Raw genomic sequence first — 67,278 nt, 5'->3', positions numbered from 1 at the left:
AGAGAAGAGAAAAAAAAAATTAATTGGTTTTAGTTTTACCTCACAGCACAGTGGTGCAGTGACGTGAAGTGTTGTTTTATAAAAGGCAGTAATGCAGAGGCAGACGTCCCTACACTCTACTGTGTCCCTCTCTGTGAAATGCAATCTGTTTACTGACCCCTTGTAACTTTTTCATTTCTTTGTTTTTTTTTCCTTCTCCGCATTAAATGACCTTTCCTTACATGCAGGAAAAGCAGAACAGAAAACAAGTTATACAGTAACAATGATTGGCATTCAAGCAACAGAGCAATCAGAGCCTGAAATTGCATTGAAATTACAGAAGCTGTGAAAGTTGATGACAAAATAGATAAGCTGGGACGAGATGAATCTAAAAATATAATGTCATTATTTTAGCACTTTCACGCAAATCACCCTTTTAAACAGTCAAACACAAATCTCCAAAAACGAGGAGACACGCAGGGCTCCCGGAGTAAATAATCTACAATCTATCTGAACATTTACATTTCCTCTGAGGAGAAAATTATCCTCCTTACAACACAAAATAGAATATGCAGCTGTCATTTAGTAGATTTTCCTCATACTTACAATAGTTTGCAATACGGTGGTTAAGCAAGTCAATATGAGGTAATATTCAAACATAATCAGTTAATTGGGAACAAACACTGTTAGATAAGATTAAATTAAAAATGGTAAAAAAAAATTGCAGTGGAAACAGACAAATATAAGGAAAGGAAACAACAGCAGATATCAGATATCTTACTATAACTTTTAAGTCTCAGATAACAACCACTCAAATCTTATCTGACTCTCTCATACAAAGTAGCAGAACACTGAGAAATACAGCTAAAGCCCTGCGGGACAAATGAATGAAACATTGTCTGTTGTCTTGAGTTGGGTGATGCTGCCGGTCAAAGAGGCTCCTCTCTGTCTACATCAAGCTCCCGTTTGACCAGACATCAACCACAAAGGAAATGTCTTTTTAAAAATGTCTTCAATCAGAATCACAGGGCAGGAAAAGTCACACAGTGTACAGTGTATTGTTGCTCAGTGTGAGATCGTGTGCACAAAATCTGAAAGGCAATCAAAGAGACACTTCTCACATCACCTTGAGACTGTAAATACTATTCAAAAGACAAACTCTTAAAAAATATATCCAAATTTAGAGATGAAACCAGGTTTTTAAAAAGGTTTGGATTCCCTCTTGAATTTTCTGTAGCAGCTGCAGCAGCACAGATGAGTCTCTACCCTCTCGTTTCTTATAGGCCAGCCTGACATTTTAAGTTTGTCTTTATGAGGGAAGTCTGATTAAACAATGTGAAACTTGAAGGTGTGCATTTGTGTTGATGTGTCTTTGTAAGTGTCACCTGGTGAGGAGTTAGGCCATTCATTATCTTGTGCTAACTAGCTGTTAGCTTGGAGAAAAGAATGGCCTCTGTGTGAGTGTGTCCCTGCACGTTCGCTTGCAGACCAAGAGCTCAACTGAACTGAGGGATGAGCAGATAGTTTCAGTTCAGCTTGTTCATCAAAAAAAAAAAAAAAAAAAAAAATCCCTTTTGAACGAACGAGACAACATTGGGGTGAAGTGGTCATAACTATGAGTGAGGAGATGGGTGGCGGGGTTTTGGACATGCTGGAGGATGACCTGATGTGAGGAAAACATGGATGAGTGTTTCTGAGGCAGAAGATGACAAAGATTATTTGATGAAAGAAATCTGTTTTGACTGGCGTTCGAATGACAGTGTGGGGTTAAAGATGACTCTGAGAACAGCGGTATTGCTAGGGGAAAGTTCCTGGTGGATTTTGTGAGGGATTTTGAGTCAATGATTATTATTTCTGATTTAGAGCTGTTCGGTTTAAAGACACTGGCTGCATCCATGCTTTTACTTCTTTCAGGCGGTTTGTGGGTAGAGTGAGTTGTGGATGCGATAGAATTACTGGCTCTGTAAATTTGTAATGACAAAGTTTAATTGGTTTTATTAACTGATAAGTGGTTAAAGTACAATATGAAAACTATTTTTACTGATTGAATGTTAAAAGAAAAGTATGAAGATTTAGTTTTCTTTTAACCCTACCTGTATGATTCATTTACAGTATATTCAGGTTTTGACATTTGTTGCTCTATAGCTGCGCACAACCTGGAAATTTAGAAATTTTCTCTTTCTTTTTCAGTGGCATGTTTCAAATTTCATCCCCATTAATTTGGCATTCTGTGCAAATATGCCACAAAGTATTCAGTAATCATTTCTTAAATCAGCAGTGTACATTTTATTTACTGAATGTATTAAATAAGGAATGCTGTTGAAGATCCTTGAAAAAAAAAATCATGCTGCCTTTTTAGAACTTAACTGGCGCTCAGAGCATAATACAAACATTTGAAATAGCATTTCTTAAAAGCCAGAGGGGAAGAATGTAATCTAATCTAAATCTAATCTAAGTACAAACACGACAGCCTTCAACACGAGCAAAATCCTTCATAGTTTTGCTTTTATCTGAACCCACAAATTCCATCAACCTGCTCAATGGAGTCTCCGCAGCTCGTCTGTTAATGATAAATATGCTGCTAATTTGTGTGCGATGTTCTGACATTGCCTTAGATTGTCAGTTACAGGTTTTAAATCATTTTTGTAAGGATAGCTTTTGTGCACAGGTATTTCACAGTGTTAAATTCTTATGATTTCCTCTTTTTATGTTTCATTTACAATATGTTGCAATTACATTCATGAATTAAACTCTCCTCTTTTGCACTGGGGTGAAATCTTACATATGATGACAGGATGACCTATTTTAAATCGTGGGGGAGTAATAGCCAAAACTATATAGTCAGATACTGTGTGGGCGTGTATATATATATATATATGATTTGGGTGAACTGACCTTTTAAACGGATCAGAAAACATACCATTGACAATTCTTATTGGTTCAATTGAGAACGGTCCAGATAATTTCATTCAGATATCTCAGCGTGATGGTGAGTTTGGCCAGACTTCTGTCAAATATCATGGAGAGAAAGTGAATGTGGGTCTGGCAGTGTTATATCAGTGAAAATATCTGGGAGTCAAACTAACCAGGGAGTGAAAATGAAGAAGCATGTCTGAAAATGGCAACTGAATTAAACCTTGTAAAGTACTACATGATGCAGACCGATGAATATGCTGTGTTCTACATGTGGCATTTGCCTTTTTCCAGAAATGTAAAAGTCATCAGTCTGAAGCATTTCTTCCTGGAAGCAGCTGCGTGCAGAGCAGCTGTACATGACACAACCACATGTAAAAGCTCTCACAAAATGGGTAGAGCCTAAATCACTGTTCTGCTAAATTAACTGGAAATAGAGAAACAGAAATCAATTTAATTAAAAATGTCACAGATCATTACTTTAATAGCGTTCCACATACAGGCAACTTAGGGGCTAAAGCTAAAAGGCAATATAGTCTTTCTTTTTCCACATAAAACTATTGGTTGCTTGAATTGAATTTAAAAACCATCATTCTGGTGATGCCTTCAGTAGCATCAACTAATTGCGACTATAGATGTTCTCTTATGCTTTTTGATGTATGTTTTTTCAGTTTGGCGGGGGGGGACCTTTCATTATCACTAGACACCATTTTTAACTTATTGCTGTGCTTTTGTACCGAAGTAACAGTTTCATAAGAGCACGCTACTCTCTACAAAATTTGTGAATATCACCTATTTAAAGATCGTTTCCCAAGGATAGATTCACCAATCAGAAAAATGAGGGAGAGCATTCGAGAACATTAGAGCGTTATTTCATGTGGGGGAGATCGTGCATTAAGAGAACAGGTAAAAATTTTCAGTGGCAAATTTCTATCCTTAATCAGATTATTAGTATGTTTATATGAGAAAAGATTATTCTGATTGAGTTCATATTCAGAGTTTTAGTTGAATGAAGAGTTTCATGTAAACACAGTTAATGATAATACTTCTGGGTATGAAACTACAGGGATTACAGTGCCTGTACATGCTGGGGAGCTGAGAATCAGGTGATGGCTCAGGGCAACCTCTTTTTTTGCGAGCAGCCAAGTGGAAAAAAATATTCACATCGGCCTTCAGACTTCTAATTCTGAGTCAGAGATGTCATGAATTTCTGACACTGACGATATCTCCCACTTGGTGAAAAAGTACATGACAACAAACTGTTGGCAGAAAGGCTCCAAGTGAGCTACTGCTGGCAGTTAAAATAAAATGAAATCCAGTTTGAGCACAAATACAATCTGCTCACCTTATTTCATAGAAGCAGGAATGCCCACAACAAAGATAGATTATTTAGCCTGTTTATGCAACAGGTTAGCACTAGGGATAAATAGTTTCAATGGTTTATTTAAGGCAGTTTCTAACTGATTCTCTTTGTTTGGCAGGTTCCCTCATCGTCAGATGACCTCCTTTGCTCTCTGCTGACCTTCACCTGTTAAAAGTTCAGTTTGCTTCAGGTGAACGGCTCTTCTGACCAAACAGAAAGGTAAAAGTGTTTGTTACAAACTGGGTGAGATGAAAAGTCAGCAGACACAGCCTCCTCCTGCTGCTGCTTAACACCACCTCCCAGCTTTCTCTGAGAAATATCTTTCCTTTGAGTGTCTTAATAGTCTCAAAGCAATGACCTGTACAAATGGGGATAATGGCGCACACTTTCAGGACATCTCTCTTCGAAGGGAATCGTGGTTTTGCACCGAGAGAGCAACGCTACGCAGGTGTCTGAGTGTTGTATTGAGGAGTACTCCAACAATTTAGCGCTGCGCTTCTACAACATTGTCAGACTCGTGATGGACAGTTTGAAAAAGGATCAAAATCAAAGCAGCAGAAGCAGAGATGTTGTCTGTTTTATTCCATTCATTTTTGTTCCTTGCCCTTCTCCCTTCTTTCTTGGCGCCTATATTACCCATGAAGCAACTTGACCACCAACAGCTTGGTTGGAGATTTAAGCGTTTCATATTAGTAGCTGCTAATGTATCCACGTCATTTTCAAACTCATGGTCTTCGGGTACAACTGATGCTCACTCAAGTGACAAACCTTAAAGCAGTTTGAATTCTCACACGGCCTCGGAAGCCACAAAAGGATTTATGCCGACCTTTTTTCATGTAAACAGTAATACTGCCCAGAACAGTAATGGTAATGAACCTGTCTCTTAAAGTTCAATCCCCCAGCTCCTGTTTGAACGATAATGTAAAGCCTGCAAATCATCTTCCTCGTACTGCCTTTGTCTGCATTTGTAGCAGTTTCCATTTTATTTTTGTGCGACTTTGAAACCCCATAACTATGTCAAACAGATGGTTAACTGCGATAGACTGACCCATGAGCAACACTCTGCAGGGTATTACACTTAAATTGACTGCTGAAGTTGAAGGAGTTTGGATTATGGGACTCTGAAAATCTGCAAACCAAAATCCTTTTCATCAGAGTGTTTATACACCGATCAGTACTGCAGCTGTCATGCTGTAACCCTTGTTGCACTCTTGTGTGTGTGTGTGCATAACAAGTAGATGGTCCTGTGTGATACTTGAGTATTTCCATTTCATGCCACTTTTCTACTTCTACTGCACCACAGTTCAGAGGGACATATTGTACTGCATTTTACAACTGTACTTGTTACTTGGATTACAAAGATCTTACATTCAAACAATATATCAGCAGGTTTATATCATGTAACCAACCAACAGTATATACATTACCTAAAATCAGCCCAACATTTATCTAGAAGTAAAATGCTAATACACATTTATGCATCAGTAATGATAATCTAATGATGTATATCAGTAGAACATTCACAGCGTATAGTACATTTTACTGCACTGAGTACTTCTACTTTTGATCATTTAAAAACATTTGCTACTAATACTTGCATACTTTTAAGTAAGTAACATTTTAATTGTGGCTCCTTTTGTCATGACTAGCCCCTAAGGGGGCTGTTTTTGGAACTCTTTGGTTTTGTTTTGAACCTTTTGTGGACTTTTGGACATTTTCAGTTTAGTTTTATTTTGGAAAGTATATGGTCTTGTGGGTTCCTGTTTTATTTTGTATTCACTGTCCTTGTGTATCTGGTCTTGTTTTACTTCCTGTCTTTGTCTTGTTTCCCGCTTTTGTAATTGTCTGCCCCGCCCTAATTGGTTTCACCTGTTTCCCCTTACCTGTTGTGTATATATAGTCCACGTTTCCCCTTGTCCAGTGTCAGTTCGTTTTTTTTGTCTCATGTCTTGTCCCATGCCTTGTCCCATGCCTTTGCCTCATGTTTCGGTCTCTAGCCCTTGGCTCATGTTTTTTCGCCTTGTCTTGATTTCGTCTTGCCTTTCGTCTTTGCATCCCAGGTCAGGTTTTGTATTAATTTGTCACTTTGTTTCCTGTTAGGTTTTGTTCCTTGTTTAGTCGTTTTCCTCGTCAGAGTGATTTTGTGTTCACGTTTTGTAACTTTTGTTTTAGTGCCTTTTTCCCCTTAATGGGTGATCTTTTGTTTGTTACTTTGTCCAGTTAGTCTTCCTCCTTCTCCGTAAGTGATTTTCTGTTTGTTACTTTGTTTGAACCATTGTTAGAATAAAAAAAACGTTATTAGTTTGAACTACATCTGAGGGGTTCTTGCATTTGGGTCCTAGTCCTTGCCTCCTCCAAAGTCGTGACACCTTTAACTGTTTTAATGTGGTACCACTGCTTTTATTGAAGTAAAGGATCTGAAAACTTCTTCCACCACCAAGTACTGAATACAGTATTCTACTTACAGGATGTACTGTACGATTCACTTTTACTATGGTAGTATATTTCTGCTTTTTTTGTGTAACACTCCCTTTAGTCTTTCCAGGCACCTTTTTATCTGTGACAACTCTACTTTAAAATCTCATTCTCTAGTGATAAGAATAAAATCAGTCTCTTTGAATGTGAATCTCACGTTTGTAGTTAGTTACACTACTTATATGTGTGTTTTATTTTTGAGTTGATGGCGAAACATTACTCAAGGGTTGTTCCAGTTCATAGCATCATATCAGCTGCTCTTAGTTTTGGTTGAGGATGCTACTATAAATTGAGCCCTGGATTTCTTTCCAGCCTTATCCTCTGACATTTAAGCTGGGATAGTGACAATGCATTTCAATAGCCCATTGTTCTGAACCACTATCATCAGTAAAACCCAGGACCTGGGAGCTGTGCTTTTTCACCAAAAAGCAGAAAATGATCACCTATAATCAGACATCATACACCAAGATGTCTTGAACAGGAGCATTTCCAGCCATTAGGTGTAATTACACTCCTGTATCTGCCTTTATATACCACTGTATTCATATCAAATAAGCCTCTCTGCGCATGCTAACGCCATAGTCCTGTCTGTCCTTTATATAGGACAACGGTAGTTCTGGCAGCAGTTAAGAAAAACACCCAACAAAAACACAAAAAGGTGAGCTTGGCAAGACTGGGGATGAGTAGTTTATGTCTAATAGAGGTTCAGGAACTTGTATATGTTTGTTATTGATTTGCGCCAAGGACTCAGCACAGGTGTCTGGTATTATCACTGCTCTTTCTGCATTTGAACATGCACACTTGTGGTTAGTAATGTTCTGCAGTTTTTTTAAATACAGCCATTTCATGGCTGAGATTATGTGCCAGAAATTATATATTGCAATCTTGTAAAGCCATATGCCTTTATTGTAAATAAATGGATAGGTGGTTGCTAAAACCAATGGTCTCTGCAGGAACAATTCCTTCTGAATTTTTTGTCTCATACTGTAGGTCCAACTATTTTTTTTTCGCCAGATGGCAGAAATTCAATGGTGCACTGATTCTTTTTGATGGCAGGACATAAAGCTCTGCTCTAAAAACATGCATCTGTGTGATATCACAAAATCCTCTGCCTCAGATACAATCTGGTTGCACATCTGGTCATAATCACATTTTAAACATTGGTTATGCAATAATCTGTCTTTAATGTCTGTGTCCTACTGGCAGTACCTTCTACTGAACAGTAAAGCGAGCTGCCACAGAGATAAAGAGATTTGCAGACAACTAGCAGGTATGTAAACGGTTTTAATAGTGTAAAAAAAAAAAAAAACCTAAAATGACTACAGCAGCATATTGAGACATTTGAAACTGCATTTGTGGGGATTCTGTTAGAACTCAGTTTTATCAGGTGACACATTTCTCTCATTTTGTCCTTTATTATCTCCACATACAGTAAACATAATGTCAGCCGTCTCAACATTAAAAATGCTGGTATGGTAGAATCTAAATTTCTATATATATATATTCACACAAAAAAACCCTAGATCAGAAGAAAATAAAATATATTTTTAGTCTTCAGCTGTGTGTGGAGAAAGGAATGGATTACTAATATCTTCCTCTGCTGTGAAGAATGCCACTGGAATATGACATTTCTTTATTGTGTAAAAATACACACAAAAGTCACCTCATATTCCACAAGTCTGCAGTGATGAAGTATTGAACGTGACAGGCTACACTGACCAGTCACTCGCACATTTCTGCACAATGCACCATGCAACAGCAATTTTCATCCATTAGGACTATTGATGGTCAACTACAGACCTACCTGCTATTTAATGGAGTCCTGCTTAATGGCCAGAGTGGTTGGCAACTGGTTGTGCTACAGAGATTCATCATATCTTCTTATCATAAAATAAATTACCATGGGCAGAAAAGAAGATGACAGTCTGAAAGCATGGCATCCTGCCAACAAGCTTTGTGTATATTAATTCTGTTTTGGTTCACTACAATCCCGCTCATTACTCTTCACTTTGACTTGAAGGTAGTTACTTAATATGGTTTTGGAGGAGACCTGATGATCCAGTCCTTGTAATCTGATCAAAGTACAGCAAAGATTCCCATCGTGTCCAAAGTGAGGCAGCATCATGAGACCAGGAAAAGTTAGTGTATTGCAAAAAGTTCAACTAGCAAGACAGTATTTTGACTTTAAGAGGTGGTCTCACTTTGACCAGCATAGATGACCATGGTAATCTACACAGGGTAGCTAACCTGCTCTGAAGCAGATTATGTTTAGAAAATCAGATTAAAATGTGTTTAACAGCCTGCCTTTAAACCACTCAGCTCTCTGCAAAAATGGTTAGAATTTCAACTGCATCTACAGCAGGACTACAGCAGGACTGTGAAGAAAGTGAAACAGAAAAGTTTGGAAGTTGCCACAAGGGGGCCTTTCCTTTGAAAATTTTCATGAGTTCATTGGTGAACCCAGAAAGCAATCTTTACATGTGTCTATGTGTGCAGAACATGCAGAAAATTCAGACTATTGTAGTTTAATTAATGTGTGGTTTTTAACTTCCTTCATATCTACTCATTGTGAAAATTCAAATGAAAATTCCTCAAGCTGTTTTGAATCATGTGGTAACAAACTCCAAATGTGGGTTTGTTCAGGTACATTGGCTCATACTTACAACAATATATATAAACAAAAACATACACATGCATTTAAAACACAAACACAGTGTCTGAAATGATCAGAAGATATGTTGATTGGGATATGGGCTCCACCACTGCTATTCATTTAATCAGTAAGTGGCCCTCACTGGCCCTTCTCTTATTGCTGAACATAGTGATTTAGTGTGGCCAGCTGAGCAGTCAAAGCAGAGAGCCAAGGAAGCACCTGGCCTTACACAGCTATCTGATTAGAGGATGTTGCAGGCCATGCTGAACCAGACCAGGCCAGGTAGTGGCAGCAGCAGGGCAGATCTGGAGTACAATGAACTAAACCAGGTTAATTCTATTGCACTGTGGCCTCCCTTAGAGGCTTAGAGCAGCAGGTTCAAATCAAAGCAATGCCATAGCACAGAGCAACCTTATCAAGCCAGGAGTCAGGAATGAGGACTGCAGTGAAGAAACTGTAGCTTCACTGGTTCAGAACAGCTGATTGGTGTTCTCTGAAGCATGCATTTAATGATTAAGCTGTTATTATCTACGGTGTCCCCAAGCTCCCAAATTGGCTTACGAAAAAGAGTCCTCTGACATATTTTATCTCAGCTGACAATAGCATGAATGTTGAAAGCGACACAGTAGAGTGAAGGTATTAGTGAGAGTGCTTTGCACACAAAAAAATAAAGATTATAAAAAAGGGTTTTGGAATTTGTTCTGCTTTTATCTGTTGTCATTTTTTAGGAAAAGATGGTTTGCAGAAGGCAAGATCTGAACAGGATGGACCAGTGGGGTCCAGAAGTCTGAGACCACAATGAAAATCTGTAATATTTTCTCATAAACCCGGAGAAAGTCAATATTTAAAAAAGCAAATTTATGGTTTTGACCAACTTAACTCTTTTTTTTACAAGATGTCAGATTTCCTTGAGTTGTATCCCTTCCTTTGAAGCACGTGTTCAGATGACACTCAGGTGGATTTGATTTACTCATCAGAGGCTCATTCAAGTAACTCAGCTTGCAGCCACTGTTCACCTGTTATAAATAAAGCTGTGCCTCTAGTTTCAAGCAGATCATTGCTCACTAAGTAGTGTTGTGATAGTGGGAAAATCGGCATCATAACTATGTGAAAGTGTAAGAAGTCAGATTGTTATTCTAAGCAAAGAAGGGATTTCTTAGATCAAATCATGGCTAGACTAAAGCTTTTTGAGGGGGCAGTGCATAGAACTCCAAAATGCTCTAAAGAACCTGGACATCTTTCTCAGTGCACAGGTAATATTTGCTGAGGTTGATATAATTGATATATATATGAGTTCTTTACTCATTATGGAATGTAACCCAATGAACCAGTTTGACCCTGAATGGAAGAAATACGAGCAGACGCATACTGTATGCTGTCACAGAAAGCACCATCCTAATGCATGAGCTGGTGCTGATTCATTAGCTGCTTATAGTAAAGGATCCTATGGGGTACAGAAAGACCTGAAAACAGCCGTCTGTTCAGCAGATAGAAATGTTTAGTTTTTACAGTGTCCTTCCTGAGTGACTGTGAGGCTGTTTCATGACAGGGTCAGTCCCATTAGCCTGTTTTTGTTCAGTTTTGGGGAAAAAAATTGACCATTTGTGGGCACACAGTGCAGCATGAGTGCTATATAGGAGAGTGTAGGTCAGAGTAAGGCCTCAATTATACTCCCTTGCGGATGTGCTGTGGACACGACAGATGTGTAGTTGTTCTCATTATACTACTTTCTTTCTAGTTCGCATGGAGTCCCCCTTGTAGCGTAGAGGCCACATGAACACAAGAAATTGCTGAACATGAAAACATCAGCACAGAGCCTCGCCCACACCTCTGATGATGAAATTTACGTCGCTTGGACCCTAGCAGACCCTCACATGGCCACATCCTGTTAACACAACAGTTAAGTGGCAGTTAGGTTTAGGTTGTCTGAACGAGCAGCTTATTACGACCCACAGTTCAGATTCACTGGTAAATGATTTAACCACTAGGCAAGTAATTTTTGTGCCTAAACTTAACCAAAATGTGACCAATCCACAACCTTAACTGCGTGTTTATTAACCATGGCAACTGCCTTTGGTACGCTTCTATGGGTTGTATCCAAGGTTAGGGCAGAAATGACCAATGTGGTTGTGTAGGTCAGTGGATTTGATTAATAATGTTGTTGTGGGGTTGGCTTGGTGGGTTAACTATGTGTTGTGGCAAAAACAGTTTGGTGACTTTTCTCCTTCACCACATACACAAATAATGAAATACAATAGCTGGACAGTGCGCACAGGAATCATAGATCTACATCAAGGATTCATATATCTATAATTTAGCAGTAATCATTTGGTTCAGTAACCTACAAAATGCAGTCTCCGCTGAGACCGACACTGAAGACATCTCATATCAGAGCATGTTCTTTCACTTCTGACACGTGTGACGAGAGTTCGAAGTACACATAAAGATTATGTATAACATGTAGCTATTAAACGCTGTAAGATGATAAATTAACACTGTTACATCTGAGCCCCTGGAATTACATGCTACGGCATTTGGAAAAAAAGCAGACACGTCACTCTAAAGACGTCCTAGTTATACCATGAACAGATCATGGAAGAAAAACACAGAGAGTAAAAAATGTTCTGAATGATGATCCTGTGTGAAGCACATTTAAATCACATGCCTCACTGCGTTTCTCTCTCAGCTAAACGTGCACAGACAGGTGTTTAAAGGTGTTGATGGATGACCTCAGAGGGGCAGTCGTTCATCTTCATAGATCCCTTTCTTTTGAAGGATTGGTGTCAAAACATTGGCTTCTAATGGATGACTTGTTCAGACAGGACCACAGTTGTGTCTTTGGGTTTTCGGTCTATAACTGTTTGAACTCGTATTTGCAAATCTGGCCAAATCTATGGACTGTGGAAGAATTAGATTCGAAACTGGTGCAACCTACAGCATGCAGCTGTTACAGAGACATCAAATTCATGCAAACCACACATGGCTTACATGTTCAGATGGGGCAGTGCGTGGTTTTAATGCTCAATGCACAGGCAATCTTTGCTGAGGTTGATATATTTGGATGCAGGCCTTGGAAGCAGCAGCGGAACAGACATCAATTCTTTGCTCATTATGGAATGTAACCCAGTGAAGCAGATTGACCATGAATGGAAGAAATATCAGGAGACACATACTGTACATTGTCACAGGAAGCACCATCCTAACGCATGACCTGGTGCTGGGCCCTTCATACTCATTAATTACTTTTAGTAAATGATACTTTTAGGCAATAAAGTTGGTACAGAAAGACCTGAAAACTGTAGCCTGTTGTGCAGATAGAATTTTTTTGTCATTAGAGGGTCATCCCTGAGTGACTGTGGGACATGGCAGGGTCAGTCCCATTAGCCAGTTTTTGTTCAGTTTTGGGGAAAAAAAATCGACCATTTGTGGGCACACAGTGCAGCATGAGTGCTATACAGGAGAGTGTAGGTCAGAGTAATGCAAGAATAGTCTGAACACATGGCCTAGGTTTTACTTGGTTGAGGGACCATGACACCACCATAAACAAAGCCTGGAGCATCAGACAGTGATCGGACGACTGATTTCAGACTTTTGGACCCCACTGTATATACACAGTATTTGTTTGTGTGTAAAAATATCACAGTGTTGTCATGATAGACTTTTAAAGGGAGAAATTAAAAATATGAATTTCAGAGAATTTAAAATCTGTTTTATGTGTTTGTTTACAGTGATACCTTGCTGGAGGCCACAGTTTGTGCTGGTGATTTTAACTTCACAAGTTTCTCCACACCCAATGATGGGCAGCTTTCAACACTCCCCTCCTCTCTCCTGTTTGAATTTGGCCAGTCCTGTGAAGTCAGCTGCTGCCTTTAAGTCCTGTAGGAAACAATGCAACACTGAATTAAGAAACTGAATATGTGATTAAGAAGAGAATCTAGTATCTTGAGAGAAAATAACAGATGACATAGAAACCATGACAGCAAATCAGAGTGTTTGGTAAATTGTTTAGATTTAATCTGGTATTTTCTCATTTTAGCAACCTTGTGCAGCACATTCTAGCTCTAGGCTACTTAGTGTTGCCATTTTTTAATCAAATACTGTTCTTTTCAACATTGGGGTGAAAATTATATATATATGTGTGTGTGAGTTGCTCTACAGTAACCCTTTCATCTGTAATAGTGCAGTATGGTGTCTTGATATTTTGTAAACATTTATAATCACTACCCCTATCTTGTGTGATGCAAATGTGTCCATAGTATGTGATTATTTAAAGCAAAAGCCACCATATGAATATGTTTATGAATTAATATTGATTCATTTACCATTTTCCTTCAAGTTATGTATTTCTGTTATTGAACAAAAGCTTGCTCTGGGTGAAAATGCTGATTGTCCGCCCACACTGGTGCACTGTGGGTGGCTAGCCAAACTGAATGGTTATGTTTTCACATGTGAGAAAGTTTTTTTTTTGTTGTCTTTTTTTTCAGGGTAGTTTTCAGGAGATTGCAAAATCTGATAGATTTTAATGAGGAAATGAGTTTTGGTGTAATGTTTGGTTAAAGACACACATATGGATCCAGCTGTAATACACGGAGCTTCAAAGAGTTCATTATTAAATACAGAAATAAATGAGTATAAATTAAATTATAGGAATACATTGTGGAAAATATACAAATAAAACAAACTTACGAAAAGGTGCATTTTCATATAAAATGCCTATCATGAAATTAAAGTGCTATTAATTAAAACTCAGTTATTATTAAACTCGATGAAATGAATGAGTAGTGAGCTGAGCTTTAATGATTTCCTCATTTACTTCACAAATTGCTTGTTCATCAGAATCAGAATCAGCTTTATTCGCCAAGTATGTATACCCATACAAGGAATTTTTTGCTGGCAGTTGTTGTCTCTCTAGTGACAAGGTAGCAAAGGAAAATACAATGTAACAAATCTATATACAATATGTACAAATATACAATATAGAATATATACAATAAAGTGCAGAATGAAACGTGAAACATGAAATGGTACCGTTCACATGATCATTTATTTCACATTGTCTTTTTATTTATTTCATATTCACAGTAAAAAGCCCTCACCTCTCATCTAAAGGACTGAAACTACAGTTGCGTCTTTAGTGGTACTTTTGTGTCTCTTTCTGGTAGTTTTGGGTCTCTTTGTTGACATTTAGTGTATCTTATTTGTTGTAGTTTTGTGTTTCTTTTGGCTATTTAGCGTCTCTTTATGGTAGTTTTGCATCTCTTTTCACTAACTTTACATCTCTTTGTTGTCGTTTTATGTCTCTGTGGTTGTTTTGTGTCTTGTGGTTGTTTTGTGAGCTCTGTGACTTTCAAAAAAGAAAGAAAGAAAGAAGGAAAGAAAGAAAGAAAGAAAAAGAAAGAAAAAGAAAGAAATATCAACAATTTCACCATACAGACACTCTGGCCCTGTGACTTCCTGGACCATCCATGCTTGAGGTGATCTGAGGGGGACTTTGCTCTGCATTGATATCTGTTGCTAGGTCGACACTACAACAGGAGTGCTTCACCCGCTGTGGAGCTGTAAATTCTGAGTGTCGTCGTGCCCCTGAAGGCGTCAGTTCCCGGGATGTTTAGCACCCTCCCAGTCCCCGCTGCTGCCTGCTGCCCAGGCTGGCTGCTGGGCTCGGGATGACGCCACCTCTCGCTCCGCCCCGGCGCAAACTCGCTCTTTGCGTTCATTTCATTCCTGTTCTCATTCCGAGCATTCTTCGCATCTCTGTCAGTGCGCGAAGCGATTCACCTACACCTTCCCGGCTGGCTCAGAAACACCAGAATAACTTGACATAGTATTAAAAATACCCAGTAACATCACATTACCAAAAGAAAGGGACATTTTTATATGAGATCAATAACGAGGTAAGTTTCATTGGTAGTTGCAGGTATTCAAACTGGCTGTAGACTTCTGTTTGTGGGGTTTAGTTTACGGGTTTTGGAAATAATGTACAATTGATTAAAAACGCTGGCTTAATTTAGGTGTTTACTATTTATCCCATGGCGTGAAGTAACGTTGGGTCGTGTGTTTCCATCGCTGAGATAGATGGCCGATTCTGGTCGCTGTTGCAACAGGATGCTCACTTTGAACACTCACTGTTGTAGCCTATGGCTTTGACATAGCAGCGAAAAATCTTTGACATTTTTCACATTTTTTGAAAAGAAGCCTGATCATACGCCCCCACAAAAGCCTCAGATGCCGTTTGCCCAGTGTCAGAGCCTCAGAAACTCCCGATGGGATTCGGGATGAACTAAAAATATACTGCACGAATAACAATTTTTGGACAAGATGACGGTTGAAAACGTTGCTGTTTTCCTCTCCGTAGTTGGCTCAGCCGGGAGTTGTTGGAGATTTCACCGGCGCATTTTCGGACCACCTCGAAGAAAACACTGGAGAGACTTGTTGCTTCAACACGTTTGACGCTGTTTTTTTTTATTCACCATCGAAGTTTTGTGTAAGTACATTTTTTTTACTGTGTGTTTGTTACTTCTCTCACCAGTCTTGTGTGCCGCTCTCCATGTTGTTACTGTAACTCCGACTGAACCGGAGGGAAAGGTTAGCCTAAACTCCTTTATTGTTTCATGTTGCGGGGTGGATTAAAGCTCCTCTCTGTCCCTCTCTGAGTAACTTAGGTGCAAAAACTACCAGTTTGACAAAAACAGTGTGGTAAACTGCATATATGAGTAGGTTCTGGCGTTACTTCGGGGGGTTTTAAACAGTATTAAAAGGGCCTAATGTGATTCTTTGGTTATCCTTGAGGAGGAAAACTAGCTTAAATTTATGTTTGCGATTTTCTCGTTTTTAAAATTGAATATCCTACGATAAATGGAAATGTACCCGGTAATCTAAAGTACATTATGCTTACATAAATTTAGAGCTGCTTTGTGGAGTTTATAGAGCTTTTATTTGGGGTTTCCTTCATTGTTTTCCTTTTCCTCCCTCTACTTTGGGAAATGCCTGCTCAGCTAAAACTGATGTCCCCAACACTAGGCCAGCAGCAAAGTTTTACTCCTTACAATGATTTCATCCACGTACCTTTTTGTGGACTTTAAATTACAAAGGCTACTATGAAGAGGGAGGGATGAGAAGAGGCCAAAGGCTTTCTTTAGCTACAGTAAAGTTAGCTCAAAAAGTGGGTGTAAACCCTGTTGCACCAAACACTGAAAGATTTCCCCTTTGTGCCAGACTTTGTTTACTCTCCACTTTTTGTCCTCTCACTGACACTGAACCGAATATTTACTGCATGAAATTGTGAGATTTGGTTTGCTGTCACCAAACAGTCCGGTCAGGTCATCAGGTCGCAGTTTACACAGCTCAGATATGCCGCTGTGATTCAATCAAAAGTGTCTATATACTTCATTAATTAAACCAAGGATTATAAAATTCATGTTCTCATCGCCTAACTTATAATGTTTTGGCTTTCCAGACCTGCTTTTCAGTATCTCAGTCAGCTTTCTATCCACTCTGATCTGTTATCACCAGCTTGAGGAAAATAACTAATTGCCTTTCTAGAATGTGAATTTTGTGAAAGTTTCTGGTTTGTAATATAAGGAGCTTAGCAGAAGTGACACAGCTGAGCAATGGGGGGAAAAAAGACCTGTACAGGCTTCAAAATGAGGTTAGTGAACAAAATCCACTTTCCGTCCCTTCTGCTACTAGAAGTTTTTGGCTGCAGCACCTACACCCTCCCACCTCTTTATGTTTTTAATGTGCAAGCAGCTGGTTATGTTGAGTGCACAAGTTCTCTGCAGTTCTCTGCTTTCACAGTGTAAAATGTGTTTTTTCTTGCAGTTAACTACTGTTAAACATTTTATGTAACTTTGTACAAAAAAGACAAAAAAACATGAACAATGCACAAACTTTTTATTTAATTAACGTGAAGGGGCTTTTATAATTTACAGGAAACAGTTTGAATGCAGTCAGGCGTAACCTCAGATATGTCACAGTGTAAATCTGCTTGCTTGGAAGAAAAAAAAAGTAGGGGTAGAAATAGATGCTTTGTTTTCAGCTTATGCAACCAGTGGACCTGTTGGACGGAAGCCTGCATAACATTTGTGAAAGAATAGGATGTTGTCTTTGTTTGACCGAATGAGACTTTACTTCAGAAACAAGGAGTTTCCAAACTCCCTCTGCTTTTTAATGGAGCATAATGCAGCACATCAAGCATTACCTGTACTTTATTTGGATGCACTTTGTTAAAGAGATTGCTACATAGACATGTTCACAGCTATGAGAACACAAAGCCTGTCTTTCAGTATATTATAATTAGTCTATGCTTTTAAATAATATGTAGTTAGAAACCAGGAAAACAATAGCTTGACTTTTAGCATGATTTTTTTATTATGTCATCATATTATTATCTACACAAGGGAGATTTAAGCAGATGCCAATAAATATCTGAATGAGAGCGTGTTGTGCTGTTGTGGATACAGTGCTTCAGATTCTACACAGGCGATGTGTAACTTTAATGCATTGTTTGTTCGGGTTTTGTTCCTTTATGTTCCCTTGTCGAGGTCTGAGGGCAGGACTACACAGAGTGTAGTCTATCTGTTGTGAAGTGTGGACAGAATAATGTGCTTTTTGTGAAGCACACAGTGGACTGTGTTACTTCTTGCAGTAAAGTGAGACTGTTCTTTTCTTTGGCTGTCCATACGGAATATTGTTTAAGGGTTGCTGACTTTCCGAACACCGTATTTTGGCCATACATCCGTCAAATGTAATTGCTCATATTGTGCTTTATGAGGAAACATGGCAAATATCAGTTCTTGCTTTTGATTTACTTTCTCCTGTCAGGTATGTGGTCTTATGAACCTTGTGAGTGTCCTGACCATAATAATGTTCATGTATTTAAAATTCTTTAAAGCTCTTGCTGTGTTCATCCAACAACACAGAACTGTCTTTGCATGCTATAATGACAGAATATGATCATGGCAAATGGGAATATACTTTTCAGAAGTATCATTTAGTATAGTACAGGGATGAACACTGAAGCCAATATCTGTCCGGGGCATATAACTATAGTTACCTGGACTGACATGGATACACTTACAGACTCAGTGATTCTAAAATTTAAGAACAAAGACTTTTTTTTAAACAAAGAAGAAATCCAGACTGTCCCTTTAGCCGCTCATATTATCATCATTAGCTTAGATTTTTAAAATAACTTCTAATGGTTCCTGACCATTTTGATTAATAGCACATTAAGAGAGACAGTCTCCAGGAGCAGGCACCTGCGGACTCCGTACTCTATGCAACAGGTGTCATAGCACAGTGATGTATTTATTTTCTCAGCATTTAATCTTATTAAAAATTGCTTTTCAATTCCACTAGTATTAGTTTGAAATAGATTATTTTTGGGTCTTACTTGAGTTCTGATGTAAACATAAATAGAATCATACATTTGGTCTTACGCCTGAGGCTATATTTAAATGTAAATTTTATACAAAAGTGTTAAAAATTGAAATGATCATCAGTTACTTTTAAGGTAATATCTGGTAAATCATACTCTAAGGTGTCGTGTGTGTTTACCAGTGTTTGTGTGCACAACAGCAGAGGAGACGTGTTATGCTGATTCAAAAGGAAATAATGTCTGTTTTTGTCGTGGTTTTTGGTTTGTGGGTTGTACCTTTGTTAACACTTAGATTAAATGTTAGATCTTTGACGTTTTGATGTTTTCATGGCTCAGTGATATTTGTTACTGTCAACAGTTAAAGGCTTTGATACTTCTCAGTTTTTACAGTTTTTGGGCCGTAATCCATACCGTGCACTGAATGAACAGACAACTGAGGTTAGAAATAACCTGACTGAAAATACGCATGTATGTGTAACAGAGCATGTTCTCTGTTTACAGTAAGGACCTGTTAAATTCCTCATGGGAATGTGAATGCATTATGTGTCCCACATTTTAATTGAAATGATAATACACAATATTATTTTTTGTCATGTAAATTCCAGGCTAGAAAAAGATCTGTGATCTGTAATTGAATCTGGACACAGAGTCATTAATTGTGTAATTAGATGTGATGTGTGGCAGGGGTAGAATCACATCAAAACATCAGTGTTCTCCACGGTCAAAGCACGCTTTAAAAAGAGGACACTCCTGCAGGCTTCCAGACTGTGTGTGCCCTGAGGTAAACCCTGGTCTAGAAAGGGAATTTTAGAGTATGTGCTGCTGCTCAGCAGTTTGAGCAGGGCCCACTGAGGCCAGTGGAGAGTGCCACCAAAAAGGAAAAGCTGGCTCAAAGCCACTGACGTCATCTAAGTAAATCTGCTTCAGTACTGCAGCCATAAAATGACTGCCAGCTACCGAATGCACTTTGGCCTTGTCAACCACCTTAGTGGTGCAACACAGTTTTTTTTTTTCTCCATGTGCATACTTATGGAAGACAGACTGTGTTTAAGTCTAGTCCCATTTTGCTCAAATAGTAGCAGACTTTGCCTATTTATTCAAAAGGAAAAAGTCCTGTTTGAGCCTTTCTAGGTTTACATAAAGCACCGAATGATTGAGCTCCTCTCACCCTTTGAAGTCATACCACTTTAATATTGTAGTCTTATAATGTTTACCATATGGCAGTCTCAACCATTTGCACTGGAAAAAAGGCATTTAGACTACATAATGTCTTAACCACTTATTATTGATGTGCAGTGCTTTAAAAGTTATTTAGACACTGGGACATGTACTTTTTCTTCCTATTTTATTTTAATAAAAAGACAAATAAATGAGCTGCCTCATGATCACTCACAGATGAAAAGCAGTATGTACTCCATGAATCATTAGATGAGTCAGTTTCTGAAACCACTATAAACATTTTGAGTTCTTAACCACAATGAAAGCAGGAAATCTCGGCTTCAACAACTTCCTGTCTCTGGTGGCCATAGTAGCGGTAGTGGTGTTCAGCTTCCCACTAGTGAAAAGAAACCCATGGAACAAAGGCACACAGTCACTTCATTTACTGAAACTGTGTATAATTTGCGGCTTGTATTCAAATGTGGGTTATTCAGTCTCCCTGGCTCCGTATTCCCCAGTCTTTGCTTGTAATAAATTCCCACAAGACCTTTCATCAATGGTCGTTGTGTTGTTATCATGGCTGACACAGATCAGGCAGGCTCCCTCTGCCCTGAAGGTGCCCTGGATTCAGTGGAGGCACAGATAGACTGGAGGGTAAGCTCCCAACATGAATATGCAGGCTGTGCCCGGTAAATTAGTTTGGAATCCTAGCCGGGACGGGGCAATGGAGAGCTGCATTGTCTAAACTTTTTTTTGCCCCTCTGTTTAGTCTGTTTAATTGTAGACGTTTTCAACAGGGAGTCTTGTTGGTTTATAATTACATCATCATCATTTGTTGTTTCATTTTTCGAGTGCGTCTACTTAGTTAACTAACAAATGTTTTCAGTTAATCTACAGATTATATTTATGATTCCAGGTGATGCCGTCATATCTTGTTTTGGTCTTTTCATGCTTTTCGTAGACCAAAAGGATGAGAGGACCAAAACTAAATGTGTGTAAGTCTGTCTCGTATAGTTCGACTTCCCCAGCCTGACTGTGGCTCTCGACCCCAAGTATGTTCATTTCCACCAAAGACATAAATGTCTGAAAACGTGTCACAATTATAAAATATACATAAATATATACATATATTGATTTTTCAAAGAAGGCTTAACAATTAGCAAGTTTTCAGCAAACATCACTCAGACAGAAGAAAGAGTGCATTTGTTGGACTTTTTTTCAGCTGACTTTTCAAAGTCTTGGCTCCTGATGGATAAATATGAAAGAAAACATGGACCGAATTTAGTTTTCAGTGTTGGCTACACCGAAGACTGCACATAGCATCTTAGTATAGTGCCTAACTTAAAAACTACCTGCTTAGTATCTCACAAAAAATATCAGCCTTGGATCCTTATTTCTCATTACCCACCGAATGCCCAAAAAATTCCAATTACAGTAAGCTATACAAGTCAAGATTACTTTACTGTTTGTGTTTGGTTTGTGCACTGATCTCAAAATTATTTTTTTTTGGATGAACTATAAGAAGTCAGAAAAACAGAAAATTCATTGTAACATTTCTGTTACTGTTGCCGGATCTTTGTATCCTCCCATTTGTGTGTCCTTCTCCCACATGGAGAGTCTACCTCTTCATACCGCTGTTGAACCAGATGAAAGGAATTTGACAAAATATGTCTTTCCTTTTGTTGCTATCTTAAACAAAACATTTTTAATTTAGCTTTAGTTTGGCTTATCATACCAGTACTCTGGTATAATGTAGTGAAATCCTTAATAGTAAACAGGCAGCTTTAATACAAGTCAGTGACAGATTTTTAATTTCTTACATAACTGACTTGTTCTTTCTTTCAGTGCAGTTAACGTAAAAAATCTGAGTAATTTGAAAACTGTACATTGCCAAAAGGTTGAAAAGGCAAACAACCTATACCATAATTTGTTTTAGTATGGAATTGTTAAACTTTGTGTCAACATTTATTTTGTTTTTGGCAAGTATTTTTGGATAAAAACACATTTAGAATTTTTGAAGTTCACTTTCTTCAGTCCCCCCCCCCCAAAATACTTACTTAGTCCCTTTAGGAAGATTTATGTTGTGTCTTTGTCTCTACTGTCTATACAAGATTACTGCAGAGTTTTCTCATCTTATGTAACTTTTGAGGGAAACGCCAGTCAGATCTTTGTGCAGTCTTCCCTTTAGGTACAAACCCTTTAGCACCCTGCTAACCAATATGTTGGTATTACGTAAATTCTACATATCTACATTACTAATGATATCTCAGAAATATTTGTGTATGAGTATATTTTTAATGGACCCACAGTCATCACCAAAATAAAGTCACATTATACATAAATGGGGAAATTATATAAAAAAAAAACACATTAGATTTTGTTAATTTCACCTGGCTGCACAGCATGTATTAAGAGACTGTGTGATGAGTCCAGTATAATATGCAGGAGTTGCCAGGGAAAAAAAGAAAGAGACGAGACAAGGAAGGAAGAGGTATATAAGGGGATAAATGATGGCTAGAGAAGCAGAAGAAAAGAGATGGAAGTCAGTGTGAATTGGCAGAGCCAAATGCAAATGGTGGCCTTCATGCTCATCACTGTGATTTGTTTTTTCATGCCCATCCGCACGCGTCCTGAATGAGCCAGTGGCCAGCCCTCGGCCTGCTCTGCTCTCATAACTGTCAGGAGATCCTTTATCTGACGGACCTTTATTTACAGCTTTAATTTCCTGAGCTTTATGTGTTCCGCTCGCACTCCACACCACTATGACATGGGCGTATGCTGTCTGGAATGCACTGAAAATTTTTTTGATAGGCAAATGTCCGCTGAGCTTTCATTACATTTCATGTTTGAATGGTAAATTGTATTTTTTATATATTTTGGTATTACTGGCAGGACAGGAATATATCCTCAGACAGAGAGATTTTTGTCTCTTAGATTTACAGTCAATTTCCCCTCTGTTGTTTGGAGTGGAAGACCTTTAGCTATGCCTTCTTTCTGGGCTGCAGACATATCTGATGTTGTCCAGGTCATGTTGTTGCTACCTGTTTCTCAGTCTGAGGCAGGTAGAAAGGGCTGCTTTGACAGAACCTGTAAATCAATCCCATTCTCCGGCAAACAAAGATTGATCTCACAGTGGCCTGATGGTTGCTGGGTGGTGGGATCCAGGCCTCGGATTTGAGTGGGATGATATCAGACAGATTCATGGCACCTAAGCCTGCTGGTTCAAAGAGGCATGAAATAAACACTAGGCCGCTGCCAATAAAAGCAACATAAGTAAGCTTTCTAGCCTCTCCAGTGGACCTTCGGAAATTGGTATTGAAAACCTTATTTATTCATTCATCTGTACTCCAAAGCTGTAGATTTATTCATGAAACTTATAGGAAGATCCAATACTGAATCAATAGTTTTGTCCCAAAATTCTTGCATAGTTTAGTGACATACTGTAGTCTTGTGTGGAAATGTTAAATTTTACCCCATTTAAGTGTGTGCTTCAGAAATGTTTTTAAATTAAAGGCCGGATTTCATGTTCATTGTGGCACCTGTTTTGTTGATTTTAATTTGTCACAGTGGCTACATGCCTTAGCTTTACCTTGAGTGGTAAAGCTTTCTAAATAAGAGTATCTCCATAGAGTTTTGGTAAATTTTTATTTCATTGTGTTCCCTGTAACTGTATCTCAAGGTCCTCAAAGACCTGCGGTCAAAGGCTTCATTCCATAAACATAGTTTTCCAGAGGTAATTAATTTGTTTTAATGAGAGAAACTAAATGGAATTTCAGAAACGTCTGTCACTGTAAATGTTCATAGTTGGTTACATGCTGCTCAAAACTGAATACTTTTGACATTGCTGTTATAATTATTCAAAGGCCAGGATATGTCTTTATAACACTCTGAAAATGTTGCGTTTTGAAATCACATGGTAATTATAGTTTTACACACTGTGGCCTTAACTACTGTGGGCCATTATGGGGTGCACAAAAGTCATTCAGAGAATCATTATTGCACCCTCTGAGATAACGGCACAAAAGAACTCCACATGGAAAATTACATTTGAGACCTCTCATCTGCTATTTCATTACCTTGCTCGGTCTGATGGGTGAAATGGGTTCTCTTAATTTAAGGAGCTGGATTCCAGCTTGGTGAGTGGTTTATGTAATCTTACGGTAAGTGTAATTTCCCATAATGCCATGTCACAGCTACTACTCTGCTTAGCTACCACATTCGCTTATTGCGTTGCGGGCCATCTTTACCCCGCATTTCACAAATAAGACCATTTCTATGGTGTACACCCTGCAAAGACGGAAGTATGCAATTATCTGTAAGCCACAAGTGTTTCTATGGGTGACATGCATACCTTCTTTTGAGAGACATAATTAGTCCGCAGATTCAAAGGCACTAAGAGACCGTCTTCATTGACAGCTCTGCTCGGTTATTCACATGTTGCACATGGCAAAAACATCCAATTGATGTCACAGGATACAAAGCAACTTTCGTGTTGAGGAGTGGGATGACTTCTGTATTATTTCAGTGTTTGTACGAGGGATGGGAAGCCAACTGACCCCGTCTTCATGCTGTGAAGATAGGATAGGTGTGAGGATATAGATAACAGTGCTATCAGTTTAGTAGATCAGTATACATGTTGATTTTCTGTTTATGAATATTGGTATTTAATAGAATAACCCTACCCCACATCTGTTTCCTTCTTCAGTGCACTCACACACTTATTCACACCATTCCTCCTTATATGTTGGTAATAGTTTTTGATTTTTTTGAACATTTTTGAACAACATTGTACTCTTGAACATTTTTGAACATTATACTTTGACAGTGTAGCATCAAGGAACAAGAGCTGAATGAGTGAAAACAGGTGAGTTTCTTAGAGATAGTTTGTTTAATCATAACTTTCAGTATAATAGAATTCTTACAGTGTATTACAGTAAAGGCATTATGTGCCCTATATGGTTTAACTTTGGGCAGTGTAGAGAAAAGTATCTGTAGAGAAATATTTTTCCTAACATAATAATACATCAAATTTGTATAGCGCTTTTCCGGGTACTCAAAGACATGTCAGAATCACAAAAGTCCATAAGATTTTATTAGCTAGTGGTGTATTTAATGCCAGTAAAATGATTCCTCCATCTGTTTGTAGCTGAGTGATTCACTGTTCATAAAGGCATTAGCTTTGTTAGTGGTCAAATTATATGAAGGAATAGCATTCATTTGAACATCATCCAATGTTAACACGTTGCTTTACATAACTTTTTGTAGAAGCCCATAAAGTTCTCATCATAATGTTAATTTATATATTTGTTAATTATAATGCTTATAATTCTTCAATAAATTATTTATAAATGTTAAATTGCATTAGTCTGCACCCATGTTTTATTCATGTTCAAATAAATTTGCACATTCTCCAAACATCTGCTATTTGCAGCTGAAGTTCAATTAAGTTTTTCACTTTAGTGTTAGCATTACTTACACTTTACGGATTTGTTGAAAGTGTATCCCCAAAGTGTTTAAGAAAGGATCAGGATGAAGTAGAACAGTAGAGCCGCAAGACCATGACAGACAAATTGTTTAGCACAGAAGCATACTTTGGACATCTGTTGAGGTTTTGCACTGCTTGGATAAAAATGTAAGGGACCAGTCTGCGAATGTAGTGATGTCAAAAAATCTCCAAAAATCTTTTCAAATTGCAGGGACTTTGTTTTGATGGAAATGTATGTGAAGCTTATGATGATTGATGATTCATGTGTGACAAAGAGCTGGGTATTTCTTGGCTAAAATCTAAAAGTGATTGTTTTAGAAGCTTTGTGTGGCTTGTAGGTATAACTTGTATTACTTCACTTGTGAGTGAATCCTCTGGGTCTTGGGGAATGCGGCTCTGCCTTGCATTGATAACCTATCAGGAGCACTTGAATGATTGCCCTGACTATGTCACAGATTATTATTACAAATTGGGAAATTATGTGTTGGTGCACAAAGCTGTCGTTTCTTTGAAGAGAGAGAGAGAGAGATGAAAGTTGAAAGTCAATTTAAACGGTGTTGTCTGTTTTTTTGTTTTATTTGGATTGGTTGACTTATTTTTTTTTCTCCGACAATGATCAGCATCCAGAAGATACTTTTGATGTCATATTAGAGAAAAGCGTGCTGGAGAAATATTGTTTATGGAGTAATATCTGTAGAAGTATTGATGTTTGTCTGTGGCAGAATGATTTGAGACATATCCAGGGATCTAGCTACTTCAAGATTCTTTAATTTTACGGCTTTGTGCTGAATAAGCATTGCATTACTCTTTTTAAGATTCTGATGTAGTTCTTACAAATCAGATAGTGGGTGGAGCTGAGGTTTGTATAATTCATTGTATGTTACTGTAACTAATGATTGTCAGGTGTGATGATAGAAGAAAGCACCTGCAGAACAGGGAAACATTAGTGTGCAAGAATCAATATGCAATATGGGCAGAGCCACAAAGTCACTAAAGAGTTATTATTGAGTTGTTTTGTCAACTTTAACAGCATTATAAAAAAAGATAACCAGTGATCATGGAAAACAGAAAATTGATAGAAATTCACAGAAAATTTTCAGAAGTTTGGAAGGATTTACAAAAAATGTTAGTTAAGCCATTTAGAAAAGCATTAGTTTAAAGAATGTTATAGTAGATTAGGCATTATAAAGCTTTAGTGAAACATACTGAAAGCAACTCTAGAGAAAATTGTCTATGCAAAGCCATGGCATTTTTGACTTTGCTTAAGCTTTTACAAACCAAAGTAAATCAGTGTTTGGACCTGATGAGGATAGAAACAAATATTTTCTTCAGAACCTCATCTTGCTATGAAAATGTAATCTGGAAGTGATTACCAGCACAGTTCATCATTTGCTTGGGATGAGAGGAGCACATCTAGCAAGAGTCCCAGCCTTTTAGTGGTTGAAATGGGAATTTTTTCCCCTCCCTCATCAGTTTGCGAGTTAGTTCTGCAGTGTCAGCAGTCAGCACACAAAAACGGAATTCAGTAAAAGCTCTCTCTGCTCTCTGGGAGTTTTTTTTCCCCCAACAGCTTGCTCCCATCCCCCCTTTCCCCCTCATGAACTGACATGCTGGAAGAAACATATGCTACTATTCCCACTTCCTGACAGCTTGTGCTGCTTGAATAGGAACTTGCTCAGGGAGGAAGCAGTTGTCTGGGAAGAGTGGAGAGATTAAGAAATGAGAAAAACCTCAGTGACTTTTCTGTAAAGGAAGTAAAACATTAAAATATTTTAAATAGTGAGTAAAGGGTAAAGACAATAGCAGCTTGCGAATTGTCAAATGTTGAGATTACTTTATATTGAAAGTCCAGTATTCTTCTGTGTTTGGTCCTGAGCTGACAGATAATAAGTCATACACATTTGGCATGTCGCTCAGTGTTAGAGTGACTTTGATTGCATGGAAGTAAAAGTCAGTGTCAGGGCAGTTTCACATAATGTTACACCAGAAGAGTGTTAGGGTCACCTTACATCTTGTGTAGTCTAAATTGCCTTAGACTAACAGCGTGTTACAAATGCTTTCCTGTGCTCTTTCGCGATCCCTTCATTATTTGTCCACATCAGCAGGACAACAGCAACAGCTGGAGTCCTGCATCAGTGTGCACACTGGATGTGTTCAGTCACAGTTCTGTTGTGCTCACCGAGAGCTCACAGCCCAGTATGCAGTCTTGTTCTTGCTATGTTTATGTGAAAAATAGACATCATAAAGCTTAATATAAGACAGCACTTGTTGCACTTGTAAAAGTAAAGAAAGAAATAGAGTCCAGTTTTGACTGCTGGTTACACTGTGTATTCCTTTCTGGATACTTGCCTTTCAGAAGCTGTGTCTTCATTGTATTCTTCTATGCTTTTGTGTTCAGTTCTTTGAAACATTTAGTGTCATGGATACATTATTTATTTACCCATAACTAAGACAGTTTTGCCTTACGTGCTTTGAGTTTACGTGTTTGCTTCAGCTGTGTTTTCTTTCCTCGCTGCAGCACTTTCAGTGTTAACTTTGCAAGATAAGCCATTTGATAAACAGATCTGTCCATTATTGTGAGGGTCTGCACAGCGCAAGTTCCGCAAATCCAGACTTTACATGGACTGTACACATGGACAACAATGTACAAACACATCCATCTATGCAGATACTCAGTGTACTATAAACAGAACCACGTGCATGTCTGCATGTTGCCTTTGTTTTCTTGGCTTCATTCACCCCTGAAGCCAGTACACCTCTACCATACAAATCGTACAAGTATAAACTCAACCAAAGTCTCTTGATGTCCTGGGTTGGACTCTGTGGCTGCTAACGCCACTGTATGCAGAATGCTTTCCATTCATGAAAGTCACACAGTGTAAATTGGCCGCAACACTGCTGAATCTCATTTTACCACACACACGTGCTTCAGTGGTGCCCCAGTAAAATACCATGATTAGTCACATCTGTGCATTCATGAAGCTGTATTGTGTAATAGTCATTTCCAATAATATGTGGGATGCTCTGCTGGTTTATGTTACTGGACATACTACGCATTCTGCTCCTTATTCTGTCACCATGCAATGATACAGTCCTCAGTTTATTAGCTGCACATGTCACCCAGGAGCTTGTTGGTCTGCTGGAGAGATGAGACTTTCCTTAGTTGTGTGAACAGCTTGGTAAGGCACACAGGGGGGATGCTGGTTGCTGGATTGTGTGCCGTAGTCTGTAAATGGCGGTTTTCTTGTGATGCCTATAGGTCTCCAGCCCTCTTTAAAATAAGCTCCTCTGTGTGGCTTGAGTGTCTGATGTCTGTATGCCATCATAGTGTGATGTTTGTGGTTGTCTGGCAATGTGACCTCTACAAATTAGTAGCCACAATGCTTTTTTTCTACATTCATTTTTGCAGCATAATCTTACACTTTGCAATGGAGATCAAATGCCAGTGCTTGAGGGCACCTTAGCAGTGGTGGTAATGATCATAGTCTTAAGCATTTATCTTGTCCTTAAACAACAAATTAAAAAAAAAATTTAACCTCTGTGTCCTGTCATTTAATAAGCGCCACAAGTCGATGAGTGAAAATGTTTCAGTTGTTTAAACCCACAGCATCCATTGTAAGTCAAGTCAACAACATTCTCTGTGATGTCCAAGTTTGTTTGGCTGCTTTTGCTCCATCAACTAACAGAGTGCATCATGTGTGTGTGTTTTTTTTTTCTTTAAAGCAGATGTCTGCTGTTCTGTTGTGGAGAATGACATTTTGGTTGTGTTTGTTTATTTGGGAATTCCAGGTCTCTCCCTAGTCTGCTCCAGGCTTCAGCTTGGAGAGCCCAACCGCCACGATTGATCCCAGCAGCTGGAGCGGCAGCGAGAGCCCTGCCGAGGACCTGGAGAGGATGAGCGACTCGGCAGACAAGCCCGTAGACAATGATGCCGAGGGTGTGTGGAGCCCTGACATTGAACAGAGCTTCCAGGAGGCCCTGGCTATCTATCCTCCTTGTGGACGCAGGAAGATAATCCTCTCTGATGAGGGAAAGATGTATGGTAAGTGCAGATGTGTGTATATCTGAGTTTTAAGCAAAATGTGTTATGTGTTGCATACTTTTTTAATAAGAACTGAAGGAGCTTTAAAGGAATAGCTTGACATTTAGGGGAATATTTGTTTTTTTGCTAAGAGCTAGATCAGAATATCGATGAGATTATCGTTATCCCCCTCATGCTTGTCCTTAAATATGAAGTTACTTAGCTTAGCATAGTTTAGCATAAAGACTAGAAACCAGACTCTTTCCAAAGGCGACAGAGTTGACAAAATCTGCCTATATGCACATCTAAAGCTCACAATGTTTGTTTAATATGTTCTGCAGGTATAATTTTTTGGTCTCCAGGAAGTAACTGTCCCTGGCCAAGAAATATACTGGCACATTACCCCACTGTGAAGACCACAGCCTGTCATTTTTTCACTTAGGTATTTGTAGGGATTCACTGCTGGCTGTGTAGTTTCATTTTTATCAGACAGACATGACAGTGGTATCAATGTCCTCATTTAAAATAAGGCAAAAATGTGAACATCCGTATTTTTCAAAATGAAAAAAAAAAAAAAGAATCAATATATGGTTGTGCTGAGTAATGTAACATTATAAGACTGTCAGTCTCATATTTATCTGTGATGTGTTCTGTGATGGTGGCCATACAGCCACTACTCTGGTTCACAAAAGTGCAAGTTTATAAGTAAAGCAGCATGAACTATTAGTCAGTAGCAGATGGTACTGCGGCTGCCACCAGCTGTGCCCCCTCTCCTCCCTCCACTTCCCCCCATTCCTGGCTGGGTGATGTCATGGAAAGAGGGAATATTTTCTCTCTGTGGTGTTGGACCGTCTCACAGCCTGTCAGTGTCAAGTGAAAGCAGAAAGCCCCTCAGAGCATTCGCTTGCAGCTGTCATGTGACCCCTCCGGCCAAACAAAATGTAAATTCTAGGAGTTGCAGTGAAACCCCTCAGCTGCCACTACAAAGATGTGGGCTCAGACAACAGGACCCTCCCTACTGTCTCTTCCTCTAATTCCCCCGTCCCCATACAGAGCGAAGCTGCCAGAGAAGCTGTCCCTCTGCCGTGGATTAAAGCATGACAATTCGGTTTTTCTAGAGTTACAAATGAGCAGTGCTAAGTGTAGGCCTCGCTGTTACTCAGCGGACATCCTTAATATGATGCAGATGTTCGGCTTTCTGGCAGACTGTGACATTAAAAATGTAAAAATATTCTTTTTAATATATTCTTTTTGACATGTCACGGACTAGTAGTAGTACTTGTACTTGTTGATTTGCATTTACTGTTTACCATAATGTAGGATCTTAAATGTAGGTTGTTGGTGCTTCTGTTTAAAATCTTACAATCAAATTAGATAAACAGATAAGAATTATTGTAATTGGCATGGGCAATAATAAACTGAGGCAAAACACAACCCTTTGAAATCTAACTCATGAAAATGGGTTATAGACAAACATGAGTAAATTGTGGACTGAAAGATGTCATCTTTCAAGTTTTCTTTCTCTGTGCTCTAAAAAGATTGCTACTTAAGAGAGATTCAAAACCCCAATAACAAACCCAAAGAAAGGTTTTGTTTTTGTGGTGTTGAATCCACCTTAAAATCTGCTGAGGAGACAACTGTAGGGTTGAGTAGACGTTCATCCTGCCAGATGTGCTCTGTATCTGGTTACACGTTGTCTCACCCGTTGCAGAATCCTTCGTCTGTCTGTCTGGTCTTACTGAATCAAAACTGTTGAACACTAGATTAATAGTAAAACGATTTTCATACACCTTCAAATGTAGAAACTGAAAATAAACAGCAGAGAAAGCTAACGCATGGTTAGATGTCGTAGAAGTGTGCCTGAAAACAGAGGTAAATGCTTGCTTCAGTTGCTGGAAAGAGCTATAGATTTTTTTCAATGTTTTTTGGTGATTAAAGGTGGATTATAGATGCAGTCCTCTTTCTTAACATATGAGAGTTTGGTGGGAGTATTTAACAGATTGCTGTCAGCCTCACGTATAGGACAGTGCTCATTGTGCAGCCCTGCAACTGTTGCTGCATCCCAGTGCCAATTCCATTATGCCATGAACTGTGACAATCCCCCAACGCCAGGAGGGTGCCATGGATCTTTCTTAAAGAAAAAAAAAGCAGTCATGTTTTATGTTGAATAGTTCCAGTTCATCATTAGTATGCAGTGTCTACCAAATATAAAACTAAACCAGGAAAATTGTAATACTAGAAATGTTGGCATTTGGAAGGAGCAGGACAATCTAGCAGGACAGAGTTGATGCCTACATTCATGCTGAAGTTGAAAATGTTTTGTAGCTATATCCCATGAATGATAGACAATAAGGCCATAGCTGTAGGGAGCGGCCAGTTTGATTACCTCAGTGTTAAAAATCACAATGAACTCAGTGTTGTGAATCTTTTGAGAAATGTTTGGAATGTGAGTCAATTCATTATTTTCCCTTTCTCCTCTGACACATTTAGAGTTTTTGTGAGCAAATCTTACAAAATACTTACCAGTGTTGCTGCCTTCCATTTCCTTACTCTTCTTTGTGTCAAAATAAACAAACACATTTTCACTCCTGCTATCTGCAGGACTGTATTATGTGAAGGCAGTCTTACATGTTCCGTTCAAAACAAGGGGTTTTATTTGTCTTGTTTAACCCTAAAGTACCCCCCCCCCCACCCCCACCCCGAGGATGAAAAATGTAGCTTCTTCCTCATCGTCTCTGCAGCATTCATCAAATGTGTGAAATATTGTATTGTATTATAAATATTGGAAAAATCACTATTCAGTGTTTAGTGGCAAAATTAATTTTGTTTTGTAAGGCATCAATAATTTAGGGGAAAAGTTTGCATTTTAATTTGCAGTTTCTATGTGTGACTGGTGAACCAATACAGACCTCAGACCTATCCCGTTCACTTATCCTGCAAGAGTATAAGATGTATTGTTATAGAATATGGATAAAAACAATCAAGTGTATATAGGAAATTTTACTATTTACAGAAGAGAATTCAACTGGAAAAATATTAAATGAAATCTAAGCCCTACCTGCATTCCCCCTATAAAAATAAAGATGCTCTCTTTGCCCTGTGAATATGTATTGCCTCAGATTTTCATTTGCTCTAGTAGTGGGCTTCTTTGGAATGCCATTGGAGTTAAGTAACCAGTGAAGTGGTTATCCTGCTACCAGGGATTGATTTGTCTAAAACAACCAGTGATTTGTCTTTTAAGAGGGGAAGGGCTCAGCTAACCATGGTGAGGCTGATATGGCACCGTGATTCAGGTCCATAGGGTTTATAACAGACATAGACACCATACAAAACCTCTCATGGCATCTGAGATGAAAGTTGGCTACACGGAGACAGGTATTTTGTAGTTGAGAGACCCTGGGGATGGCATAGTGTTCCATACACAGAGCTCATCACAAGAGGAGCCGCCCTGAGTGCCCTTAAGCCCTTTGTTATCCTGGGGTAGAGTGCAGTTAATTAGCAACAGTCTCTATAGCAACTGTGTTGCGGTACAAAACATTTTCTAATTTCTGCTTCTTAGCTTATTGTGGTGTTTACCTGAAGTGTTTCAGATGTGCTGAGACCAGTGTTGGCTGGCGTTGTGCCCATTCTCTGAGGCTAATTGTGACTGCAATGGAAGACACTACATCTGCATAGACTGCATCACCCGGCACTTGCCTTAGCCCCAGAGTTTACTTAGGAGAATATTTTAAAAAGTAAAGGAAAATGGAGGGCACTGGCCCCTAGCCAAAGGCCTAAGATTCTGCACTTGCATAATTCACCTGCTGTGCTAGGCTGCATTCATTTATCCCAGAAATAGAGTTGATAAATGAAACAACACGCTTCACTCAAATTGTATGTTTATTCATTGAGATATGTATTTGCACTTGCCCCGCAAGATAAATGATGGTGGTGAATGTTTCTCAGTTACTGTTTAGAAAAAAAAAAAGGAAGAACTGGTAATAAATATGTAAATACGTACTCTACTTGTAGGCTATACAACACATATAAAGTGTTTTTATTGTCTTCCTGAGGCCAACAGTTCACAGTCTATTGAGATGTTAATGGTGGAGACATATGTACCTTTAATGGCATTTTTTAGGCAGTCTTTGTGCCTGTGCCATTTAATATACTATCAGTCTGGTTCTGATAAACAGTAGTCGTAATCATACCTTTAATTTTACATATTTAAGCTGAAAATAATCAAAACAGTCAACAAATGATTGAAATCCATATACGTTGTAATATTCATGTTACAGGCGTACTGCTGGACACTACGCCTCAGTCCGCACGTGACTTTTGATGTAAAGCTTTTCCCGTTACCATTCTGCTGTTTGCTCTGCCATCTCGTCAGTGATCCAGCCCTAACCCCTCCTGTGGGAACTAAGTGGCGCTTGGTTTGCAGAGATGCCAAGGATGAGTTAGATATAATGAGCAGACCTGGCTTGCCCCCGATGGCCCAGCACTGTGCTCCTCTGGGTCTCGTCTCACCGGGCCGAGCATGCTCTGAGACAGAGCGAGCGGATCTGATCCTCCCTGCTGGGCGGATAATGAGGAATTCTGGGATCAGCTCAGGCTCCCCGAGTCACCTGCATTCACTCAGAATGGAGTGTGAGGAACTTCATTGCAGGAGAGGCATCACACACCTCCAGAATAATCCCTCATTTGTTCCCTTGCCATTGTCAGTGTAAGGCTACCGTGTTTTCACACACATGGTAGTGAAAAAAGTCCAATTATTTTATGTCTTTCTCAAAAGGAGTAACTGTTGAAAGTGTAAATAGTATTGATGCAGGTATGATGAGGGAAGGAAGAAGCCATTTTGAGTTACGATTCAAGATTTTAAGGTTGGGTTGTGATGAACTGGTTTTATATTCATCACGGGTCGCTATGGAGATGCTTTACACTTTTCTTAGCTTGATACAGTGATAGGGATCAAACATGTGCCTACGGTTAATGTGAATGGGTCAATGAGCACGAATCGACCTGAGTTTGTTACTCTTCTCCCGAACATGGTGGATCACATGTCAGACAGTGCTCTTCTCAACAGGGGTTTCTATTACAGATGGGAATTTTGGTTAATGTTATTGATGTTAATACAGCATTCACATAACCGACTACCTGGGTAATCTAAAAGTGAGAAAAGGGAGACAGAGAGAGAGATAGAGATAGAAACTAAGTGGAAACTGAGGCTCAGCTTTGCATTGTACTTATTTCATGTAGTGATATCCATGGACTCTATTGTTGCAGACTTCTAGAGATTAACTTATGACAACAATCTCCTGTGATTGGTCCAATAGAGAGGGTCATATATATGAAGGGTGTACCACTTTGTCTTCCTGCCTCTGCAGCATTGTGAAACACTTAAACTTAGACTGATTGTGTTTTTCAGGGCTAAAAGGCATGTGTACGTGTGTAATTCAAATAATATATGTTTTTATGTGATTTTTTTTTTCCATGCCTGTTTAAACAAGCCCTGATGATCCTGATGGTCCTGCTGCACCTGTTGTTTTGCACTGTGACGAGATGGACTCATGGGCCTAATATGCCCAGTAGACACCAGCCAGAGCATTTGGAGCTGACAAAAACATCCAGATAATAAATGACTTGAGATCAAGTTGATTTCACTGCACTTGTTTTACATCATTCAGTTCCTACATATCTTTAGCTTATCACCCATGTGTGTGTCTGTGGCTCTGAGAATGAGCAATTAATGAGACTCAGCCCCAAAATGGATCTACATTTAGAGCTCCCCTGTTGCTGAGCAGCAGAATTGATTTTGAAGTGCATATTATTTCATGGTAGTCTGTTCAGGGGGCAGATTTCAGCTCTAACTCATGTCCATGTTGTGGTGACCAAGCATAACATGTTGTGGCTTGTGTGAGATTCCAGTCTCCTGCCCACAGCCTCATGTTGTTGGGGGTTCATGCCTCACAGGGCTGCTTACTATGAACTGTGGTGATAGAGGGGCTCAAAGTGTAAGCAGTACTGATGTTGACCTGACTGTGAAGAGATGTTACTGGGATTTTATAGTACAAGAGCTACTTTCTGAGGCAGAGATCCTGCATTTTGCTTTGCGCATTGTACTTTCTATATCGATATTTATCACATTAACAAAATTTGCAGTGCAACATCATCTGAAGAAAGCGTCATGTGACAAGTTGAGTTTATACAGCACCTAATAGCAATACTTGATAATGCTTTCATAATCAAATTGTGCAGTGTATCACCTGAAAAATATTTCTGAATGCTATGTTTATGTTTGTATGTTTACTGCTTGTATTTTCAGATCTGCATTGTAAGGAGGCTAGACAGTCTGTGATTGTCAGACTGTGTGTGAAGTGTTTGCACTGAATGGTTGGATAGCAGGCCGTGGTTCTCTGCCTGCCTGAATCAGGAGTACATGGGGTGTGTCCCTGCTCTGAGGACTGTGTGAGGCCCTCTGAGCCAGGCTTCTGGTTTCAGGTTGCATGTTCCCAATTGGCTGCTTTTGTTTGACTAAAACACATTGAGACTCTGGGCTTCTTAAAGATGCAGTGTCACTTTTCGTGCTCTCTTCAAGAAAAATCATCAGTTTCATGTAGATTACATCATATCCCATTGATGAAACACTCTTATTCTGACGAGATCATCTCATACTGATGGGACCATTTTGTGTAATCAACATATGAATGGAATCTGAATGCCAGTGTTATTCTCTCATCCAGAGCACAGGGACTACACTCCAGTGCTAACACAGACTGACATCTCTTTCTGTGCTGTTTGTGAAATAGAGAAATGTCTCTCAACACTGAACAGGATCCCAGGAAATGAAGGAACACTGTAGCCGTAGCCATAAAGTGATCATATGCAATGCTGTGTTGTGGTGTGACCTTAACATGCTATGTATATGATCATTTCTATTATTATCTTTGTAATCTAAAAGTAAGTGTATGTTTATTATGTGCAGAGTATCTGGGGGTGTTTCGGACTTTGCCTCTCTCCGAAAATCTTGGATTCAATTACAACTTTCAGGCAAGACTCCCTAGGCTTGTGCTCATGATTACAAAAGAACGTGAGACAGGAAAGCCCATCATGACCACAAAGTTTGACTTTTCATTTATACATATTGGTCACAGCCAACATGTCTTCCTTTGTGCTCAGAAGCTGAATTGATCCTGAGAGATTGAAAATATTGATTTGACTCAGTGTCTTACTTTGTTGTGGAGAAGGGGGCAGTGCGCCTTCCTGACTGTTAGCGCCATGTTCACACATTGGACTTGCCACACAGCCAGTTCCTCGGGAGACTCATAATTACAGCCGTCCTTTCAGATTAGTCCAGCAGCCTGTCCAACTGTGGCTTCACTCCCTGGTCATTTATTTCATCCGTTTCCATCTCCTGAGAGGCACACCTCAACACAATGACCAGGCAGGCCTCTACAATAATGTATGTGATGATAAACACAGTGGCTCCTAATTGATAGAGTGATTCAGACAAGGGCTGGCTGTGCAAATTGGTCCCCTGTGAGTATACTGCACAGAGTTGGGACTAACGGGTTTCAGCTCTGGCCTTGTTTGAGAGACGTAGAGTGGGGAGAGAGGAAATGGAATGGGCTGGACCTGCTGAGTGATAAAGAGGCTGTCTTTGCCTCCTCAGCCCCGTCTGAATACAGGCACAGTTCAGCAGAGGTTGGCTGCTGTAATCCTCTCAGTGTCTCCAGGAAGGCTCAGGTTAGTGACCTGCTGCTTTGTGATGTCTTGTAAGATTTTGAGAGAACACCTCACCTTTAATCCCCCACTGTTCAACTAACACATTAGCTCAACCGCTCCTGACCCAGCCCCTGCGATAAAGCCTTTTATCCAGCTCAATAAGGTCATTTGAAGTTAAGTATTGATTTCTTTTGGTGTCCAGAGAAAAAAATGGATTTTTAAAGAGCTGTTAATTACAGTTGCACACTGCATTATATAGCGAACTTAATTTTGCTGGGGCTGGATTTTTAAACCCTGAGTGATACTTAGAATCATCAATTAAAGTCTGAAAATCTGTAATGTCTGTTAGCAGAGCTTCATTCCGTTGACTTCATTTTATATACATATGGATATATATTTGAGACATATACCATGTATCTGTGTGAAAACGTATGTTTACACACAGTTGCATACCATTTCTGCAGGTCACAGTAAGTGCACCACCATCCACCTGATTTCATATGTTCCATTTATTCATAAAAAACTGAGTGGAAATGCTGAAATCTCAAAAAAAAAAAAGTTTTTACACTTGGCTTAGGTGGAAAAGTTGGCATATTGATAAAAGCAAAGTGCAATGGAAACAGACTTGGTGAATTAATCATGACGTACATGAAGAGTGTGACTTCAAAGTCCACCGAAGGGTCTGCTGCTGAGACGAAAAAGAGCAACAGATGAAAACATCAGATCTGTGTGGAGCAACGAGGAGAGTGTAACCTTCATGAAACAAACAGAAATGACATGTTTCCTCACATTTTCACATTGTTATTGTTTGACGTTTGACTGGTTTTCTGGAAATTAAAGATTTGCGCTGAATTTGGATATAAATTTGGTCAGTGAAGCAATATGACTTGGGTTTGAGCACAGATTTAAAGTTTAAAAAAGCTCTCTATTCACCAGAAAGATGTATGTCTACTTTTCTAACCAGTTCAGCAGTATTAGACCCAAAGACACTGGACTTGTATGTGAGTAACCGCACATATGACAAAGAGTAAAAGCCCTAAGCAGGTAGAAAATAGAATTCAGACAAAACGGAAAACCTACTCAGTGTTTTGACTCTGTCTTTAGTTTAGAAATTCCCAGGCTTTGAAATAAATGAACTGCTCTTAATTGTAGGCTTTCTTGTTTTTATGTCCCTGCTTTTCTTGTCTAAATGAGGACTGAATAGAGCTGTTTCCTGTGGATATGGGAGGAACACCCATGTTCATGTGAGTCCAGAACTGAAAGCGCCTGTGAGAATTTTATGAGACATTAAAAGGACTGCTGTATGTAAATTAGTGTGTGCCGCTGAATCCAAAAAGTGTGAAATTCCAACAAGTTAAAAGCTTAAATGCATTAACCGTACATACAATAACAATGAAAAGTGATCAAACACTTGATGCATAAATCCAGAGTCAGTTTAATGAGAAGATAAATGGGCTTGAACTTTACTGTTCTAGCCTGCAGGCATGGGGATGGTGTGTGTGTGGTTGCGCGTGTGTGCATGCGCGCTTGTTTGTGTGCAAGAGTGTGAGTGTGTAGGAGGAGGGATTTCTATTGTGTGTCAGAGAATAGCTTTAGTGTTTGTGATCATCATGGTGTCACGCATATGACGTCTGGCCTTGAAGTCTTTCTTATAGACCCACACTTCCAGTAAAGGGCCCAACAATGCAAGAAGTTAAAGCACTTGTAACAAGCAGCTGGTGGACTGGAGTCAGATGTTATGATCAGCAGACATTATCTTCTGACTTCCACACGAGATTTCACTTCTGAAAGGGCCTGACTCTCTGACAGAGAGAAAAGACTTGTAAATGTTGGTGCTACACTTTCCTCGGGAAACACCTGCAGTTGCTGGCCAGCTGCAGACCTTATATTTAGTTGTAATTGTTTAAGCTTACATAACTGACATGTGTTGTTACCACAACAGTTGTGTGTGAGTCCTGTGAAATTATTCTTCACACAGGAACCTAGTCGTCAGCATAGTCTTTGGCCTCTCAGCCAGAGCTAACATAACGCTAAACTGATAGCATGGTATTTTCCTTCCAAAAAGGGCACTGTCAATTTTCTTTCAAGTCACAAGTCACAGCTTCTCCTCCACTTGGCAAGCATTGGTTTCCCATTGATATTGCAAGTAAAAGGCTTCCTGCCCCTGCCTGCTATTCCCAAAACCTGGGACGAATGCCTTCATATTGTTGGTTTAGTCTATTGTGATGCTAATGTCTGCCTGAGACCCTTGAGTCATCTATCACGGATGACAGGAAAGCTGGGGCCATTGTGTTGGCCTGCTGCATGGGCACACACACACACACACACACACACACACACACACAGAGTAGCAAACACATAATGAGTTGTGGTCTACATAACTTTAAAGTTGAAGAAACAAAATAGAGAGATTTATACCAACACACAAAATCAAATGTTTATTAAAAACTGATAAAGTATCGTGCAGAAATGTTCTTTGGGTTAATATGAAAAGTTGGAAGTGATTTGATTTAGGCAGTTATTTTCATTATTGATTAATTTGTTGATAATATTTGTCTTTATAAACTGACTAATTAATTAGTCTGCAAATGATAGTGAAAAACAAGCTGTGACAGCTCAAAGTAACATTTTAAAATTCTTGACACTTAATTTTCTGTCAGCTGACTGAAAGATTAATTGATTTTTGTCAGCAGTATTAGTTGCATACTTTGGAAATGAGTGGTGTATTGTAGCGTGGCAAATAATTGCTTTTTGTTTTTTTAAATAAATGATGAATCTTCCATTCACTTTATTAATTAATCAGTTGGTCTATAAAATGTCAGAAAACAATGAAAAATGCCCAATACAGTTTCCGAGAGGTGAATTCATCAGATGTCTCATTTGCCCAGCCAGTTGTCCAAAACCCCAAAATATTCTGTTTTCAGTAATGCTAAGACGAGGAAAAGCTGCAAATTCTCATATTTGAGAAACTGAAATAATCAAATGTTTGACATGTTTGCTTTAAAAGGGACTTAAATGATTATTTAATGATCATTTCCAGCCTTTTGTACCAAAACTACTTTCACTTTAAGCACAGTTTTATCATATTGTGATGTGTTTATTTCAAATAAAGAATTGAGTGAAGGGTTAATGATAGATGTGTTGGGCAGTGTCACATGTGTGCTCTCAGTTCTGTCAGGCCCTGCACACAGAGAGCCGAGTGGTAGAAGCCACACACATGTAGGCAATCTGCCGACTGATTCTTGGCCAGGCCCAGCGCTGTCTCATGGCAGAGTGCTGGGCCAGATGTGACTGTGGTTGTGCCTGCATTAGAAAAAAGTGCTGTTACAGGAAATGGATGCTTTTAAAAAGAGGAAAAGGAAAAAAACCAGACCAGAGCAGTAAAGTATTGTTCTTGCATCTCAAAGGATGTAACCAAGCCAGTTAAATTGTTTAATATGCCATAACTTAAATTAGCCTCAGTGTTTATGTTACACAGGTGCATAAAGGCATTGGTAATGAATTCAATGACAAGCCTTTGTGTTCGCATGCCAGTGGAGATTCAGCAGTGCTTTATTCAGTATTACTTCTGTATATTTATCATGGAAATTTAGAAGGATGATTTTAAAATTTATGTGGTATGGATTTTCCTGGTAATTCTCTTCTATTTTATATTATATTGATTTTGGAAAACCTGTTTTAATGAACAGATGAAATAGCTGTGGAAGTGGAACATTCTCTTTGGCATTGCAGCACTGCTGAAAGACCCATATTGACCCAATGATTAATTAATAAAAAACAAGAAAATTAGATTATGATTAATCGATTGTGAAAATAATTATTGGTTGAAGCCATACACTTTTGTTTTAATTGTCTGTAGGTGTATTTTTACAGCATATGTCATTAAAGACACTAAAAATCAAAATCACATATTAATGACCAAATGAGTACAATCAAAGTTAAAGTAAAAAAAATCTATATCTATCTGTCTATCTATCTATCTATCTATCTATCTATCTATCTATCTATCTATCTATCTATATATATATATATATATATATATATATATATATATATATATATATATATATATATATAACTTCTGACGCACATCCACTTTAAAACAGTGAGAGGGTCAGACAAAAACACAAATACTGTGTGTGTGTGTGTGTGTGTGTGTATAACCACATTTCTAATAGTGAGAGGCTGATACATAAAAAAACAGTTTTTCAGAGCGTGTAAATATTTCTAGCACAGCTACCGTAGAGTTTGATAACACAGCGTTTCCCAGCTATCTGAATCATCAACCGTAAAGGTCAGGTTTGGGAACTGGAGAACAAAGGCTTTTGTCCACATTCACCAGTAATCAAACAGGGTGTAATCCATTGTAGGAATGTCGAGGTGTACCTGTTTTTTCATAGGGAGAAGCTTTAAGAAACCAGAATGCAATATGAACCTAAAATATGTTGTTTTTGGAGTAAACGGCATAACTCCCACTTCACTTTTCCTTCACTGGAAAATCTCATTCTGTCTCTCTTGTTTTACTGCGAGGCTCCTAATATCAACAGGATGATGGAGGGAATTGCTATAAAAAAAGAAAATAATCATGATGCTGCAAGAAGCCATGTAGTGGCTCTAATAGCCCTTACACTTGAACTGACTAATGCAGTTGTTCCAGAATTTGAGGGTATAAATGTATTTTACAAGTAACTACACTGAATCATACTTTTATCAGCAGACAGAGAGGATGATTGCACTCATTTTCCTGTTTGGTTTTAGCTAGAGTTTGTACTGAAGGAGAAAAGAAGTCAAGCGCAAGACCCTCGGTTTGTGTTTTGGACGGCTATGTTCATTGTGAACCAACTCCATAAATGTCTAAAATGTTGACCGAAAATTAATCTGTGACTATTTTGACATTCGATTAATCTTTTAAGTCATTTTTAAATTAGAGATACCAAATATTTGATGGTTCCAGCTCCTCTATTGTGAAGATTTGCTGCTGTAATAAATTCAATGTCTTTGGGTTTTGACTGTTGGTCGTACTAAACAAACAATTCCAGACTTAAATAGCTTGGGCTTTAAGAAATTTTAGCTGGGGTTTTTCACTTTTTTTCTGACAGTCAAGTTAAAAAAAAAAGTTAAATGTTAGTTGCAGCCCTACTGCAAATATATATTTCAGTATTTACTTTGTATAGCTTTTCCGGGTTGAAGAGGCAGAGGCAGAATTGATAAAACAGTAGCTGTGCAAAATAGATGCAAAAGCCCTGTTCTGTCCTATGTGTTATCATGGTTGTTCAGTTTAAGTCATCAAATGTTGATTTAGACACCGAGGGTCTAATGGGAGGGTGTGGGAAGTTATTTCTGGGTGTGGTGTCTCTGAGGTTGGTCCACAGTGGACTGTGACAGTACACTCCATTGTTATTCAGCCTGTCCCAGGTTCCTTGGAGAAAGGATGCTGAGGGCCAAATTGGATTTCTGACTGAATGAGGAATCAGCTACTTGGGGATGGTCTAGAGAAAGCTGGGCCACCGTCTCTTTGTGGGGCTGCTGCTGGAGTGCCATTCATATGTCGCAGATCCTCCAGAGTCATTGAGATTCAGAGGAGAGTTCACTCTGGCCAGGTGGAGGGCTCCTCCAGCTGCTGAACAGCACAAATCTGCTCAGGGGTCACACTATAAATATTTAATCCTTTTCCTGCTGCTTTGAGTGACAGGAACACCCCATAAAGAGTTAATTTTCTCAGCCCTCTCCCAGCCTTGCTACAACTGCAGGTCTTTATTTAACCCTCAGGGCCTGACTCAGTTGCAGAAGCGTAGATCTTTCAAAACTAACAGTACAAAAACATTTCAAACAAAGGAAAGGCTTTGTTGAAAAAAGCAGTCAGGACTCATGATAAGATGACTTGCTAAAATTCAGAGTTTTGATCTTCACTTCTGCCTTGGTGTTTTTCTGTAAACCCTACTGAAATATCTGTGATATACTGCACTTTAGCTGTCGACTGACAGCTCTGAAATTATAATCTTTAAGGCGTTATACAAAGTGTAAAATACATTAGTCACTTGATGTGTCACTTTTAGTTGAGATTTAGTTGGCAAAAACTACCATTTAATTCACTGATAATGAAAGTTTTTTGTTTTTATTTTTTTAATTTGCCAAATAGCACTATTTTAGGATTTTTTTTACCATGGCATTTAATTTGGCACACTGGTTGGTTGACTGATGGTCCATTCATCCATCTTTCACATTGTGAATCAAAGAAATAATTTTGTTTTGTCCTGAATCTGGCAGCCTATTGCTGTGCTAAGCAGTTAAAAACTTTTTTACATTTTTAGACTCATTGCAGGTGCGTGTAGGTCTCCCAGCCTTTAAAATGTGCAGAAGCTTATAGATCTCATTAGGATCAACTAAGATCACAGTGTCACTGTATTCTTTATTACATGTATTTGTAGCTTTATTTTGCAGACATTAAAATGGTCAGGAACTTTTGCTACTGGCAAGTTTTGTTCATACATCAGAGGCTTCTATTTTGGTAACAGAAATGCTAATTATTTTTTTTAGATCACATTAGTCTACTATCCATCTCTACCATGCTGTGATGTTGTTTATGGCTCTGCTTGACTGCAGATCTTCTTCTGGGATAACATTTCATGGACAACAAAATTGTATGTGCTGCACTGGTGCAGCAGAATCAAAGAGGAATCTTTACTGTCAGGGGATTTGATAGAATGACCAGGGCACAAACCAGTGTGCATGTGAGCTCACTTATACTGAATGAACATAAAAGGCATTGCAAAACTTTGAACCAAATATGAATGCAGAGAAACTGAGAGTGAAATTGTTTCTGAGCTGGTTTTCTTTTCTAAAAGTTTGATATGGTTTGATTACTAATTTTGGTAATCAGATTTGAATTCAAATCTAACAAAAACTCAAACTGTGAGGACAAATCAAAGTTAGTATTTCAAGCGGTAAAATCAGCATATTCAGTCTTAATGAGGCCAGTTTGCTACAAAGGTAAAAATTGTCTGCTGTATTGTCTGGAAGATCATTTATTCATTAGTGTCTGAAAAAAATGCAGCACCTTATGAATTTCAGGTGGGTGAAGAGTTGTGTCTAAAGCACTTTTAGTCCTGAATGTGGACAGTCACATTTTTTTTTTTTTTTTTTTTTTTTTTTTGCAGGAGCAATTGTTTTGCAGTACAAACATAGGCAAGGGAAAAAAGAATGCAGGCCAGCCAGGACCCAATGAGCTTTTTTCCAGCTTGGTGAAAAGAATGAATTATTCAACAGTAAGCAAGCTTTCAGCTGGCCATTTGTGTGCTTTGATCTACGAATCAGGAGTTTGCATGAATGCCTGTATTGTCATGTTATGTTTCCACAGTGTGTGAATTATTGAAAATAGTGCAGGCCCCCACTTCATCTAGTAAAGTTTACACTGCAGGCACCCTGGATAGGCTGGTTGGAATTGTAAATCCCCAGATGTTGTTTATTTGTCCTGTGAGGTCACATGACTGGGTTCACTCAGGCTGGCCTTGCCTAAATGCTCAGCGTGAAAAGAGCTCTGGGGGCAACCTTCAACAAACTCCAACTTGACGTCAAACCCCACCCCTCCCCTCTCTACTCTGTGGAACAACAGAATGTTTAGGTGTGGCAGGCGGCCAGGTGCTACAGGTATTAAAGATCTCATGTTGCTGACAAGTGTGTAAACCGTATTTTTATTTAAACTCATAGAGCTTAGATGAAAGCTAAAATTTTACCTTTTACTGTTATGGTAAATTTTTCTATGATTAAAATCAGCAATTTTTTGAATGTAATTCATTTGAAAGAAAAAAAAAAATTTTTTTTTTTTTTTTGCAAAAGTGGCAAATATTCACTGGTTCCAGTGTTTTTTGTCTTTGGTGATAGTAAACTGAATTTTTGTGTTTTTAATAAAACAAGACATTTGAAGTTGTCATGGACTCAGGGACATTGCCGTTGTTCTATATTTGCTGACACTCTAAGGACCAGACAATTAAACTATTAATTAATCGGTAGATTAATCATTACTTGCAGCCCGACTAGATGGACATTTCAAGGTTGGAAATTAAAGCTGCTGTGCCCAGCCCACTTGATCACTGTTCTCTTGTCTATGGATCTATGTTATATTCTTCTCTTTTATGCATCTGAGCTTTACTCTTGTGCTCTATCACATTCTGTGATGCCTGATGTGCTGCCATTGATAGAAAATGCCTTTCTTCTGATTACCTGAGATACAGCTTATTAGCACATGTGTGATATGTTGTGGTCCCATTGTGTCTTAATAAAAGTAAGACCTTTAATTGATGATGATGTGAATGTAGAAAAATGTTTCATTATATTGAGGGTTTGGTGCATTTCATAGAGGAGTAGAGCAGATCCATGGCATTGGTTGGCTACAGCTGGACACATAATTAGAGTGCCTCCTTACCTATAATTTGTGTAATAGTTTTGGTTGGCGGCATGTTATTACCATATGAAAGGGCTAAGCAGGGGTCATGTGCATTGCTACAGCAATAAGGGCAGAGCTGAGGGCAGAAGAATGTTTCGAGCCGTTGTTAATTGGAAATCTCTACAAAGCTATGCTTTAATTATAATTTAGTCAGAGCTGCACTGTTTTAAACCCAATATATTCAGTTGCCATTATTTTCTGTAATAGTATGAACAGCTAGGTCTGTTTCCTTTCAAGGCATCAGGCTTTGAAGAGAATGAGATTGAATTAGATTAATTTGAAAGGCTGTGCTGCTGCTGCTGCTGCCAGTTTTTTTTTTTCATGCTAATGTCACATGGTGTTTTCACAGGGAAATTGGATCTGTTTTGTTTAGGAGATGTACATACCTTCTGTTTTGCAAGGTGGTAGACCTTATAGTCTACTTAATATCTTTGTGTATGAATCCATGACTACTGCCTAAAAAAGCTGTGAATAAAGCCACACATTAGTCAGATAGTTTTAAATTTTCATTATTCGCAATTAGTATGTTCCTAAATTCAAAGATATTTATGGAGTTGTGCCCAAAAAAAAAATCACCATACCACTTCTAACTTTATTATCACTTAATTGTAGTGCATTTGACTTTTTGTGGAGTTTTACCATTAATTAACTATTAATTGCCCCATACATTTGGCCTTCAGTCAGTCAAAGAAAGGATACACAGCGGTAGTACTGTGTATGTGTTGAGTGTTTATGAATATACACTGACAGATTTCAGTGATAAACTCAACTACAGTTTTTCTGTTAAAAAAAACTAAAACCAGAAGCAGCTAAACCACCTCAAGTGTATAAAAACACTAGAGGTTTCTCTGTATTCTCTGTATGTGTTTTCTAAATTTTCACAGGTTCCTTGATATTCTCAGTTTATCTCTAAATGTCTTTTGAAGGGGACTTTTTCTTTTACATTTAACTAATTTCCATTTGTTTTCTTGTCCACACAGGTCGAAATGAACTGATAGCAAGATACATCAAGCTTCGGACTGGGAAGACGAGGACTCGGAAGCAGGTAAGATGAGACAGGAGATGTGTCTGTCGCCCAAGTGTCAGAGGGCTGTCAAATCTTGTGTGCAGACTTTTTCCTTTGTTTCTGCAGGAGAAAAACACAGCTAGACAAAGAATAACACAATGCTAAGCTGTCGAGGGGGACTTCTGAGGCTGACAAGTTCTCTGTCACTGCTGTGTTACATGAACAGATGTTCCTGGATTATGACTTTTCCAAAATTGTCCATTTTACTTGTACTTAAAAGTACATATATATATAAAAACTATAGCTGTGGCAGGTTTGTACAGGAAATTGATTCTTTAATTTCCCCTTTTAAAAGCTTTTATTAACAGCATGTCAACCTTTTACTTAAAATGCAGCCTTTTATTTTCTACAATAAACATCACTGATGTAATTTGAAAAGAGGGAAGCCACTGTGGCTTAATAGTCCAAGTATTCCTTCTTGGTCATAGAGGCCTTTATTAAGTATTAGAGTATTTTCTGTAGTCAGTGTGGGAGAGTGTATCCTGCCTTCTGTGTGCATAGCAGACACACTACTCCTACCACAGAGTTGAACTCAGATTTCTGAATCAAACTGTGATGGATTTATTCATCTGTGCTGTAATATTTCAGGTAATAAATTATATGTAAATAAAACAGAATTCAGGGCTCTTAGTCTTTCTCTTATATGTATATGATTATCATGGTGCTGTTGATTCTTATTCAAATGACCTGACAATGAACAGCTCTCATGGTGCTTCAGTAACAGTAAGAAACCCACTGATTGATCTTCCTTCTAAACAGGAAATTCCCTGTATGACCGCTGACTTTAATGACAATGATAAACTAGCCGGTGACTACAGTGACATTCGATCAGTGTGTGTGTGAATTGATCAGTCTGGACCAGAACGATGGTGTGGTTTCTCTCTCTGTGACTCTTCTCCTCAACACAGAATCAGAATGAGAGAGAGAGTTGTTTACCGTACATCTACACCAAGAAACACAGATCTGTTTCCACTGTTAGTTTAAATGTATGATGTGTGTGCAGTTACTGTGTTATGTTAAGGCTGCAACCAGCAGTTATTTTCACCAGAGCTGTAATGTTAAATAGATTGAGATTAAATTCATCTGCAGCAATTTTGATTACCAAATAATCGTTTAAATTGTTTTTTAAGCAAATTTGTCAAAAATTTCCCAGTTTCAGCTTCTCAGATGCCACAAACAAAAATTTTGTTAGGCAAAAAAAAAACAGAAAAAAAACTAAACCCAGTTTGAATAGATCAGCTTGGGCTTTAGGGAATTATGGTGGACATTTTCTTTTTTGTATCTTCTTACATTTTACAGTCTAAACAATCAATTAATCAAAAACACAATTATAGCAACTCACAGATGTTGAATTGAAAATAATATAAAACAAAGGAAATCCTCACTTTGGAAAAGCTGGAGCCAAAGAATGCTTGGCATTTTTGCTTGACAAATGATGGAAATGATTGATTATTAAAATAGTTGCTGATTCATTTTCTGTTGATCAATTAATCAACTCATTGTTTTAGCAGTTTATTTTTTGTATCAACCTGAATAGCAAGAAAATGTGCTCAGGTTAACTGATCAAGTGCCCTTTTTTTGTTAAATCACTCCATTCCTGCTAGAAAACTCACTGTGATTTGCGCGAACAGTGCCCGAGGAGAACGTAAATCCACCCTGCAAACCTGTCATCAGCACACATTACTTCTCTTTCAAACTGCTACTTGCACTGCTGAATGTTTCATGTGAGAATATTAAATAATTTTGAACTGTGTGAATGTCAGAGGTAAACTTGGCTGGTGAAATGCCTCGCCCAGCTCCCGTAAGAATACCAGACTAGCCAATTCTCATTCAGCACACAGCAGATCACATCTGTGTGCTCTTAATGTGTGCTAAAGGGGCCTGCATCCTCCTTAATCAGTTCACTTAAGTGACGACAACACACAGCATAACGCTTTATTGGCTGTTAGCTTGGTGTGTGGTTTGGACATGCTTCTGTTATGCACCTTATCTCCCTCGAGTGTTTTTGTAAACAAAGAAATGTATAATCCACTTTGTACTTTTTTTTTTTGGTTTTTCCTGTTTTTTTATTTTCCCTTTTCTCTTTTTTAATGGAGGTGTCTAGTCACATACAGGTCTTAGCAAGAAAGAAAGTTCGAGAAATCCAAGCTGCCATTAAGGTACGTCTGGCTTTGCCCAGTTGTAGGGGGCTTTTCATTGCCATGGTTACAGGCTCTTCCTTTGTTTTCCTCCCCTCCCCTACCCCGCAGGTGTCTAGTCACATTCAGGTTCTTGCCAGAAGGAAATCTCGTGAGTTTCATTCCAAGCTAAAGGTATGCGCTTTTCTGCTTTTGGGCTTGTTGGTTGCTGTGCGTCTTAACTTCCTGTTTCCCATGGTGACAGAGTGAATGCCTGGTGCTCTGATTCCCCCTAACCCAAATCTTCTGCTGACTGTAGTCTGTACTGATTTTCTAACCCCCCTCCACTTTCTCACTCCATCTCTCACCCATAATCAGATGTGTTGTTGCTGTCCTGTCCATTTGGTTTTATCTACATTTATTCACTTTTATTTATAGATCTTTGCTTTGAGAGCAGCTGCTCATCATATCCATGACTATGAAAATATACATATATTTTTTTTAATTTTTTTTTTAAATTTCCATTAATAAAAATAATAAAATGGATTCATAGTGAGCACTCCAAAGCAAATGGTACGGGTAGTTAACATGTTAGTTTCTGATTATATAAGAGCCTGACGATTTTTGGGGCCATTACCAATATAACTATACTGAATATTGGCCAACATTCACTAACACATAACAAAATAAATTAAATAACATCATCATCCCATTTTTTTTTTTAAGAATTGTGATCAGTATACGTTATGCACTCAGTGAGGCATTTTACAGTTAAACAAGGAGTTTATAGCCATGGTAGCTGATCTGAGAGACTGTACTTGAATACAACAGCGCTTTGAGCTAAACGCGCACACAAAAATGCTAACATGTTTTGAAAGTTTTTAACCTGATGGTGTTGCTAAATGAAAAATCAGGGAATAACCAAATAATTCTAATACATTCTGAGGGGAACATGAATGTGTATACCAAGTATCATGGCAGTCTACCCAATAGTTGTTGAGTGAGTTCCCTAAAAACCATAAATGTCAACGTCATGGTGGCGCTGGAAGACGCGTCAGGGGATCAATTAAGTCAGTAAGATTCATCCTCTGGAGACCAAGAACATTTGTACCAAATTTTGTGGCAATTGATTTAAAATTCCTTGACTTGCCTGTCTGTACCAAAGTGGTGGACAGATTGATGCTAGCATGGCTATAAATAAAGTTAAAGAACTTGTCAGAGCTCTGAGGTGGGGTAAAAATGTTTCTAACAAATATGCATTTCTGTGCTGCAGTTTCTTGTTTCTTATTGCTTGATGTATAAACATCAGTACTGGTCATAATAAGATAACAATGGCCAGTATTTTGTCTTTAATTTTTACTCTTTAGTAAAAGTGTGCAAATGTCAGGAAGCATGCTGGCATTGGCTGTTGGTGAGTGGCTGAGAGCTGAAAGTCTTAAGAAGCCGGTCTGCTTACACCTCTTACTAAGCAGAGTTCATAAAAAGGCGGGGGGCTTGGCAAAGGGGGTCTGTGTTTAAAAAATGAAGAGGCGATTACACCTCTACCTCCTTTGACAATGTAACCCAACTTTCCCCCGCTGTCAAAGGCTCAGTGGTTCGCATTCAGAGCGGAGAATGGCCGTGAAGCTGGCTGTTTCTGAAATGCCCTCTCTGCTTTCTTGTTCTCCCTTCAGTCTGTTGATAACTCCAGGCTCTCACAATGCCATGGCTGTCAGTCGCTTTCCTTCCTCCCGGTTCAGATGTCGTCATTTCAGAGCTCCTATCGGTTATTTCAGCAATAGTGAAATCTGTTAAAATCACTGAAGAAAGTTTTTCAGAATGGCATATTAAAATGGGAGAAAAGCACTGTGAAAGAAGTAATCTTGAATAATATTGACCTGTAATTTAAGGTATTTTATGAAGTAATGCCTGTATATCAAAGGACACTCCACCCATGTGCCATTTTCTTCTTTTCTTGGGGAGCCTACTATACATTTTGACTTTCACACTTTGCTCCGCTCCCGTATTCAACACGAATTAATGACCCCTCATTAATCTGTATGTGTGTGTGTGTGTGTGTGTGTGTGTGTGTGTGTGTGTGTGTGTGTGTGTGTGTGTGTGTGTGTGTGTGTGTGTATGTGTGTGTGTGTGTGTGTGTGTTGAGAGACAGACAGAGTCAGACAGGCAGCTAGCCACATGAATGCCTGGTCTTTCAGGGGCACAGGCGGCAGTCTGAAGAAAAACAGACAGCTTTTGTATGAATCCCTGTCTTTTCTCATTTAAAGCAAATTAGAGTTCAGTGGCAAAGAGAAGTAGAAGTGTGCCCTTCATTTTAGGGGGCATCAATGAAAACCTGCTGTTTCTGGTCATGTCTATGGGGTTTTAGTGAAATTACAGTCATTATGTTACTGTTCTGTTGTTTTGTCTCGAGTGAAGACTACTGATCAGATTGTGAAAATTATAGAGAGCAAGACATTTGCCACAGAGACCAAGGATAATTTGTAAACACAAATTTTATAATCCTTTGTTATTAAGTGTTCATTACACATCTGTGTTTGTTGTACTGTGTGAAGAAGGCTGGACACTGTCAAATTAAAATAGAAAGTTTTTTTTATACCGATATTTGGAGCTAAACACTGAGACCTTTTCATGCATAGCTCAGACTTTAACAGTTTAAAAATGTTGAATTACTCCAATTTACAAATTTACAATAAACCCCCCTTTGTTTGCATTTAGGTTACAAGCATGGTAAGTATTCATTTTCTGTTTGTGATGCTGTTTGTGCTTTAATTAGGGCCCGCCTCGGCCTTCGGCTGCTAGTTTTGTATTTGTGCTCCTGCCATAGACAATAGCTGCTGCCCAGTGTTTTCCCAGTTTATTGGTGTCTGTGTGTCATCATACTGCTACACACTATTATCATACTGTAGCGTGACTCTGCTCCACCAGCATCTGTTGCCAGCATGCTTACCTTCAGCTTCTGCCACCAGTGAGTCTGCATGGGTTTGCTAGTGTGTATGGTGTGTGTGCACTCTGTTGCACTGAATTTTGCAGGTTCAGTATGACTTTAAACAACTTTGTTAATGCACATTAACATAGGACAAAACAACCCAAAACAACAATGTGTAGTGCAGTTCTGCAGGCTTTTTTTGGTTCTCCATGAATCACTATTTCATTAATTAATCATGGCCATTTACAATAAATGTATATCCTGATAATTTAATTTAATAACTTGATAAGAGGAAAACTAACTGGAGCTGCGAAAGACTCTCAAACAAGCGTGATTGGTGTCCTTCAGATAGAGAAATCTTTGCGATGTTTAGATGTGTTTTGACATGCAGACAAATGCAGCCTTGATAGAAACGCTGCTGAGTGAGTTTTTAAAAAGTATTTTAGTGGTAGATTAGTCAACAAGCAAACTTTTGTTTAAGTGCATACCTCTGCTAACCATTGTATGTTGGAATTCAATGGTAATTGTCCCGCACATTCCTTTAAAAAAAGCCTTCACTTAAATAGCAACGCTGATGCATCTTCTTTTAACCTGCTTGCTGTTTACTGTTGTGAGAGGTCAGTGTTGCTTTCAGTGTGTTGTTTAGAGTCTGGTTGTTGTTACCTCTGCAACATGCCCCCACCCCCCCCCTTCTATGTGAGTGCTGAGCCTTTTGTGCCTGCTGTTAAAGGACCAAGCCGTGAAGGACAAAGCCCTCCAGAGCATGGCCTCCATGTCCTCAGCTCAGATCGTCTCTGCCACGGCTATTCACAACAAGCTCGGCCTGCCAGGCATCCCACGCCCAGCCTTCCCTGGAGCAGGGGTAAGAGCCTTGTCGACACCCCACTTTTGATCCATCCCATCCAGCTTCACCCAGGGCAGCCATGGGGCCAAACACACCGACACCCCGGCCAAATCACATTACACACTACCGCTTATCTGCCCCTATCAGATAAGCACATGATCAAAAGGAGTGGTAGTCAAGATAACTACATCCACTGAACATGGAGCTAAGAGCCATTTTGATCTTGTCGCTCACAGCTGCTCTCAATTGGATGTGTTTGTTGGGTTTGTTTTTGTTCTTTGTTGTGTATTTATACATTTAATTCTCTAGTTATGGCAGGGTATGATATCGACTGGTCAGCCAGGATCGTCACAAGAGTAAGTTTCATACTTTGGTGTCAGAAAAGAAAACTTAAAGCGATAAATTGATTATTTTATTCTGTGGGATTGTTTTTTTTCCTAATGGGTTTGTCTGTCTTTGCTCCAGTATTAAGCCTTTCACCCAGCAGCCCTATCCCACCCAGCCAGCCGTCACACCAGCCATTTCAAGTAAGAATTGACCTGATTTAACAAACTTTAAAGGAAAAAATGATCCAAATTGAACATCAAACTTCAAATGTTTGATAACTTTCACAATTTACAACTTCTTGCTGTAAAACAAATAAGCTGATAGAAGGGTCTGTTCAGAGATAGCAGTGACAATAAAGGTGGGTTTTGATACTTTTCCCTCAAAGCATCTTATCTACGTGTAGCTCCAGGAGGGAGGGAGTGTAGTAAATATTGGGAATTGAGGATCTGATTTGAGACTAAAATCAAATTAGCTTCAGCAACTTTTGGAGGTTTTATATCAGTTAAATTTACTTTTCTGAAAATTTCAATTGCCTCAGCTAAGGTTTATTTTTAATTTTAAGCACTTCATGTTGCTCAAACACTATTCATCAGAAGGAAGAAATCAAAAGGAAAATGTCTCGTTGAAAATTTGTTCTCTTTGTCTCTTTGGACTTGCTCATTAAAACCAGATTAAAAAAAAAAAGAAAAGAGAAACTAACCCATAATGCCAAAAGACATGCACAAATTACTGATATATTCTCACTGATCAAAAGGTTGTGAATTCGGATTGATTGTCAAGTAGATGGGCGCTCTTGTGTCAAAGTGAAAACAGAAATTCAGAAACTAAAAACATTTGTTACCCGTGGATTCAGAAATCACAGAGATGCTGGAGACTTTACGCCATGTGACAAAATCTTATATCAAATAAATCACAAGGTTATTTTTTATTGTTATGCTACAACAAACCAATTTACAAATACGACAAAAAAATATTGAAAAAAATGTGGGAATTTTTAATAATTGGTATTTTGTCCCAGTGTCCATTGCATGTGTTATTTCTTTCCAAGAACTTCCTTCAAACAAGAAGCATTTTGGAAATAAGAAAATGGTGATGAATGCCACAAACAAAGTTACCCACAATTTAAGAGCAAATCTGTGCATACAGAGAGTTCAGTTTCAAGGCAGGAGCACCTGTAATTTGCACATAAATTCATTTAGGTTTTACAGTTTGCTGTGCATATTTATTTAAAGTAATGAGTACTGTAGCCAGTAACAACACCAGCACAAAATAAATTATTTGTTTTAAAATGAACATATCCATGCTGTGGAACAACCCACTGACAGAATGAATCTTATTCTGGTTTTATGTCAGGTTACGAGCCAACAGCAGCTCCAGCTCCCACAGCACCAGCATGGCAGGGCCGCTCCATTGGGACTTCAAAACTCCGACTGGTGGAGTTCTCCGCCTTCCTAGAACAACAGAGAGACCCAGACTCGGTGAGTAGAGTACTAAAGCATGAAATATCACTATCTCATGGTGTTAATTCCCACCTCTTATCATCCAGTCCTTTCCTCTGTGAATACACTGGCACATTTTCCCAGGCAGACAGTCAGCTGAGAGGAGGCCAAAACAAGCTGAGAAAGGAGAAGTCTGGCCTGTAGGGATGCACGGCAGGAAAACCTGCAGAAATAATGAACGACTGTATATTAATCAGTTCCTTAAAAGGCATGCCAAAACTATATTTAAACTGCAGACTTCAGCTCAGCAGGACAATCCACAGACTCACTCTGGAGTGTGAGCTGACAAATCAGCAGCTCCCATTTCTTATTTGCTTTAGCAATTTTTTAAAATGTTTGTCCACATTTTCCTGTGCGCTTTCTTTTGGTATTGATATCGCATGACAGCAGCCATTAATCTTACATGCAGCATTGCCCTAAAGGCTACATGCTAGAGAGGCTGCTCTGTGCGCTTTTAGACTCAAGTGCAGCGCCACATGACAAGGTTTCATACGGTCACAATGAGGGGGAAAAAAAAAAAATCAAATGTTATTCTCTGATTTGATGCTTCTCTTTCTGCTTTTGGCTATGCATCATGGGTTTTAGGTTTAACAGACCACACTTTTTATCCACTTAGTAAAAAACGAATCCAAATATTTTCAGCTGAAAAGTTTAAGAGAATAGAGCAAACCCCGCGATTTCATTCCATATTGTCAATTTAGGTTGATTGTAGTTTGCCTTTGATGCAGAAATACTGGTTTCCATGAGAGTGCAAAATGAATTATACTCATCTACCATTAAGTGAATTGTTTGTGTTACTGTATGGTTTTACCTAATTTAATGCCTGAGAGAGATCTGTCCTCATCAAAATTTGCGGTTTCACAGCTTTCTTTCTCGTAATAATATCACATCTTAAGCTTATAGAATTTGGGTGAAGCGGTTGGGCATTCCCATCTTGGTTTAATACAAATAAGGGGATCAGTTTGTTTTTGGCTTTAGTGGAGCAGAATGATATTGCCTAATTTGTACATCATAAAATAGAAGAGGTGCCCAAAGCCAAGCAGACAGCCAAACAAGAAGCAGTGTTGCATTGGGTTATTTCTCATCATGAGAGTGTATTGTTACCAATCTAATTCTGGTTAGCACTTACTTATCATGGTGGTTATTTGTCAGAATTGGTTTATTTTACTTCAGCAAATCTTTCTGTGTTGATAACTTTATATGATATTGATGTATAATACTGTTACAGATCACTTTTATGTCATATAATGTGAGATTCCAATGTTAAATTCAGAGGAGACAGACATATTTTACTTTTCTAGATCACAGTATCACAACCTGAAAGAGTTTATTCTTTTTAAACTCCATATTTTAAAAAAAAATGTTTCTAATACTATTTATTTACTTTTTCAGTACAACAAGCACCTATTTGTACATATCGGGCAGACAAATCATTCCTACAGTGACGCATTGCTGGAGTCGGTGGACATTCGTCAAATTTATGATAAATTTCCAGAAAAGAAAGGAGGACTGAAGGAGCTGTATGGAAAAGGTCCCCAGAACTCCTTCTTCCTTATAAAATTCTGGGTGAGTGTTACTTGTCAGCCACATTGATAAGATTAATAAATATCATATAAAACGGCAGTGTTGCAGCATGATGTTTTACACACACACACACACACACACACACACACACACACACACACACACACACACACACACGCAGTGGTCTTAATATCATTGGGAACGTTTTGCACATTGAGAAATGTTCAGTGTCAGAATCCTGTTCAGTAATAGTCTGCTCAGGTTTGTCTTTACTGACTGGGTGTAATCAGTCTACACGGAGAAGACTGCTCTCTTAATGTTTGCAGAATGCACTGTGCTATATTTGGACTTGCATAGCAGGAGAGCTTTTGATCAAAGCACTCACTAATTCAATGTAATATCTCCAAACAATGGAGTGACCCAGTTGCACTCCTAATGGCTGTTTAAACATTGCATGTATTTCCTCCTTGATGCAAAATGCTAACTAGCGGCAGCCAACAAAGTAGAGACCGTATGCACTTGGACCAAGTCCCCTCAAATTCCTTTTGAAGTGACCGACCAATCTAAATTTCAAATGAAAGACAGAATCTGCACAATAATGAATGTATAACTGCTTTGCTTAATGAAGGAGGAGAATGTTGTAGGAGGATGTCTCCTCTTTTTGTATCCATTATGAACAGGATGTTCAGGGCATAGAAAGGCTGCCCTCTGGGAGCAGACCCGTTCAACCTTATAAATCAGTCTTTTAATGTAACTTCATTTAATCCTCTTTAGACTCTTGTTTCCAATATGGACACATTAACATGCTTATTCAGATGTGGCCTGAGATCTTCTAATTTGATATATCAGGTGCATGTATAATCTTGACAGCTCAGTGATTAGAAATTCTTAATGCAGAGTTTAATACGTTTTCAGTTACCAAATTCTGACTTCTTCTAAAAATGCAGATATGGGCTGTGTCCCAGTTCAATACCATTGAATCTTCTGTATGTACGTGTTTCTCTATTTAGTATTTAAAAAAAAAATCAATTTGAGATAAGACTTGATAAGTGTGAGTGGAATTATCACTTGAGGCTGTAGCTCCCCTCAGCTCAGCTCATTTAGCTGTCTGGCCTGCAACTTTACTGTTTTTGCTTCACTCTCACTGCTAAGTATTGTTTTCTGCTGCAGCAGAGAAAAAGCTCTAAAAACCCAATATAGACTTTTCCTCAGGAGCTGATTAAGGGGAGTCGGGACGCAGGTATAGTCTGTTGAAGTAAAATTTTGTCCTTGCGTGATATTACAATTACCTCTAACACAGCTTAAGATACTGGTACTAGTGTATATGTCAGCCAATGACAAGAAATTACGGTGCAGAAATGTCAGACCAGGTTTGAGGTCATTTAAAAACCGTCTCACCATCATGTAATTTGTCCACCAGAGGGCACTGACAAATCATTTTTTCAAGTCCATATCAAATTCGCACAGGTTTTCTTATAAGTATTTCAGTTCACTAGAGTTTGCTGGGTTTTTGTGTATTATTGTATTCCTCTCAAGACTCTCAGGACTTAACAGACAAATGTTCATTGACACTTAATGCTCGCCTTTTTTCTCTGTTTCCCAGGCTGACTTAAACTGCAACATCCAGGATGATACTGGATCTTTCTATGGAGTCACTAGTCAGTATGAGAGCTCAGAGAACATGACCATTACATGTTCAACAAAGGTGTGCTCCTTTGGCAAGCAGGTGGTTGAGAAAGTTGAGGTGAGGACTCAAATCTTTTCGTCCTGTGAATCAGAACAGTGGCTGAAAAGCTTTGAATTACAATGAGAATGTATATCTTTCATAACCCTAACACTAATTCATTTTTATTTTACATTTCTGCTGTATATTGTTTTTCATATGCTTAAAGTTTTTTTTTCTCTTGTTCCTCAGACTGAATATGCACGATTTGAAAATGGACGCTTTGTCTACCGAATAAGCCGGTCTCCCATGTGTGAATACATGATCAACTTCATCCATAAGCTAAAACATCTACCAGAGAAATATATGATGAACAGTGTGCTGGAGAACTTCACTATCTTATTGGTAATCACCTCACTGACCGGAGTGGGCGAGATCCCTCTCCAGAACCCTCATTCTTCTTCTCCTTCTTCTTCTTCTTCTTCTTCTTCTTCTTCTTCTCCTCCTCCTCCTCCTCTTTGTTGTCAGGGTGTGTTGGTGGCAACAGCTGGCTTTAAAAAAAAATGGAGGGGTTTGGTTGAGCCTTGAGATGAGTTCTTGCTGGTTTCACATTCCTCTCATTCCACAGGGGATGAAACGCCGTGTGAGAAGCCTCATTATCTGCAGGGGAAGAGGGAAGATAAGAGGGGGCAGGAGAAACCCCTGTTATTAGCCATCACATGGGGTCTTAAAATGTCATTCACCACTACTGACAAAGCAAAAAATAAATAAAAAGACAGGAATAGATCCATATGTGAGGGTGTGCACTCAAGATGGCAGCCAAGGCCCCGTTTCCCCAAAGCATAAAGCTAAGATGACTGTAAAATCCACCTTACAAGCGTTCTTTAAGACTTTTAGCCTTTAATGCTTTTTGAAATTCTCATTGATTAACAAGTGCCTTTAAAAAGCCTCTTACTCATTCCTAGAAGGTTAAGAGCATCTGACAAACACAAAACCTGCAGGAGGAACCATAAATTTTGTTCAGTTTCGAACTCTATACTTTTATCACTTGATGTAACATGTTTAAATGAACAAAAATCAGTCTGTTATTTTCTCTCATCATTGTCCTTTCCATCTTCTCTTAGTCTCTTTTGGCTCTCTCTTTTCCAGATTTAAGCCATCAGAAGTGAAGAAACCCTCAACAGCATCACATTTGCTCACTAATAAGTGCTACATTGGGAAACTTATCCTAGAGCAGTCTGAGAAAGACTCTTACGAAACACACCTTCTGAAAACCAATCAATATTGGGAATCAGGCTCCAGGAGACAATGTATAAACAATCCATTCATACAAAACCATGCCATTTCCCAGACATAACCTGGTATCTATAAATAGAACAATATTATAGCCAAATATAAATTAGTGATTATCTTGTTAATATTTAATGATTCTTTGCTTATGTGAAATTAATGATATGGACACTACAAATAGCCACAGCTAATGGTTGTGTGTAGCAGAGGAACGTCACTGATATGGCACAGCCTGAACCTTTTATGGTTAACTGCAGGAGCGGAAATGAGGCTTACGCACTCGCACTCAGCTAGCTCCACAGTGGTCACAATTGATAAAAACAGACTTCATAACTTCACAACTTCATAACTCTGACAATATAAATGCATATTTCTACTTTTAGTTTTAGTTGTGAGTTTTATACATCTGGCCCCAGGTCTTTTGGTTCTGTAGCTGTTGACTGTCAAAACATGACAAAGTCTGTTTTCTCTCTATTTTTTAATCCAGCCAGATTTTACTGCTTCTCTACTAGAAAGTGAGTTTGTTTTTTCTTTTGCAGGTGGTGACGAACAGGGACACTCAGGAGACGCTGCTATGTATGGCGTGTGTGTTTGAAGTTTCAAACAGTGAGCACGGCGCCCAGCATCATATCTACAGACTGGTAAAGGAATAAGAGGCCCCGAGATTCCCCTCAACACCCCTCTTTTCATAGACTTACCAACCTCAAAACAAGTGGCAGTGCCTCTACCTGAAAGTTACACCTACAATGCTTTTTGGTCATGGTATCGGGTGAAGTCGGTTGTTATAAATTTGTTTTAATATAAGTGTTTGTTATTTGACTGCAGCTGTGAATTGCGGTACAGTTGTTTTATGTTTAAATACGGGAATTCACCTTTAAAATATGTTGAGTTGGTCTCTGTTGGGTATAAATGTGGCCGTTCTTAAAGAATTTACTAGATTAATTTCGTAAATGGAAATATGTGTGTTGTCCTCTTCTGCTTTGTTAATGTAGACTTAAAAAACAAAAAACAAAAACGGATGCTGGCCTTTTCTACCAGCAGCCTGATGTGGTCTATGTAATATGTTTGAGTGTGTTTTGTATGTCTGTAGTTCATAATTTGTGAGCATACATACTGTAGATATACAGACATGGACCCACAGCCAATAGATTTTCCAAAGAAACAAAACTAACAGAACACTACATATACAATAGCTGAAAGCAAGTGGTTGTGAATATTGCAAAATTACTGCTATAAAAAAAAAAAAATCAGCTTTCAAAAGTATATTTATCCCCGTTGAAGCACTCCGTCTTAGACACCAAGAGCAGAATGAATGCACTGTGAAAATACTACAAATGTCTTGCCTGCATCTGCTCCGTAAATGTAGGGAAGTCTTACCACCTGCTAAGCATCTCTGTGCAGCAAATGAGTCTTTCCTCTGTGACAACTGAGAATTTTTAGGTTTTAGACAAGTATGAAAGTACTGCTACAATTACTCTAACCAGACTCTCATCTTGTCCAAAAGCACTTTGTTCCCCTTCCTGGACTTGCCTTAGTAATGTTTTTTTCTTTTTTCTGTTAGATCTGTGGTTTTGGAACAGTTTTAATAATTATAACACTATAAATCACTTGTAGACAGCAGGCCTTGTTCAATATGCTGTGGCTTTGCCCCCTGAAAGACTCAGAATCTCTTTCCCCCTCTGGGATCGCAGTGTAATAACTCCAAGCCAGAGAGTCGCTGCCTTCATGTTCACACTACGTTCACATGTTTCTGTGGCCTACACCGATCCCGAGCCTTAAACATGTTATAGCTGTGTGTGAACTCCAAAAGATGCCACTAAAACTGTGATCTCTATGTGGAAAGACTCTTTATATGTTTGCATTGTGCAAGAAATTCACAATACAATCTGCCAAAGTGTAAGTGTACAGTGCCTTAGATTATATTCTAACATTACACTTTGCTTTGTTTTAAGTCTAAAATCTGTTCTGTGGACGAGACAGGCAAAAATGACTCACCGTTATATTACTTGGTACATCTCCACATCTGACAAATTATGTTTCTTATAATCGGTACACTCCTAAAAAATACTGACTTTGTTGTTAGTTTTTCAGAGGCAGAATACTTATGTTAAATTAAGTTGGTAAATTTAAAGTCAAAAACAGTCATAGAACTGGTTATATTTTTCTCCAGCTCTGTAATACTTTCCTAAAATATCATCCTGTTTCTGCGAGTGTACTATAAACACAGACCGATTGCCTTTCCTGTTGTAAAAGACCAAAAATACAGAGACACAGTCAATCTTTTGTCATGTCCTGCATGGTAGCAAGGAAGTGCCTTTGGTTTTAAATTTCCAGCTTCAGAAAGATCAAACACAACCTAAAAATTTAATGTTGCTAGACCAAAAATGAGACATAAGTGAAACCAATCACCACATTGCCTTTTCAAAGGATTGTAATGACAGCAGGGGAAAGCTGGTTACTGGTAAAATAAATAAATGATATATTCATTTTTATTACATTGTAAATTGATTTCACAAATGATGTATTTGAAGAAAACCTATTTCTTTGCTTGAGGTCAAAGACTGAAAGACCTGCTGATAATGTACAGCCGCTGACTGCATGCAGGATGTCAACTCAGAGAACACTGCAGCTGTCTGCTTCGTGCGCACTTGCAGGTTCAAGTGTTTTGTTTTTAAGAAAAAAAAAAAAGTTTTTTGGAAACAACATGGTTTCCTCTTTCCCGCGACCACACGCTCGCATGATGTGAAAACCACAGAAAACATCAGACTCTCTCAATGTTACCTTTGACGATGCAGACACAGCTGCGATGTCGACGAGGCAGGGACCCACACGAGCCTTTATGATTTATCACTCACAATGAAAATTCAAAGCTTATTTAATAGAAAGTCTATACAACAATTTCTAGAATAAAACTTGGAACTGTATTAATGTGGCTGAATCTTAGATTGTTTCCAAAACCAGTTTGAGATTGCTGTTTCAGAAGCTAATTTTTCACTGCGTGTGTGAACGAGGCCGTCGAGGTCAATGTACTTTTCACCATAAGGACCATAGATACTCAGACATTTACTGTTTCTTACAAAAAATTATAATCATCTAAAGTATTTTAATCGAAGAAGCTCTAAATAATTGCAGACAATGTCTCTGGTGGATGCAGATAAAGTTCAATCATTCAGTATTTTTGCCACAGTCCTGTGGACACTGTGGAGTTTTAATAGGCTTTTTCTTATGTTTACCCTGTGTATCTGTTCACATTTATTGATTACTTAGTGAGATGTTCCTGTTTTCTTATTGTACTTGTATACCGTTGTACTTGGTTTTGTGATGACATTGTCTGTATATTGCAAGCCCAATAAGATGGTAATGATGTTACTGCTGCACTGCTGGTACATTTTGACATGTCGTTTCAACACTTAAAAACAGCAGGGCTGATGCCTTCAATGGCATGAATGTCTGGTGGACCATTTGAAGAGAAAATGGACACACACAAAAAATAAATTAAAAAAAAATGAAAAAAAAAAAAAATCAGCAAAGTCGAGGAATCATGCTACAAACATATCAGCAGTTTAGCTCTTGTTATTTGTAACTCTGTCGAACAGTAGGTACTGGTACCTTTTTGTTTTATAACCATTTTCAGATGGTGGCTTTAAAGTGATTCGTCACATAGCTCACATATAGTTGTCATACACACATTTGGGTTTTGTGTGCAGACGTTTTTTTTTTGTAAAAAGGTGCTTTGTACAAAATTCTATCTTAGCTTTTCTTGGTACAGATGTGTGATATCTTTTCATATCCATGAAAGTAAAGTGTTGGAGCAAAGGAGAGAAAAGAAGCTCTGCTATGTTTCTGTGTTCTGCATATGGTTGTGTCTTTGCTCCGTAACATTATGATGCCTTCTTGATAATAGTAGTTATTTTGTAGCTTTCTAGATACTTTGTATGTATGCAATATTGAAGTTAAATAAATCTGAAAAATACTGCCTCCTTTTTTTTGTCACTTCATTAAGATATTTAAGCATGGCAGTATTTTCAGACACACTGTGCGGTTGATTCTGTGCGGTCTGGACTGAGGCGCCATCTGTTTAACTCTTTAACTGCAAAAACCTCATTTCAACAGTAGATGGAGCCTGTTGCTTTATTCTTAACTGTCAATGTCCCTGTTTGAGACAGAACTGAGCATATGTGGTCTACATGAATGTAGACCACTGTAGTAACAGAAACCATCATCAAAGGGATGCAATGTCAAATTAAAAGCAAATACATTACCAGTAAATATATGGTCTGTATGTGTGAAAACACACATACTAAAAGGACTGATAGAGAAAAGCCCTTAATTCTGATCATATGCATTATAGGTAAAGTAGCACAAAGTTTAAGAGTTTGAGTGATAAATGAGCATACTGTCTCTTTATCTAATGCAATTAGAAATACTGGCCTGTTTTTCACAAACATAAAAATATAAATATAAAATTTAAAAAGTGAAAAGCTTTAACTCTGTCAGAAAAAAATATTAAACACTAAAACCCAGTTTAGCAATGGGTGATTGTTAGGGCACTCAAACCCAACGGCTGGAGCAAATTATCCATAAGAAAAGCTCAAAACTGGAAGTTCTGTTGACCATTTGCAGCCTAAATATTTGTTATCTCTTCTGAAACAGATTATATTTTCAGCCGTGATGGTCTTAGTGCAGGATTTCAGCTTCAATTTACAGTCCAAAAAAACTGATTAGTCTTTGTAGTGCATTGTGCCACCATGTGGACATTTACAGCACATTGCACTTTGACTGACGTGAGAGGTATTACTCTGTATTACTCTGTGGTTGGAGGCCATTTTTCATTTGTATAAATTAATTCTAAGTGCTCCAAAATTTGATGTAATTTTAAAAGTAGTAAAAAGCAAATGCACCTACAGCTGTCGCCAAAATCCAAGAAGTGTAAGCGGTCAAGTCAAATCACATACAGCCACAACATTACTGTGGATGGAAAAAAAATATAATGAACTAAAAGCTAACAGCCTAAATTATGAGAGAGTCCTCTACAAAGACAAAACAAGACAACACCCTATCACAGTATCACTGACACAACTATCATCTAACACTTGCTCAGCTTTAAATTAATACTCAGCCATTGTCCTTTGATACTCTACTCATGTTGTATGTTTTTAAACCCACAGGTATCCTCACCGTAAACCTTTAAATTACTATCCAGAGTCTGATCCCTCTCACTCATTTATCGACAAAAGAAAACTGACATTAAATATCTATTGATATTTATTGTTAAGTGTAATCCAACGGAAGGAGAGGTCACCGCTGCTCTGCTCAGATTTCTGATTTTTATTTTATTTGTGTCACTGTTGATATTTTAGAAGAAACAGCTTAGCGCTGCATCAGATAAGTAGAGTGTAGTCTCTGGTTCGTAATCATCACTCACTACATGTAGAATGACAAATCAAAGATCAAGTAGAACGTTTTCTCCTGAATGAGACAATGAGAAACAACAGCACTAATGAGCTGTCACCATTTCCACCTTTCACCTCTAAGAAAACATTGGGGTCCAAAAGAACCTCAGTTTACTGATACAAACATAAACTATCCAAACAGTCCAGTGGCTGCATTTGCTCGAATAAAGTGACAAAAACACGAATATATAAAACCACAAGCTTCCTCTGCTGGGTCACCAGACCTGGCTGCACTACCTGGCCAGTGCACAATTAGCAGAATGAGAAAATAAACTGCAAAAATAAACTGAGTTCATCATGGCTGATCTCAACACAGAACCACACACAGCAATATAAAGTCCTCTTTACTGACACTTATAGTGGCAGTCATGTGATCACAGCAGGGGCAGCTCTTTTGAGGGCAAAGCGTTTCCTTGACTTGGCTTCAGGAAAGTGCACAAGAGGACACACAGAGCTCCAAACCCCCCAGCCCCGTCTGCAACTTCTCAGATGTGTCTGGGATGCAGCGCGCATGCACATAGAGGAAATGAGTATGGACAGCGCTGCGCTTTTCTCCACACATGCGGATTCAAATCTGCTTTAAGAATGACTTTTATTTTTTAATTTTTTGCTCATAGGAAATACAGTTTCCCACAAATCCACAATGGAGTCGGAGGAGAGTAAGATATCAGTGTGGGTCTGCCGAGAGGAAAAGCTCGTCCTCGGCTTGTCAAAGCGCACAACCTGCGCTGATGTTGTCAAAGTGCTTCTGGAAGACCAAACCTCACAGCATGGCCTTTCCGCAGCGCAGTCGTACTGCATCGTGGAGAAATGGAGAGGTTTCGAGAGGATTCTGCCGAACAAAACAAAGATTCTACGGCTTTGGGCCGCGTGGGGAGAAGAGCAGAGGAACGTGAAGTTTGTTTTGGTGAAAAGCGAGGCGTCTTTGGCGAACCATGGAGCCCGTAGCGCGGAGGCGCGTGTAGTGCTCAGCAAACACAACCCCTGTGTCACCAAGGGCACCGCACGGTCTCCCATGGGGGGGATCTCACCTGAAAAACAGCGTCGGATTGTTAGGAAAGCTTTCAGAAAGTTGGAGAAGATCAATAAAAAGAGGGCGCAAGCCGCGCACAGAGACGCGTCCTCTGCGGAGAAGATGGAAACTTTGGTTCATCTTGTGGTTTCTCAGGATCACACCATCCGCCAGCAGATCCAGAGGATTACAGAGCTGGACGCAGAGATCGAAAGGTGCGAGGCAAAGGTGCATTTTGACAGAATCAAGCGGCACGGGATTAATTATGTTCAGGACACGTATTTGGTGGACGCTGCTGCAGCTTCCGGCCAAGAGGACGACAAACTGTGTTCAACTGAGACTCTTGCCAAGTTTGAAGAATATGTCCGGCAATGTGAGGAGGTGGTTAGGCTACAAGAGGAGCTGTGGGAGCAGGAAGCTCTTATAGACATCATCACGGTGCAGATCCAGGAGGAGCTGAACCACCGCTGGATGCAGCGGAGGAAAGAGGAGCTGCAGAACAAAGACACAGAACCCGGCGAGGGCGCACACTCTGTCCCCGGCACCGAGGCAGACACGGCATCAGAAAACGAGCTGCTTTTGGAGGAAGAGAGGATCAAAACGCAGCTAGATGCGAGTTTATACATCGGTCTGCGCCTCAACGCGGATTTAGAAGCTATTAGGAGCGATTTAGAGCTGACCCAGGAGATTTGCAGGGCGAGGGAGAAGGAGATGAGGGATTTGCTGGAGAAAGTGAACACTTTGGACATAGACGAAGGGACAGCCAGCGAGGAGAAACGTAGCCACGGGACAGATGATAAGACGGGGATGATGAGCACTTTGGAGAGAAAGAGCGAGTGGGTGGAGCAGGCCAGGGGTCTGTCAAAAGCTCACAGTGCGAACGACGACGACTCAGACACGGGCTTAAGTTCTCTGCACAGTCAGGACTCAGACAGCCACCCTGTGTGGGAGTCACTGGTTTAGGGTTTTACCAGGAAGGCGCTTATCTCTTTATCAACTTTCAAATAAGAAAAAAAAAAACAAAAAACTTCTACAGTCTCAGGGATCATATTTACTCTGAAGTAAACAAAGACTAAGTATAATATTTCCACACAGAAAGCAACAATTTGGAACTGGATCTATCTTACTTTATGCTGTTGTTGTTGTTGTTGTTTTTAAAAAAAAAAAAATATATATATATATATATTTGTATGGGATCATAATCCCCACATATCCCCATATTTTTTATAACATTCTTCTTAAACCAGTTTAATAACAAATGCAGTTTTTTTTGTCGGGATAATAAGTGTTTCTCATCAAGAAAGCTGTTGTTTTGACATAAATAAAAAAACTGTTTTTGAAGCTTCTTTGAAGTTCATGTGTTCCTCTATTATCTTGTGAATGTTCGATTCAAGACCGCAAATTAAGGGATGACATGAGATCAAAGTGTGAAATATGCCAAAATCATTTGGTGGTAAAAACAGATTATTTCCACAACCTCTGCCATGCTAATACACACCTCAGAGACAGCAGAGTGACACAGTCAGAACACAAAGTCAGAGGTTTTTGGGATTAGTCTGTAGATTGTCAACATCTGAGCTTTAACTGTGACCCGGACACTAAGCAATAAAGAAAACATCTTTGCTGTGAATTATAAAAGTCATAATAATATCAGAAGTCAAAACAGAGGCACAAAGCTCATGTAGGAGGACTGATCTACACTCACTAAGCAGAAATGACCTCTGTGTCTCACAGATGATAAGAAGTGACATCTCACACACAGACATGAGCAGTAGCTTTGTCCCCCATTTGGTTAATGTGGCTGCTTTTGAACATATTCAGCATCACAGCTGAAGACTGCCGAGGTATTTTACATGAATCACAGTTTTAAGACAGCAGCACACAACCTCCATATTTTATCTGCCAGCTGTAAGTAAGTGCCGTAGCTGATGTCCCCGTTCTCCTACCATCAACACAACATCTGCCATATGAAGCTAAGACCGAA

At 38.8% G+C, this 67,278-nt stretch overlaps 2 protein-coding genes across 10 annotated transcripts; both read left to right on the top strand.

Moving 5' to 3' along the window:
• The first annotated feature begins 15,104 nt into the window (after window positions 1-15,104).
• Window positions 15,105-62,351, top strand: tead1b (TEA domain family member 1b). 9 transcript variants are annotated; one of them, XM_041063270.1, is made up of 15 exons: window positions 15,105-15,277; window positions 15,739-15,867; window positions 29,195-29,447; window positions 46,554-46,618; window positions 48,736-48,798; window positions 48,889-48,951; window positions 51,472-51,483; window positions 52,413-52,544; window positions 52,836-52,882; window positions 52,992-53,053; window positions 54,207-54,331; window positions 55,745-55,918; window positions 57,480-57,620; window positions 57,792-57,944; window positions 59,369-62,351. In XM_041063270.1, exons 3-15 carry the CDS (start codon window positions 29,300-29,302, stop codon window positions 59,480-59,482), a joined length of 1,299 nt encoding a protein of 432 aa, XP_040919204.1. In that variant the 5' UTR covers window positions 15,105-15,277; window positions 15,739-15,867; window positions 29,195-29,299; the 3' UTR covers window positions 59,483-62,351. The 9 variants fall into 9 exon arrangements, with proteins under 9 accessions (XP_040919204.1, XP_040919365.1, XP_040919443.1 ...); XM_041063431.1 differs by lacking the exon at window positions 48,736-48,798; XM_041063509.1 differs by lacking the exon at window positions 48,889-48,951.
• Window positions 62,352-64,925: 2,574 nt separating this feature from the next.
• On the top strand, window positions 64,926-66,639 carry rassf10b (Ras association domain family member 10b). Its single transcript, XM_041039748.1, has one exon. The coding sequence runs from the start codon at window positions 64,926-64,928 to the stop codon at window positions 66,255-66,257; it is 1,332 nt and encodes a 443-aa protein (XP_040895682.1). The 3' UTR covers window positions 66,258-66,639.
• The last annotated feature ends 639 nt before the right edge of the window (window positions 66,640-67,278 follow it).

The sequence above is a fragment of the Toxotes jaculatrix genome, chromosome 1 (assembly GCF_017976425.1).
Source record: "Toxotes jaculatrix isolate fToxJac2 chromosome 1, fToxJac2.pri, whole genome shotgun sequence".
Lineage (NCBI taxonomy): Eukaryota > Metazoa > Chordata > Actinopteri > Toxotidae > Toxotes > Toxotes jaculatrix.
Note: the sequence above shows the minus strand (reverse complement) of the source record. Positions and strands in the feature narration are given on the sequence as shown.

Excerpts from the sequence above, each read along its gene's own strand:
- tead1b (XM_041063050.1), top strand. The coding sequence starts at position 29,300 with ATGAGCGACTCGGCAGACAAGCCCGTAGACAATGATGCCGAGGGTGTG. Across the intron at positions 29,448-46,553 it reads TGATGAGGGAAAGATGTATG|GTCGAAATGAACTGATAGCA; the intron begins GTAAGTGCAGAT and ends TTGTCCACACAG. Across the intron at positions 52,545-52,835 it reads CAGCCTTCCCTGGAGCAGGG|TTATGGCAGGGTATGATATC; the intron begins GTAAGAGCCTTG and ends TTAATTCTCTAG.
- rassf10b (XM_041039748.1), top strand. The coding sequence starts at position 64,926 with ATGGAGTCGGAGGAGAGTAAGATATCAGTGTGGGTCTGCCGAGAGGAA.